Source organism: Lytechinus pictus, chromosome 8 (assembly GCF_037042905.1).
Source record: "Lytechinus pictus isolate F3 Inbred chromosome 8, Lp3.0, whole genome shotgun sequence".
NCBI lineage: Eukaryota > Metazoa > Echinodermata > Echinoidea > Temnopleuroida > Toxopneustidae > Lytechinus > Lytechinus pictus.
In genome coordinates this window covers 9,875-81,963 of record NC_087252.1, presented here as the reverse complement: position 1 = coordinate 81,963, position 72,089 = coordinate 9,875, and the positions used below count along the sequence as shown (strand labels likewise).

General features: G+C 37.6%; 3 protein-coding genes across 6 annotated transcripts; 2 read left to right on the top strand and 1 right to left on the bottom strand.

The window, feature by feature from the left end:
• Positions 1–11,058: 11,058 nt before the first annotated feature.
• LOC129267305 (nonsense-mediated mRNA decay factor SMG9-like) lies at positions 11,059–34,854 on the top strand. 3 transcript variants are annotated; one of them, XM_064103288.1, is made up of 11 exons: positions 11,059–11,120; positions 13,046–13,285; positions 18,339–18,642; positions 19,514–19,608; positions 22,255–22,367; positions 23,301–23,511; positions 25,746–25,938; positions 26,656–26,763; positions 27,832–27,951; positions 32,004–32,151; positions 33,823–34,854. In XM_064103288.1, the coding sequence occupies exons 2-11, from the start codon at positions 13,106–13,108 to the stop codon at positions 33,899–33,901; spliced, it is 1,551 nt and encodes a 516-aa protein (XP_063959358.1). In that variant the 5' UTR covers positions 11,059–11,120; positions 13,046–13,105; the 3' UTR covers positions 33,902–34,854. The 3 variants fall into 3 exon arrangements, with proteins under 3 accessions (XP_063959358.1, XP_063959357.1, XP_063959359.1); XM_064103287.1 differs by having other exon boundaries at positions 11,070–11,120; positions 13,046–13,300; XM_064103289.1 differs by lacking the exons at positions 11,059–11,120; positions 13,046–13,285 and adding an exon at positions 17,377–17,447.
• Positions 34,855–37,995: 3,141 nt separating this feature from the next.
• LOC129267304 (transcription termination factor 4, mitochondrial-like) lies at positions 37,996–51,320 on the bottom strand. Of its 2 annotated transcripts, none has more exons than XM_064103290.1 (3): positions 50,587–51,317; positions 43,306–44,231; positions 37,996–42,538 (listed from the first exon to the last, which is right to left on the bottom strand). In XM_064103290.1, exons 2-3 carry the CDS (start codon positions 44,204–44,206, stop codon positions 42,066–42,068), a joined length of 1,374 nt encoding a protein of 457 aa, XP_063959360.1. In that variant the 5' UTR covers positions 44,207–44,231; positions 50,587–51,317; the 3' UTR covers positions 37,996–42,065. The 2 variants fall into 2 exon arrangements, with proteins under 2 accessions (XP_063959360.1, XP_063959361.1); XM_064103291.1 differs by having other exon boundaries at positions 40,066–42,538; positions 51,046–51,320.
• Positions 51,060–63,943, top strand: LOC129266385 (small ribosomal subunit protein eS25-like). Its single transcript, XM_064103292.1, has 4 exons — positions 51,060–51,103; positions 52,880–52,963; positions 56,023–56,206; positions 63,750–63,943. Exons 1-4 carry the CDS (start codon positions 51,101–51,103, stop codon positions 63,821–63,823), a joined length of 345 nt encoding a protein of 114 aa, XP_063959362.1. The 5' UTR covers positions 51,060–51,100; the 3' UTR covers positions 63,824–63,943.
• Positions 63,944–72,089: the final 8,146 nt, after the last annotated feature.

Here is a 72,089-nt window from a genome sequence, read left to right as displayed (position 1 = left end):
CTGTGTTCGGCTAGCCAATGTGCTCTTGTAAACCCTTTATGTCACTAGTATTCCTAGGCCTTTAGAATACGCACTGTGTTCGGCTAGCCAATGTGCTCTTGTAAACCCTTTATGTCACTAGTATTCCTAGGCCTTTAGAATACACACTGTGTTCGGCTAGCAAATGTGCTCTTGTAAACCCTTTATGTCACTAGTATTCCTAGGCCTTTAGAATACGCACTGTGTTCGGCTAGCCAAGGTGCTCTTGTAAACCCTTTATGTCACTAGTATTCCTAGGCCTTTAGAATACACACTGTGTTCGGCTAGCAAATGTGCTCTTGTAAACCCTTTATGTCACTAGTATTCCTAGGCCTTTAGAATACACACTGTGTTCGGCTAGCAAATGTGCTCTCGTAAACCCTTTATGTCACTAGTATTCCTAGGCCTTTAGAATACGCACTGTGTTCGGCTAGCAAATGTGCTCTCGTAAACCCTTTATGTCACTAGTATTCCTAGGCCTTTAGAATACGCACTGTGTTCGGCTAGCAAATGTGCTCTTGTAAACCCTTTATGTCACTAGTATTCCTAGGCCTTTAGAATACGCACTGTGTTCGGCTAGCAAATGTGCTCTTGTAAACCCTTTATGTGACTAGTATTCCTAGGCCTTTAGAATACACACTGTGTTCGGCTAGCAAATGTGCTCTTGGAAACCCTTTATGTCACTAGTATTCCTAGGCCTTTAGAATACACACTGTGTTCGGCTAGCAAATGTGCTCTTGTAAACCCTTTATGTCACTAGTATTCCTAGGCCTTTAGAATACACACTGTGTTCGGCTAGCAAATGTGCTCTTGTAAACCCTTTATGTCACTAGTATTCCTAGGCCTTTAGAATACGCACTGTGTTCGGCTTGCCAATGTGCTCTTGTAAACCCTTTGTCACTAGTATTCCTAGGCCTTTAGAATACACACTGTGTTCGGCTAGCAAATGTGCTCTCGTAAACCCTTTGTCACTATTATTCCTAGGCCTTTAGAATACGCACTGTGTTCGGCTAGCCAATGTGCTCTTGTAAACCCTTTGTCACTAGTATTCCTAGGCCTTTAGAATACGCACTGTGTTCGGCTAGCAAATGTGCTCTTGTAAACCCTTTATGTCACTAGTATTCCTAGGCCTTTAGAATACACACTGTGTTCGGCTAGCAAATGTGCTCTCGTAAACCCTTTATGTCACTAGTATTCATAGGCCTTTAGAATACGCACTGTGTTCGGCTAGCAAATGTGCTCTTGTAAACCCTTTGTCACTAGTATTCCTAGGCCTTTAGAATACACACTGTGTTCGGCTAGCAAATGTGCTCTCGTAAACCCTTTGTCACTAGTATTCCTAGGCCTTTAGAATACGCACTGTGTTCGGCTAGCCAATGTGCTCTTGTAAACCCTTTGTCACTAGTATTCCTAGGCCTTTAGAATACACACTGTGTTCGGCTAGCAAATGTGCTCTTGTAAACCCTTTATGTCACTAGTATTCCTAGGCCTTTAGAATACACACTGTGTTCGGCTAGCCAATGTGCTCTCGTAAACCCTTTGTCACTAGTATTCCTAGGCCTTTAGAATACACACTGTGTTCGGCTAGCAAATGTGCTCTCGTAAACCCTTTATGTCACTAGTATTCCTAGGCCTTTAGAATACACACTGTGTTCGGCTAGCAAATGTGCTCTTGTAAACCCTTTATGTCACTAGTATTCCTAGGCCTTTAGAATACGCACTGTGTTCGGCTAGCAAATGTGCTCTTGTAAACCCTTTATGTCACTAGTATTCCTAGGCCTTTAGAATACGCACTGTGTTCGGCTAGCAAATGTGCTCTTGTAAACCCTTTATGTCACTATTATTCCTAGGCCTTTAGAATACACACTGTGTTCGGCTAGCCAATGTGCTCTTGTAAACCCTTTATGTCACTAGTATTCCTAGGCCTTTAGAATACACACTGTGTTCGGCTAGCAAATGTGCTCTTGTAAACCCTTTATGTCACTAGTATTCCTAGGCCTTTAGAATACGCACTGTGTTCGGCTAGCAAATGTGCTCTTGTAAACCCTTTATGTCACTAGTATTCCTAGGCCTTTAGAATACACACTGTGTTTGGCTAGCAAATGTGCTCTCGTAAACCCTTTATGTCACTAGTATTCCTAGGCCTTTAGAATACACACTGTGTTCGGCTAGCAAATGTGCTCTCGTAAACCCTTTATGTCACTAGTATTCCTAGGCCTTTAGAATACGCACTGTGTTCGGCTAGCAAATGTGTTCTTGTAAACCCTTTATGTCACTAGTATTCCTAGGCCTTTAGAATACACACTGTGTTCGGCTAGCAAATGTGCTCTTGTAAACCCTTTATGTCACTAGTATTCCTAGGCCTTTAGAATACACACTGTGTTCGGCTAGCCAATGTGCTCTTGTAAACCCTTTATGTCACTAGTATTCCTAGGCCTTTAGAATACACGCTGTGTTCGGCTAGCAAATGTGCTCTTGTAAACCCTTTATGTCACTAGTATTCCTAGGCCTTTAGAATACGCACTGTGTTCGGCTAGCCAATGTGCTCTTGTAAACCCTTTATGTCACTAGTATTCCTAGGCCTTTAGAATACGCACTGTGTTCGGCTAGCAAATGTGCTCTTGTAAACCCTTTATGTCACTAGTATTCCTAGGCCTTTAGAATACACACTGTGTTCGGCTAGCAAATGTGCTCTCGTATACCCTTTGTCACTAGTATTCCTAGGCCTTTAGAATACACACTGTGTTCGGCTAGCAAATGTGCTCTTGTAAACCCTTTATGTCACTAGTATTCCTAGGCCTTTAGAATACACACTGTGTTCGGCTAGCAAATGTGCTCTTGTAAACCCTTTATGTCACTAGTATTCCTAGGCCTTTAGAATACACACTGTGTTCGGCTAGCCAATGTGCTCTTGTAAACCCTTTATGTCACTAGTATTCCTAGGCCTTTAGAATACACACTGTGTTCGGCTAGCAAATGTGCTCTTGTAAACCCTTTATGTCACTAGTATTCCTAGGCCTTTAGAATACGCACTGTGTTCGGCTAGCAAATGTGCTCTTGTAAACCCTTTATGTCACTAGTATTCCTAGGCCTTTAGAATACACACTGTGTTCGGCTAGCAAATGTGCTCTTGTAAACCCTTTATGTCACTAGTATTCCTAGGCCTTTTGAACGCGCACTGTATTGCTAATGTGCTCTTGTCCTGTTGTGTGTTTATAAAGATAAAATTTTAGCATGTTGTTAAATTTGCGGGTGATGTTCTATCTGCAAAATTCACGAATATAAAAGCCTCGCGAAAATAACAGCTTCCCTTGTGGTATTGGAAAAACATGAATAGCCTTATCATTTAAAAGTATGAGTAGTATCTTACCCTCCCCCCCCCCCCCCCCCGCTCATTCTATAGCAAATTGTGTATTAAAATTTAGTCATTGTGTATATAAATTGTTAAACTTTAACAAGACCTTATTCACTCTGATAATGTCTAACCTTCCATCCACAACCATTATCTGTCTTTTCTTTGCATCCTTTTTACAGGCTCTATCAGACAACTCATCTCTTACATTTGTCAAACCACGATGGCTGTTTGCTTGTAATGAGAAACTCAAGATGGTCCCTTACCAACCTTACATTGTTGTGCCAGCTTATTGAGCTTATCAGATGAACTATTAATACTGCCAAAGCTTGTTAGATGATCCCTTACAATGCTGGAATGACCAGTTGAATTTGTGAATATTGTGGTTCCAACTAAATCAGCTTGTTAAGATGATGCCTGACAAAACTGGACTGATTTAAGAGTTTGTTTAGTTAATCTCTTACAATGGTGGAGTCTCTGACTGAACATTGTGGTTTCAGCTTACTGAGCTTCTGAGGTGATCATGTAAAATGCTCAAATTTTCAACTGAATTGCTGAACATTGTGGTTCCAGCTAATTGAACTGTTTAGATGGTCCCTTACAGTACATTGCCAAAGTTGGTCTAGCTAAATGAACTTCTTATATGATCCCATACAGTGGGTGTTTTAAAGTACATTGTTTTGCTGGTGTTGTGAAAACACCAACACCAGTCACAACACTGTACTTGAAATGAGGCAGATGTTGATATTGACCTTGGAAACTTTATTGGTACTTTGTGTTTAGCGCTGGTATAAAATATCATCTGCTGAACCAAGAAATACTACTGGTCTATGCATAATATCCCCATTCACCAATAAGAACCCTCGGTGATTTGGAAATTTGTGATTTCAAGGTTGTCGTTGTTATTTCCAGTCTCAAGCTAACCCCTCCCCCCTTCCCCGACATGTCAAGTGTGTTAAAACCACAAGTTAGAAGCCAATTTATAATTTATGTGAATGACTGGACTTTTATTTCTTGCCATAATTAAGTTTTTTCTAGTTAACAGTTTATTGGTATTGGTATCCAAGACACCTATAATAGATAAGCACCCATATGTCAGAGTCTCGCTATGCAGAGCCCAATCGGTCTGGGGGAAGAATTCTTTCAAAGAACTGCCAAAAGCTAAGCTAGAAATGAAATTGACAAGTCAAGAAGCCCTATTAGTTTTTGAGTTACAGTGATGCTGGGAAAAAGTTAGATTAGCAGGTTTTGAGACTGGTAAATGCTTGAGCAATCCAAATCAGGGTAGCCATGCTAAAGCCAGGTTAATAGCATGCCTTGCCTTGTTCAAAAACATTGTATTAAGTGCTATATAAATGTTGCCCTTTATTATCATTGTTATTATTAATGGAAACAGGAAAGATGGTTTAAGTACTTTTTGTTTGTCATGTTTATATTCTGTTTGTATTTTTAATTACAGCATCTTCTAAAGAATAGAGTGGTATGAATTTGATAAAATAATTTTGATTCTGTGCTTGTTTCTTAAAATTTAGTCAGAGATGTGAGAAACAATCTACCGTTATGTAAGTAATGATCCTTTACTCGAGTTAAGGATCTGAAAGTGCAGCCTACTCATGCCTAGTGTACTGAAGGCCATCTTTGTATGTGCTAGTCTTTACGTGGAGGCACACTTGTTGACTAAATTTTCAATCAGGGTCTATGCATGCAGACTATCATCTGGCAGAGGACAGGAGGGACATCATTCACCTGTACCTCTGTCAAAAGCATATTGATGTCTGAAGCAGTTAGAAATATATTCATAGCAAGCTAGGTCCTGTTTTATGAACACTTGCTATAAATACAAATGTAAAATTTTTGTAACAAGTTTACTCTCAGCCAACCAAATTGAATGATTTTTTATAAAAATAGCAGAAAAAGTAATGAAAAATATTGGTAAAGGTTTGAGGAAAATCCATCAGATTAAGAAAGTTATTAAAATGTAATTTTTTTGAGTTGTGACATCAAAAACAAGCAGCTGCCCCATATGTTGGATGATATGAATACATACATTTCAAATTTTAATGGTTTGTGATGACTAAGAGTTTTATTTCGGGAGCTGGTGTGAAATGATTTGGCTATCGATATATTGAAGGCATACTAAAAACTGTTCTCAGAAAATGACATTTTTTTTTTACCATATGATCAGTGGAAAAGCTGTTTGGATATGATGTTACAAATCAAACAATTCAAATTATAATAACTTTTATGGATTTTCCTCAAATCTTCACCAATATATTTTTTCTGCAATTTTTATAATAAACTTTCTGTCAGGGTGAAGTTTCAATTTAAGTTGATCAACTTTATATGAATATTTGCATCACAGTAGGCTACCCATAGTTATATTCCAACTTTAGAATTCAACCAGAGTTCTGGTGGGCGTTTCATGAAAGGACTTTTCGGACGTTTTATCCGACAAGTCCCATTTATCCGACAGTTACCATAGTAACAGTGCTTCTCAGCCAATCAGAATCAAGGAAAGATGTCAGATCTGACAACTTGTCTGGACAAAAATGTTGATGAAACACTCCCTGGATTAGTGGATAATATGCCTTTGCCCTTATTATGAATTATGAATGTGTAGAACATATTCCTGATATTTTTGTATCTTTGATATATAAAGAAGATCAAATGAACACAGATAATGTTTTAATTTATCTTTCTTGTATGTGTGATTTTGTTGCCATGTAGGTACATTTACATTATAGAGCACCATCAACCCGTAGGAATGATTCTGTGAAAGATTTACATTATAAAGCACCATCAACTCGTAGGAATGATTCTGTGAAAGATTTACATTATAAAGCACCATCAACTCTTAGGAATGATTCTGTGAAAGATTTACATTATAAAGCACCATCAACTCGTAGGAATGATTCTGTGAAAGATTTACATTATAAAGCACCATCAACTCTTAGGAATGATTCTGTGAAAGATTTACATTATAAAGCACCATCCGCTCGTAGGAATGATTCTGTGAAAGATTTACATTATAAAGCACCATCAACTCGTAGGAATGATTCTGTGAAAGATTTACATTATAAAGCACCATCAACTCGTAGGAATGATTCTGTGAAAGATTTACATTATAAAGCACCATCAACTCGTAGGAATGATTCTGTGAAAGATTTACATTATAAAGCACCATCAACTCGTAGGAATGATTCTGTGAAAGATTTACATTATAAAGCACCATCAACTCGTAGGAATGATTCTGTGAAAGATTTACATTATAAAGCACCATCAACTCGTAGGAATGATTCTGTGAAAGATTTACATTATAAAGCACCATCAGCTCGTAGGAATGATTCTGTGAAAGATTTACATTATAAAGCACCATCAACTCGTAGGAATGATTCTGTGAAAGATTTACATTATAAAGCACCATCAACTCGTAGGAATGATTCTGTGAAAGATTTACATTATAAAGCACCATCAACTCGTAGGAATGATTCTGTGAAAGATTTACATTATAAAGCACCATCAGCTCGTAGGAATGATTCTGTGAAAGATTTACATTATAAAGCACCATCCGCTCGTAGGAATGGTTCTGTGAAAGATTTACATTATAGAGCACCATCAACTCGTAGGAATGATTCTGTGAAAGATTTACATTATAAAGCACCATCAACTCGTAGGAATGATTCTGTGAAAGATTTACAGTATAAAGCACCATCAGCTCGTAGGAATGATTCTGTGAAAGATTTACATTATAAAGCACCATCAGCTCGTAGGAATGATTCTGTGAAAGATTTACATTATAAAGCACCATCAACTCGTAGGAATGATTCTGTGAAAGATTTACATTATAAAGCACCATCAGCTCGTAGGAATGATTCTGTGAAAGATTTACATTATAAAGCACCATCAGCTCGTAGGAATGATTCTGTGAAAGATTTACATTATAAAGCACCATCAACTCGTAGGAATGATTCTGTGAAAGATTTACATTATAAAGCACCATCAGCTCGTAGGAATGGTTCTGTGAAAGATTTACATTATAAAGCACCATCAGCTCGTAGGAATGATTCTGTGAAAGATTTACATTATAAAGCACCATCAACTCGTAGGAATGATTCTGTGAAAGATTTACATTATAAAGCACCATCAACTCGTAGGAATGATTCTGTGAAAGATTTGCATTATAAAGCACCATCAACTCGTAGGAATGATTCTGTGAAAGATTTACATTATAAAGCACCATCAACTCGTAGGAATGATTCTGTGAAAGATTTACATTATAAAGCACCATCAGCTCGTAGGAATGATTCTGTGAAAGATTTACATTATAAAGCACCATCAACTCGTAGGAATGATTCTGTGAAAGATTTACATTATAAAGCAGGCCATCAGCTCGTAGGAATGATTCTGTGAAAGATTTACATTATAAAGCACCATCAGCTCGTAGGAATGGTTCTGTGAAAGATTTACATTATAAAGCACCATCAACTCGTAGGAATGATTCTGTGAAAGATTTACATTATAAAGCACCATCAACTCGTAGGAATGATTCTGTGAAAGATTTACATTATAAAGCACCATCAACTCGTAGGAATGATTCTGTGAAAGATTTACATTATAAAGCACCATCAACTCGTAGGAATGATTCTGTGAAAGATTTACATTATAAAGCACCATCAACTCGTAGGAATGGTTCTGTGAAAGATTTACATTATAAAGCACCATCAACTCGTAGGAATGATTCTGTGAAAGATTTACATTATAAAGCACCATCAACTCGTAGGAATGATTCTGTGAAAGATTTACATTATAAAGCACCATCAGCTCGTAGGAATGATTCTGTGAAAGATTTACATTATAAAGCACCATCCGCTCGTAGGAATGGTTCTGTGAAAGATTTACATTATAGAGCACCATCAACTCGTAGGAATGATTCTGTGAAAGATTTACATTATAAAGCACCATCAACTCGTAGGAATGATTCTGTGAAAGATTTACATTATAAAGCACCATCCGCTCGTAGGAATGGTTCTGTGAAAGATTTACATTATAGAGCACCATCAACTCGTAGGAATGATTCTGTGAAAGATTTACATTATAAAGCACCATCAACTCGTAGGAATGATTCTGTGAAAGATTTACATTATAAAGCACCATCAGCTCGTAGGAATGATTCTGTGAAAGATTTACATTATAAAGCACCATCAGCTCGTAGGAATGATTCTGTGAAAGATTTACATTATAAAGCACCATCAACTCGTAGGAATGATTCTGTGAAAGATTTACATTATAAAGCACCATCAGCTCGTAGGAATGATTCTGTGAAAGATTTACATTATAAAGCACCATCAGCTCGTAGGAATGATTCTGTGAAAGATTTACATTATAAAGCACCATCAACTCGTAGGAATGATTCTGTGAAAGATTTACATTATAAAGCACCATCAACTCGTAGGAATGATTCTGTGAAAGATTTACATTATAAAGCACCATCAGCTCGTAGGAATGATTCTGTGAAAGATTTACATTATAAAGCACCATCAGCTCGTAGGAATGATTCTGTGAAAGATTTACATTATAAAGCACCATCAACTCGTAGGAATGATTCTGTGAAAGATTTACATTATAAAGCACCATCAACTCGTAGGAATGATTCTGTGAAAGATTTACATTATAAAGCACCATCAGCTCGTAGGAATGATTCTGTGAAAGATTTACATTATAAAGCACCATCAACTCGTAGGAATGATTCTGTGAAAGATTTACATTATAAAGCACCATCAACTCGTAGGAATGATTCTGTGAAAGATTTACATTATAAAGCACCATCAGCTCGTAGGAATGATTCTGTGAAAGATTTACATTATAACCATCAACTCGTAGGAATGATTCTGTGAAAGATTTACATTATAAAGCACCATCAGCTCGTAGGAATGATTCTGTGAAAGATTTACATTATAAAGCACCATCAGCTCGTAGGAATGGTTCTGTGAAAGATTTACATTATAAAGCACCATCAACTCGTAGGAATGATTCTGTGAAAGATTTACATTATAAAGCACCATCAACTCGTAGGAATGATTCTGTGAAAGATTTACATTATAAAGCACCATCAACTCGTAGGAATGATTCTGTGAAAGATTTACATTATAAAGCACCATCAGCTCGTAGGAATGGTTCTGTGAAAGATTTACATTATAAAGCACCATCAGCTCGTAGGAATGGTTCTGTGAAAGATTTACATTATAAAGCACCATCCGCTCGTAGGAATGGTTCTGTGAAAGATTTACATTATAGAGCACCATCAACTCGTAGGAATGATTCTGTGAAAGATTTACATTATAAAGCACCATCAACTCGTAGGAATGATTCTGTGAAAGATTTACATTATAAAGCACCATCAGCTCGTAGGAATGATTCTGTGAAAGATTTACATTATAGAGCACCATCAACTCGTAGGAATGATTCTGTGAAAGATTTACATTATAAAGCACCATCAGCTCGTAGGAATGATTCTGTGAAAGATTTACATTATAAAGCACCATCAACTCGTAGGAATGATTCTGTGAAAGATTTACATTATAGAGCACCATCAACTCGTAGGAATGATTCTGTGAAAGATTTACATTATAAAGCACCATCAACTCGTAGGAATGATTCTGTGAAAGATTTACATTATAGAGCACCATCAACTCGTAGGAATGATTCTGTGAAAGATTTACATTATAAAGCACCATCAACTCGTAGGAATGATTCTGTGAAAGATTTACATTATAAAGCACCATCAACTCGTAGGAATGATTCTGTGAAAGATTTACATTATAGAGCACCATCAACTCGTAGGAATGATTCTGTGAAAGATTTACATTATAAAGCACCATCAGCTCGTAGGAATGATTCTGTGAAAGATTTACATTATAAAGCACCATCAACTCGTAGGAATGATTCTGTGAAAGATTTACATTATAAAGCACCATCAACTCGTAGGAATGATTCTGTGAAAGACTTGTTACCAAGGAGAGAAAGATGATAAAGACAGAAAAGAGAATTAGAAAGAAGGAGGTTGATGAGAATGTAAAGGAGGAAAAGGAGCTTAGAGATGAAAAAAGAGAGAAAGTTGAAAATATGAAGATAAAAGGAGAAGATGAAGAAGAAAAAGGATAGGGGATGTAAGAAGAAAGAATATAAAAGTAGACCTGTCTTAGAAGAAGTAATCACTCACTGATCTGTTAAACGGGAACTTTAACCTGCCAAAAAGTTAATTGTAAAAATAGCAAAAAAAAAATAAAATAAATATTGGTTGAAGAAAAATCCATCAAAGAATAAAAAGAGTCCTTATAATTCTAATTATTTGATTTGTGATGTCATATGTGGCAGCTTTCCTACATATCGTATGGTAAAATATCAATGAAATGTAATTTTCTCAGAAAATTGAAAAGGTTTTTATTTCATCTTCAGCAAGTCATTTCGCACTCACGCGCTCCTAAAAAGAAAATAAGTCATCACGAACCTATATATAAATTTTATATTACATAACATGGGGCAGCTGCTTTTTTATGACATCAAAAATCCAAAAGTACAAATTCTGATAACTTTCTTAATATTTAATGGATTTTTGTCGAACCTTTTTTCTGCTATTTTTACAACTTCCTTCAATGGTGCAGCTGATCTGAGCGAGCTGCTTCAAAATTGGTCGAGTGCCCTCTACGTTGGTGCTAAGTGCAATGCCGATTCGATAGCAGAAAATTATCTTGTAAGTTTCGGAAGTTTCATGCTAGAAATCGTCATTCTGTATCGGTATTTATATATTTTTAAAACAAGAAAAAGGTATATACGTTTATAATATAAGTAAATTGTCAGAAACTCGCCGAGCTCGTGTCTGTTATGGGAGGTGAAGACAGACCGGGAGTGTAATTAAATTGCTTCAGTCCCGTGTCCTAAATTTTGTGTTTGTGAAATCGTGAAAACTAATTTTAAAAGACAAAGTGGTATACGGTTAGGCCTATACCCAGTTGTTGTGTGTCCGGACAGGTTGTGTGTCCGGACGATCAATTTTAGAAAGTCGTTTGGAAAAAATTACAAGCGAAGTTTCATCAAATTTTAGTAAAAAATTTTAGAAAATATTATAGAGAACAAAATAGAAGATGATTACAACTATTGAATTCATATTTTTAGCACTCCTAGACCTAGACCAATGAGGTCCAAACATTAACATGTATGGACCTCATAGGCGACAATGCGTTAAAAACGGGTTAGAACTTCTAAACGTACTGTTTCCTGCACCCAAGTATGATATTACTCCCAAAATATGAGTTTTGTCCTCGTTTGTTTATCATTTATTAAAAGATTGCCCATTAAATATATTCCTATTCCTGATTTGAATTTAATATTAATAAAATAAAGGGAAACTTACATTTGAGTCATTTTTCGATCTTTTTTTGGCAGTCAGTCCGGTCACCGTCGAGTGCGATCAAAGCGGTATGAAGCTGATTTTCAGATCACGTGATACGTGTGGTCATCACCTGATCAATCGACTATCCTTTTTTAAAGACCGCAACAATTATAAATTTTATTATAAAATATATATAGAATGAATAATTGCATGATATTATATATATTTCTACAATTAAAAATATTTTGTGATATGAATTTAATATTTGAAGTAAAAATCGCTATTTAACAAAATATTTATTAAAAATAAAAAATCAAACAAAATAAAAACGCCTTGGACACAGTGCAAAAAACCTAACAATTTGGCCGCGTTCTTAACAACTATCGTAAGGGGCGCTCTATTTATAAATAAAGTTGCATATGTAGCTGTCTACCGCGACAGGAACAGCCGCAGAATTGAAGCCAGAAGCGTGGGAAATTGCCAGAAAATTCAAGAAAAGAACCGGTGAGTACCGATTTAACAGTACTAATTTATTAAGTAACATTTATTGAATCATTACAAGATTTATTTTTTAGTAAAACAAAGCTTAGTTCTAAGCTAGGGCGGCCCAAATGCGCGTGAGTGGAGTCCCAGTTTATTAGCACGGGTAAGTATTGGGGTGTCGCCTAGAGTGATTTTTAGTGTAATCTTAAGACAAAAAAGAAGGCTTCAAAAATATAAAGTGTCCGGACACCCGATCCCCCATCCTATAGTCACGTATTGTATCACCGGACACTATTATGATTCCGGACGCACATATTACTGCGTTCTAAAACAAATTCGTACCGTAAGACTTCCGCAATTCAATTTCACAGAGCAATACATAGAACAAGATTGCAAAAACAAGGCGAAAAATCCAACTTTTACCAAATTATCTCTAAAATATCATATAACATAGTTTTGTATTAACAATTGATGTATTTTCTAACGGAAATATGGGTCTGATTTGCCGAATTTCAATCTCGTCCACTCCTTCGATCGAATGATGAGGTGTGGTGTATTGTGGGTGATCGTCGATGGCTAGTTCTCAAGGTACCCATGCGCGAGGTTTACCGTGAGTAGAGCTGTCGATCGGCAGCGCATCGATAGAACTTGATGAGCGTCACGATACGAACGCGAGCATATTATTATTGGAAAGTGCCATGGAACATGCAGCTTATAAGACAAAATAAAATAAGTTATCAAACACGAATTTATTATCAACATCTGCAAGCAAATTACTACTTAATGTCTTTCCTTTTTAATAGATTGACAGAGAACAAGAGGAGACGGAGAACTGAAGAATATCCCAGTTGATTAACAGAGGAATGGATTCCCCAGGAACAGGAGGGCGTGGAGGGGGCGGGGCCAATGCTGGAGTGCCAGGCAGTGGGCGGAGACGCAGAAAGAAACCTCCACGTGAGAGAGGAAACAGTGAAGGGGGTGGTGGTGGTGGTCGTAAACCTCCACCAATGATCTTATCAAAGGTAGCAGGACTTGACAATAAGGTACAGTACAGACAGGTGCGGCACCAGGGTAGTTCTGTGTGTGTGGGGGGGGGGGGCAACGGAGAGGTTGGTGGTAGTAAACCTCCTCCAATGATCTTATCAAAGGTAGCAGGACTTGACAATGAGGTACAGTACAGACAGGAGCAGCACCAGGGTAGTTCTGTGTGTGGGGGGGGGGGCAACAGAGAGGTTGGTGGTCGTAAACCTCCACCAATGATCTTATCAAAGGTAGCAGGACTTGACAATAAGGTACAGTACAGACAGGAGCAGCACCAGGGTAGTTCTGTGTGGGGGGGGGGGGGGCAACAGAGAGGTTGGTGGTCGTAAACCTCCACCAGTGATCTTATCAAAGGTAGCACAACTTGACAATGAGGTACAGTACAGACAGGTGCGGCACCAGGGTAGTTCTGTGTGTGGGGGGGGGGGGGGGCAACAGAGAGGTTGGTGGTCGTAAACCTCCACCAGTGATCTTATCAAAGGTAGCAGGACTTGACAATAAGGTACAGTACAGACAGGAGCAGCACCAGGGTAGTTCTGTGTGTGGGGGGGGGGGGGCAACAGAGAGGTTGGTGGTCGTAAACCTCCACCAATGATCTTATCAAAGGTAGCAGGACTTGACAATAAGGTACAGTACAGACAGGTGCGGCACCAGGGTAGTTCTGTGTGTGGGGGGGGGGGGGGGCAACAGAGAGGTTGGTGGTAGTAAACCTCCATTGATCTTATGAAAGGTAGCAGGACTTGACAATAAGGTACAGTACAGACAGGTGCGGCACCAGGGTAGTTCTGTGTGTGGGGGGGGGGGGGGCAACAGAGAGGTTGGTGGTAGTAAACCTCCATTGATCTTATGAAAGGTAGCAGGACTTGACAATAAGGTACAGTACAGACAGGAGCGGCACCAGGGTAGTTCTGTGTGTGGGGGGGGGGGGCAACAGAGAGGTTGGTGGTCGTAAACCTCCACCAGTGATCTTATCAAAGGTAGCAGGACTTGACAATGAGGTACAGTACAGACAGGTGCGGCACCAGGGTAGTTCTGTGTGTGGGGGGGGGGGGCAACAGAGAGGTTGGTGGTCGTAAACCTCCACCAGTGATCTTATCAAAGGTAGCACGACTTGACAATGAGGTACAGTACAGACAGGTGCGGCACCAGGGTAGTTCTGTGTGTGGGGGGGGGGGGGCAACAGAGAGGTTGGTGGTCGTAAACCTCCACCAATGATCTTATCAAAGGTAGCAGGACTTGACAATAAGGTACAGTACAGACAGGAGCGGCACCAGGGTAGTTCTGTGTGTTGGGGGGGGGGGGGCAACAGAGAGGTTGGTGGTAGTAAACCTCCATTGATCTTATCAAAGGTAACAGGACTTGACAATAAGGTACAGTACAGACAGGAGCGGCACCAGGGTAGTTCTGTGTGTGGGGGGGGGCAACAGAGAGGTTGGTGGTCGTAAACCTCCACCAGTGATCTTATCAAAGGTAGCAGGACTTGACAATAAGGTACAGTACAGACAGGATCGGCACCAGGGTAGTTCTGTGCGTGTGTAGGGGGGGGGGGGGGCAACAGAGAGGTTGGTGGTCGTAAACCTCCACCAGTGATCTTATCAAAGGTAGCACGACTTGACAATGAGGTACAGTACAGACAGGTGCGGCACCAGGGTAGTTCTGTGTGGGGGGGGGGGGGCAACAGAGAGGTTGGTGGTCGTAAACCTCCACCAGTGATCTTATCAAAGGTAGCACGACTTGACAATGAGGTACAGTACAGACAGGTGCGGCACCAGGGTAGTTCTGTGTGGGGGGGGGGGGCAACAGAGAGGTTGGTGGTCGTAAACCTCCACCAGTGATCTTATCAAAGGTAGCAGGACTTGACAATGAGGTACAGTACAGACAGGTGCGGCACCAGGGTAGTTCTGTGTGGGGGGGGGGGGGGCAACAGAGAGGTTGGTGGTCGTAAACCTCCACCAGTGATCTTATCAAAGGTAGCACGACTTGACAATGAGGTACAGTACAGACAGGTGCGGCACCAGGGTAGTTCTGTGTGGGGGGGGGGGGGCAACAGAGAGGTTGGTGGTCGTAAACCTCCACCAGTGATCTTATCAAAGGTAGCAGGACTTGACAATGAGGTACAGTACAGACAGGTGCGGCACCAGGGTAGTTCTGTGTGGGGGGGGGGGGCAACAGAGAGGTTGGTGGTCGTAAACCTCCACCAGTGATCTTATCAAAGGTAGCAGGACTTGACAATGAGGTACAGTACAGACAGGTGCGGCACCAGGGTAGTTCTGTGTGTGTGTAGGGGGGGGGGCAACAGAGAGGTTGGTGGTAGTAAACCTCCATTGATCTTATGAAAGGTAGCAGGACTTGACAATAAGGTACAGTACAGACAGGATCGGCACCAGGGTAGTTCTGTGTGTGGGGGGGGGGCAACAGAGAGGTTGGTGGTAGTAAACCTCCACCAATGATCTTATCAAAGGTAGCAGGACTTGACAATAAGGTACAGTACAGACAGGATCGGCACCAGGGTAGTTCTGTGTGTGGGGGGGGGGGGGGGGCAACAGAGAGGTTGGTGGTAGTAAACCTCCACCAATGATCTGATGAAAGGTAGCAGGACTTGACAATAAGGTACAGTACAGACAGGATCGGCACCAGGGTAGTTCTGTGTGTGGGGGGGGGGGGGCAACAGAGAGGTTGGTGGTAGTAAACCTCCACCAATGATCTTATCAAAGGTAGCAGGACTTGACAATAAGGTACAGTACAGACAGGAGCGGCACCAGGGTAGTTCTGTGTGTGGGGGGGGGGGGCAACAGAGAGGTTGGTGGTTGTAAACCTCCTCCAATGATCTTATCAAAGGTAGCAGGACTTGACAATAAGGTACAGTACAGACAGGATCGGCACCAGGGTAGTTCTGTGTGTGGGGGGGGGGGCAACAGAGAGGTTGGTGGTTGTAAACCTCCACCAATGATCTTATCAAAGGTAGCAGGACTTGACAATAAGGTACAGTACAGACAGGTGCGGCACCAGGGTAGTTCTGTGTGTGGGGGGGGGGGGCAACAGAGAGGTTGGTGGTTGTAAACCTCCACCAATGATCTTATGAAAGGTAGCAGGACTTGACAATAAGGTACAGTACAGACAGGAGCGGCACCAGGGTAGTTCTGTGTGTGTGTGTGTTTAAGTTTCAAGTTTATTTATTCAAAACCAAAAACATCACATCATAATCAAAATAGAAATACATACAACGTAAATGAGTACATAAACATGCATCAATTGAATTATAGCATAGATGGATTGGTTTTAGGACCCCTTTAAAAGCAAAGCTTGTGAGTGGGGCCCTGGAATACTTATGATTATTAACATAAAACATAGAATATACTAATCTACAAGATACAAAAGGAGAGAGAAAAATATATATATTAAGGTTAAGATGCTAAAAATTGAATGAAAAAACTGTTACAAACACAATATATACGAACATCCACACACCCACAACCACATCCACCCACATATGCACATACTAAACATTAATGAGTAGGTCATCAACTTAAATGCAAATAAATCAACTTAAAATACATATTGACGGAAGATAATCATGATCTGTTAAGAAAGCAAGTTTTGGATAATCTTTTGAACATGAAAAGAGTTTTAGTATTTTGTTATATCAACAGGTAAATTGTTCCACTCTTTAATACAGGATATATGAAAGGAGGTCAGAGTGACATTTATTCTCGCAACCCTGACGAATAAGATCCCTCTGACGTGTATTATAATTATGTATTTGTGAATTCTGAAGAAAATTTTGTTTAAAGGTACATTCTTGAGGCATTGATTGTAGTTTGAACATGAACAATGCACAATTGAATGACACAAGTTCACTTAGTGGTAGCATTTTCAGACAAAGAAATAACAGAGTACTTGGATGTCTATAATTAGAATTTGTTATAAGTCGTATTGCCCTTTTCTGCAATACTCTCAGTTTATCAAGATAATACTTGAAAGTGTTTCCCTAGGCAACATTACAATATGTCAAATAAGGTAGAACGATACTATTGTATATTGTTATCAGTATCATTTCAGGTAAAATTGATTGGGGGGGGGGGCAATGGTGAAGGTGGTGGTGGTGGTAGTGGTCATAAACCTCCTCCTATGATCTTATCAAAGGTAGCAGGACTTGACAATAAGGTACAGTACAGACAGGAGCAGCTCTAGGGTATTTCGGGGGGGGGGGGGGGGCAACACAGCAAGACATGACATTTCGTTTCACTCAATTACATAACTGTGACACCACCAGAACTATCTTCTTTACTCTATTATTTTTAATCTATTTTTTCACACTACTTGAAAAAAAAGGAACTATGATGAGGTGAGGGGGGCGGGATGGCGTACTGCTTATCTGTCCCCTCCCGTCTGTAGCTCTGTTCTTTGAGTCCATACTACTGGTTTTGAAATAAGCATGGTAATAGTACTCAACCAAATGAGTCAATAAGAATATATACTTTATGAACATAACGATCTCCTCATTTTAGATATGGAGAATCTTATTCATTCTGATATATTGAATGGTTATAGAAACTATAATTGACTTAATGCATGTAAAAATGGTTGCATTTGCTCTTAGAAATCCATCCCAAATTAGTATTTTTTTATGTAACAAATTATTGTAGGCCATCCATATACTGATATTATGAAGCTCTCATTTCTTAAAGGGAGTAAAATGACACATTATGTAGATTTAGAATGATTCATTTTGCAAAATATTCAGCTTGGTATGTATCTTTGAACAAATTTGTGATCTTTATCTTGATAAAAAAAAAAAAAAATTGTCTGTAGGTTCTTGAGAAAACTGATTATTTGAATGTTTTAGAGTGAAGTAGAACCATCATTCCATTCATTTGTGGAATTTTATTTGCTCACATTTTACAATACACAGTTGTTTTGTATCAACTTTACATTTATTACCTAATTAATTTTTATATACTTTGATAATGTTATCAATTTAGACTTGAAGATAATTGCCACAAAGAAAAGAAAGAGTTAAGAATGAATATCAATCCATGTTTTACCAAAATGCAGGACATTGACAAAGCCAGTGGTTCTGAACGTTCTAGTCGACCTTCTCGAGCTGCGTCCCCAGGACCCCAGATTAAAATCAAAGTGAGGGATAGAGAGGACACACCCACCCATAGCCAACCCCTTCCATCCACCGGTTCACCATCCCATACTACTACCCCTGTTACACCAAAGCCAGTACCGGTAGCAAAGGTGAAGCAGGGGAGTGAAGGGGACCCAAGGGGGCGGAGTAGCACCCCTACTGGGAGGCTTTATTCACCAAGCCAGAGAGTGACAGGAGGTCAGATGCCTGGTATTTCTATAGAGGGTGAGTCGGGACATTGAATAGTCTACAGGCACAGACCCTGATTGAAACTTTGATCAACATGTTGGTCTTCACACTAAGTTCATAAGTTTATTTCAACATTCGTACATAAAAAGATGTCAAAGACACCATTACAGAAGAAAATCACAAAACATCAGAATACAAAGCATAGTACAAAATATTTTTAAAAAAATACACTAAAATTTCACACTATGGATTTATTCTACCTGTATGGAGAAACTAAAATGTGTTTAAGATTAGAGATACCTCTAGCTATAATGGTAACATAATTGAACTTGAAAACCTATCTTATGTCTCATAATGTCCATTAATAAATGTATCCTAATAAACCCCCTCTTCCTATGAATTACAGTGTAATTTCTGTTAATGACTTTTTGTATGATTTGATATTTTTCAAATTTACTGTTTATTATTTTAAATTTATTCAAAATTGTCAGGTGCCTTGAGTATTCCTTGGAGTGCACATTAGAAATATGGTTAATGTTATTATTGATTACTGCAATATGAATGTATGGAGTTGTGAATTAGTGTGTTACCATTCAAGTGGGTTTATTTTACAAGACTACACTACTCAGAATATTGCATTATGGGGAATGATCCTGGCTAGGTATGAGTAGTTGAGAAGTTGAGGTTTGGCTAATGAGGTTCTGTTTGGTGTGCCCTTTAAAGTAGAGTACATCTTTTTATTTCTTCTGATAATAGTTCCAATCTATAAGAGTTGAGCATTCATTTCCATTGTCTTTGAGGTCTGCTTTATCTGTTGTTTTCTCTAAATAGTTTCAATCCATAAGAGTTGAGTATTCATTTTCATTGTCTTTGAGATCTGCTTTATGTTTTGTTTTTCTTTAAATAGTTCCGATTCATAAGAGGTTAGCATCACCCACTATGATGTCCCAGCCTATCAAGCTGATTGATAATGCATTCCAATGGGTTGATGTGGGATCTGAGGTAAGAGACCAAGGCCCTAAAAATTGCATAAAAGTTACCATTATGGTAACTTTGCCATCCAATGATAACTTGCACGGAATCCTTGATTTTGATTGGTTGGTGATCAGCGAACCATGGTAATTACCATTGCATGGCAAATTTACCATAATAATAATAAAGCTGTTTGTAAGTTACATGTGACTTTATGAACATGAAAAATAAGTATATATGATCTAAATCAACACCAATGAAAATTTGTTTGTATAAAAGGGTCACCAGTCATTGTAAAGTCGCTTGTAACTTATAAAGAGCTTTATGAGGTGGAGGAGGAGGAGGAAGATGACTACGATGATGGTGATGGTGATGATGATGGTGGATGAAGATGATGGTGGTGGTGGTGATGAAAGCATTCGACAGGGTCTGGCAAGATGGTCTCCTTTCGAAGATAGCAGCGACTCATCCACCTACAGTGCTGCTGGATACCATTACTGAATTTTACAACAGTTGCTCAAGCAAGGTATTCTGGAAGCATGAAGTTGGTCCCTCCTTTCCTGTTCTCCAAGGAGTAAGGCAGGGGGGAGTGCTTTCCCCCATGCTGTTCACTCTCTACATCAACGACCTTATTAAGTGTCTGAGGGAGTGTCATCTTGGCTGCTCAGTTGGCAACCTATACGTTGGGGTCATAGCCTTCGCGGATGACATTGCACTTCTTAGCAATGAGCCCATGGAACTGCAACAGATGTTGAATGTCACAGTTAATCACACCCAGGAGTGGAAATACAAGATCAACCCCTCCAAGAGTGCAATCATTGTGCTTAATCAAGATCTTCAGAACAGTGGCAACTCTTGGCAGATCAATGGTGAACCGATTGCACAGGTCTCCTCACACAAGCACCTTGGCATCTTCAGTATGACTACGCTGCCGATGCGATCACAAAGGGATACAGATAATTTTATGCCCTTGTGGGAACCTCACCACTAGGAGCAAGGGTAGTTCCCCATGTCGCTGCAAAACTGTGGAAAACTTTTTTGTGTTCCCAGGATGATCTTCGGCTGCTCTAGCATTCCCTTTTCAAGGGCAATGTTGAATCGCCTAGATAAAGCACAGATTCACCTATTTAAGCGGATTCTGGGTCTACCAACAACATCAGCTGACGAAGCAGTATATCTTCTCACTGACATAACCCCAATTAGCCTGTTGGTCACCCAGGAAAAGCTCCAACTCCTGGGACAGATCTTGAGCACCGACATGGACAGGATAGAAGGAAGGATTCTTCTTCATGGTATCTGTGCCAACACCAAATCCGTACAAGAATGGCGTGCTGCACTCCCAACAACTCAGCCTTCCCCCACTTGATGAACTTGTAAGGAATCCCCCTAACTACCATCTATGGAAGTGAGTGGTTCAGTCGGCAGTGATTCAGGTGTCCGAGGCCAGACAGCATAACGCCCTTACCAACAAGACATTCTTGTCCTTTTGGACTAGAACCCCTAAACCAAAGGCGAAGGATCTGTACCCTGGGCACATTGCCAATCCAAGTCTGCGGTCAGCCATCACCATCCGTGCTCAGATCTCTTGCCAAGTCTATCTGACCCAAGCCAGGCTCGCCAAGATTGGCAAAGCACCTGATGATTGCTGTCGTCTGCATGTCAGCCTGCGAGGATGTGGAACATCTGGTTGCTACCTGTCCAGCCCTAGCATCTGTCCGACAGGACCTTATCCAGCGCGTTAAGGCTAATCCCAACACCAAGCAGTTTGGACCATGCTTTGAATCTACCCCTGCTCTTTTTGTAGAGTCGGTCCGTTTTTACCTCCTGGGCGTATCAGTAACAACACAAAAGCCCAATTACATACGCTTATTCTATACTTCTTGCGCAACCTCCACACAACTCGTCAAAACTTACTCAATACTTCTTCATGATTGCAACTTAAAGCCTTCAATGAATTGCGGCACTTCCAACGGTGCCGTTGATCTCCGACCTTAGTGGAGGAAGAACACAGGAGAGAAAGAGAGATGATGATGGTGATGGCGGTGGTGATGATGATGATGGTGATGATGGTGATGATGATGGTGATGGTGACGGTGATGATGATGATGATGATGGTGATGATGATGGTGATGATGTTGGTGATGATGATGATGGTGATGATGATGGTGATAGTGATGATGATGATGATGATGGTGATAGTGATGATAATGATGGTGATAGCGATGATGATGATGGTGATGATGGTGATGATGATAGCGATGATGATGATGGTGATGATGGTGATGATGATGATGATGATGGTGATAGTGATGATGATGATGGTGATAGCGATGATGGTGATAGGGATGATGATGATGGTGATGATGGTGATGATGATGGTGATGATTATGATGATGATGATGGTGATGATTATGATGATGATGATGGTGATTGTGATTGTGATGATGATGGTGATGATTGTGAAGGGTGATGATTGTAATGGTGATGACGATGGTGATGATTGTGATCATTGTGAATGGTTGTATGCTGCCCTATATCTGTTTGAAAATATTAAATAGTGCAGATCCCTGTTTATATTAAAAGATTGTAGTACTAACTGTTCTTTTATATTTTAATTAAAGCAAAGATAATAATTCTATTAAATTTGGTTTGTTTTGATTCCTTAATGATCTATAGTACCTTCTTGAGCAGACTGATTTCCTAGTGATAGGTGTCCTAGGTGTTCAAGGTTGTGGCAAGTCAACTCTCATGTCTCTCCTAGCTGGTAATAAACATACAGATCCTCACAGGTAAGAGCAATATTACTTCTGTAGCGCGAGATATTATGTAACATTTTTTTGGTGCAAGATTTCAAGGGGAGGGGGGGGGGTACATAGTGACTGGAGACTATAAAGAATGATTTTCTCTCATTTTACAAAAAAATATTATTGACTAAGGCCTGCCAAATACTTTTTTTAAGGAATTACCCCATTAAAAAAAAATTTTATCAACCAAAAAGAGGAGCCCTCCCTTTTTTCCATTTATTTTTTATTAAAAATAAATCAAACCATTTATGTATTTGTGTGGTGGTGTATGGTTGTGTGTATGGGTGTAAGAGTAATATAGTTTTTTTCTGTAATTTGTTATTTCTCAATGTAAGAATGCTAAGAATGCTTAACACGTCTTGATTAAAAAAAAGTTAGGGAGGCACACATGACATCGAGCAGAAAAATCTGTGTCATGCGATTAGGACTCCTTTTTTTTAATTTTTAAATGTTGGCAGGCCCTTTCACCAATCTCAACAATGGAAATCCTTGATATTTCATTTAGGAAGTGCACACAATGTTGAACACACTGATTTGTCAAGACAGTAATTCATGTATTGTATGTATATTATGCAGAAAACATTGTGAATGGACTGATAAGACACAGGATATTACAAGTGGGCATGTGTTTGATATGATCAGCTGTGATGCTAAGATGACTTTGAAAGCTCATTTATAATGAATGGGTTTTCAAGAACTGCAAAGTCTTACTACTTTTCAGTATTTAGCACTGAAAATTGAGAGGAATGCTGATGCTTTCATTCAAAATAATGATTTCTACATTTTCAGTTTTATGTGTCGTCCCATTGCATTTCTTTGAAAAATACTGATTCAAACCATGTACCTTGGAATGAGTGTGAAGTGAATCAACCACTACTTTGCAACATATTAGTGCTGCTGTTTCATTTATTTTCTCAGCTCCTTCATCTTCAAGCCCCAGACCTCATCCAACGGAGAGCAAGCCTTACATCAGACTACCGGTATGGAGATGTTCATCAGTGAAGAACGTATCATTCTCTTAGACACTCAACCAATCCTTAGCTCTTCAATCATGGATCGTCTTCTTGGACCTGATAAACAAACCATCCCTCCTGAATATTCATCAGCTGAGAATTATGCAGAGATGCAGGTAGGCAAAGCCTGTGGTTTTCATTCACAATTGTCAGGCTTGTCATCTACTCCTTATTGTCTCGCCCACCAGAGGTGAAGGCAAGACTAAGGGATCCAAATGCCGTCCGTCGTCTGTCGTCCGTCCGTCACAAACCTTATGACACATAACTCCACAACTGTAAGTCACTTTTCAACCAAACTTTGATGGTAGATGGACTGGGGGGACCTGCATGTTATGCTGCAGTCGGAGGTCACATGGTAAGGTCAAAGGTCATTTTCAGGTCAACGTTAAAGTTTACATGCAAGACTCTCTTATGACACCTAACTCTCCAATCGTACGTCACTTATCAACCAAACTTGGATGGTAGATGGACTTTGGGGACCTGCATGTTATGCTGCAGTCGGAGGTCAAACGGTTAGGTCAAAGCTCATTTTCAGGTCAACGTTAAAGTTTACATGCAAGACTCTCTTATGACACCTAACCCTGCAACTGTAAGTCACTTTTCAACCAAACTTGGATGGTAGATGGACTGGGGGGACCTGCATGTTATGCTGCAGTCGGAGGTCACATGGTAAGGTCAAAGATCATTTTCAGGTCAACGTTTAAGTTTACATGCAAGACTCTCTTATGACACCTAACTCTGCAACTGTAAGTCACTTTTCAACCAAACTTGGATGGTAGATGTACTTAGGCGACCCTTATGTTTTGCTGCATTCGGAGGTCTCATGGTAAGGTCAAAGGTCATTTTCAGGTCAACGTTTAAGTTTACATGCAAGATTCTCTTATGACACCTAACTCCGCAACCGCAAGTCACTTTTCACCAAAACTTGGATTGTCAATGTAGTTATGATACCTGCATGTCATGCTGCAGTTGGAGGTCACATGTTAAGGTCAAAGGTCATTTTCAGGTCAATGTTAAATTTTCCGTGCAAGACTCCCTTATGACACATATCTCTGCAACCATAAATCACTTTTCAACCAAACTTGGATGGTAGATGTACTTAGGGGACCTGCATGCTATTGTGTTGGGAGGTCACATGGTATGGTCAAAGTTCATTTTGAGGTCAACATTAAAGTTTTTGTGCAAGACTGGTATGACAAGTGTTATTCCATCCCAGTCATTTCACAATGAAGTTTCGATACAATTCTGTTGCGTGCCCTTGCAAATCGCGATATTTCTGGTTATTTTCATAAGTGAGACACAAAATCGCTTTTGCCTTGTTTATCATAATGATATCAATATAGGCTTTGTATAGCACACGTATCCACCATGTAAGGTGCTCAAGGCCCTCCTATATTACCCTGGCTAAGCTTGTCTACAGATTCAGGTGCTCAAAGCTTTTTGAGGAATTACTTCCTGCCTGAAGCCAATAACCTCACCTGGGTTGAGTGCAGCACAATGTGGGTAAATTTCTTGCTGAAGGAAAACACGCCATGACTGGGAATTGAACCCATGTCCCTCAGATTGAAAGACAAGAGTCTTAACCACTAGACCACATTGCCCCCAGGAGTTACCCCATTTTAAAGATTTTTTATCAACTAAAAAGAGGAGCACTCAATTTTTCCATTTAAGATTAAAGATAAATAAACCCATATACATGTTTGTATTTGTGTGGTGGTGTATGAGTGTTTGTGTGGTTGTAAGAGTAATATAGTTTGTCAACACTTGTAATTTCTCAAATATGAAAATGCTAAACATGTCTTAATTTAAAAAAAAGGAAGGGAGACACCTGATATCGAGCAAAAAAATTTGTGCTGCGCGATTAGAATTCCTTTTTTTCATTTTCAAATGTTGGCAGGCCTGAATTCTCCTCATCACATATTGTCAATAGTCTTCAATATCAACTATCGAGAATAACATGATACAACCAGGGTAATTTTGCTGGGACACTGACAAGGACATACTTGCTGAAATGTCTAACTTGGGTAGTCCTTTTTAGGACCACACATGAGCCCCCAAAAGAAAAACCTTGTGTAACATGAAGTCTATAAATACATTCATTCCTTCAGCAAGAAATTTATCCACACTGTGCTGCACTTAACCCAGGTGAAGTGAATGGGTACCCGGCAGGATTAATTCCTTAAATTCACAGGCGCTGAAAGGCAGCTCGAGCTAAAGATGGGATGATGTGCCTTGGAATAGATTGTTTCTAGCTAGATGGCACTATACAAATGCCTATTATTATTCTTTGCCATGGAAATCTTCAGAAGTTATTGTTCTTATTATCATTTGATTTTTCTTCTCTATTCAGTCCCTGTACATTGCAGCATTTCTCCTGACTGTATGTCATGTTGTAATGGTGGTTGAAGATTGGTTTAGTGATATCAACATCATAGAATTCATCAAACGAGCAGAGATGCTCAAGCCAGCGACCCCGCCCCCACCAAGCAACCAATCAGAGAACAGTAATCTGGATGACCCAGAGGACTTCGTCCCAAATATAGGTATGAGCTCTTATCTAAGCAGTGGACAATGAAAAATAATGTTTGCCAATAGTAAAGACACAAATAACTATGAATAATTGCTTTATACATAGATGTCAGTTATGGAGACAATGTAAACTTAGTTTGAACAGAATCCAATAAAAATATTACCCAAGTTTTTGTATGTACAAGTAAAAATGTTAAATGATTCTGGTAAAAAAAAAAATTTAAATAACAAGAAATGGACAAAATAAGATGGCATCCCAGGGCCCTCTTGTAAATTAGTTTACGCAATTGAAGGAGCTACCCTGGTGAAAGAAAACTGAAATAAATAAATGAATAAATACCAAGTCTATGTTGGGTCTTTATCCACATACTGGTTATCTTCAGTGTGGTCATTCAGCTCCTATTACACAGAGTTATTGATTCCACAGAGGTAGAGTCATGTACATGTTTAGATCTACTGTGGCATGACAAAATTGATTATAAAGACTTCTCATTAAATCATTGTTTACTGATTTCAGAGTGAGAGAAATATATTTTCATACTATATTTCATTAAGTAGGAAGAGTATTAAAAACATTCAGTTGTAAAAGCCAAAAGTTCACATATAATGTGGGAATGGACAGGAAGTCACTGTAAATTTAAAACAAAGGAGTGATTGTTTCAAACTTTAAAGTATGTGTTACTACTATGCCATTGTTTGAATGAAAATGATCTTGTTTTTATCTTTCTCAGTATTTGTGCAGAATAAAGCGAGTCGTGAGTGTTTTCAACCCATCACTGTCAATGCTATGCAACAGGCCATTCACTCTCTCATGATGACATCTAAACTCAAATACACAGGTATGATATTCTCATGGGAATACATTATTAGATAGATGAATGGATGGATGAATGAATAGATGGATGGATAAATAGATAGATAAATATATAGATAGATAAGTAGATAGTAAGATAGATCGATAGATATTTAGAATGTTTTCAACCCATCACTGTCAATGCTATGCAACAGGCCATTCACTCTCTCATGATGACATCTAAACTCAAATACACAGGTATGATATTCTCATGGGAATACATTATTAGATAGATGAATGGATGGATGAATGAATAGATGGATGGATGGATGGATAGACAGATAGATAGGTAGATTCTAGAAAGTAAGATATTTAGAATGTTTTCAACCCATCACTGTCAATGCTATGCAACAGGCCATCCACTCTCTCATGATGACATCTAAACTCAAATATACAGGTATGATACTCATGGTGATATGTATATTGGATGGATGGTTGGATGGATGGACGAATGATTGGATGGATGGATGCATGGATGGATAGCTGGACGGATGGATAGATGGATTGATGGACGGATGGATGGAAGGATTACTTATGGATGAATGGATGGATAGATGACTAGAAAACAGTCACAATTTAACTCAATAAGGGTCCAACATATAGATGGTCAGACATACACATCTAATGGTCTAATGGTTTATTGTCAAAATATTATCATACATCTAGATCTGGGATACCAATGTAAACTTATCGTTGTAAAATCATGAAATCTTAGCTCAAAATCAATAATTCTGATGATCACTACCACTAGCATATATGGGACAGTGTATTGACATAAACATTGCTTCAAAAATACCTGAAGTTTGATGGAATTCCGTGTTATTTTGCTCATTTCTCAATTATGCATTTTCTTCCAGAGCTATTTGGCCTAAATTTCTTTATACATAATTACGAACACTGGTGGTAATTTCAATGGATTCTGTTCAGACTCATTTTGAGATCGTTACCATAACTGGTATTTTTTTTTTAACAGCAAAATGTTTCACAGCCCCTACAGTCTGTGTTACATGGATACGTTTTATTTCTACTGATCTATTTGTTCTATATTTTTAAGGTTGTTCATCCCTTGCCAGGAGTTCAGTCATGCCTTGCCTTAGCTCCAAGACTCTCCCTTTAGATCTCAATCTATTCTTGCTTCCAAGATTGGACTCAAACAAAAACAGAGATGAAAAGGGTAAGTTTAATGCTTGTTTTGTTCCCTGATGATATGTGTAACGATAATACTAATGTTTCTTGCCGCTACTGGGTACCCATTTATGACACCTGGGTGGAGAGTGGTAAATGTAGATCAACGCCTTGCCAAAGGAACCGAGTGTTGTGGTGGGATTTGAACCCCAGACCTTTTTGGTTCAAAGTCCAGTGACTTGACCACTGAGCCACACACCTTGTGCGTGGCATGTTGTGGTCATTGGATCAGTCTCTGGACTTTGAAACAGGTTGTGGGTTCGAATCCCAGCCATAGCAAATGGTGATCATGTCTGATTAGTTAGGCAATTAAATCATTTTCAAAGTTAATTTATCCATTGTTAAGTTGGTAACTATAAGGTAGTTAAGTTAGATAAAAAATTCTAGTTTAGTTAATATCTTTGAGCAAGTAAAGTACGGTAAGATAATGTTACGATACTGCAACAAATAACAATAAAAATTTGGTTTTCTACTTATATCATATTACCCTTGTATAAAATTTTGATAGGGGGTCTACATTTTACAAGCTTTGCTTTTTAGTAGGCCCCTCCACTTTTTTCATTTCATTGCTACGTTTCAATCCTGTGTGTTATGCATTTTTTCAGTGTTAAAATGATTTATTATAAATGTACTTTGATGATTGTGGAATATGAATATATCAATAAATAAATAAATAAATAAATTTGATTTCCTTTTTTTTTTATTACAGGAAATATAACAATCATAAACTAACAGAACATAAATAAATATTTATCTTACATCTCTTGAAGTGACAGATCTGAATTTATTCCAAATGATAATATCCAGATTGGCTGGCAAAGGTTCCTTTAATTAATGTCCACAATACTGGCGATGATTAAATTGATGTTGAAGCATGATGAATAACAAGAGTCACTGTAACAAGTTGAAATGTCTGTGAAGACGATGTTGATGATGATTAACAGTCAATTTCAGCAATCCATGGGTTGAAAAGCTTTCATTAAAACAGGTTGACGATCTCGATGAGAACTGAGAATTCCTCTCTCCAAGTAACTGCAAACAGTTCATTGATGGCGTGCAAATAATTCCACAGAAGATAAATATTCCTGGTGGAAAAAAAAATCTGCTCTGACATAAAGTCTGGCGTGAAACTCTGAGTTCTGATCGGATATGATGTGATCTGAAATGATGATCTCCTTGAAGAAACTGCCAGCTAATATACAAATTATTCACTATTCTGGAAGCTCCTAGTATTGTCTACAAAAGGAACATTCTCCTTTCTGTAGCAGTCTTATTTTAGAACATTCTTGAATGACCTCAGTGAAATTAACAACATAGCTAATCCTATTGTTCATTTCCACTACCACAAGGAATCTCTATTGTATGCAGTCTCTATTCAGAAATAACAAAATTCCTCAGCCTTAAAGAACAAAGCTTTAGTGAGACATTCTGGAATGTTCTTAATCATTCTATTGTTATGTAGTATGTATTTAACTTCCTGTTATCCTTTCAGTCTTTCACCTTCACTTGTTTACAAACTCCCCCAATGTCAACTAAGAATCCCAAACCCCCAATACCATTTAACTCCTAAACCTTGACCATAAAAATACCAACCCTCAGTGACGTCAGCTAACTTCAAGGAACTTAAGTGCTAAGAAGTATGACTCACACTTCCAGCCCCAGTCACTTGCACAGAGCATCACCACACCCCTTATACCAGAGAAAGTTTGATAGACAGTTACCTGTAGACCAATCAGATCAAGTTTAGAGATCATTCCCACCTTAAATTGTTACACCCCCAAAACTAAAGGATATAAATAAGGACTTCTTGATTATTAGAGATGGAATACAACGATAGAATACTAGACCAACACTCATCCACAGAGACTGACTGACTTCAAGACTTAGACGTCCATTGAATATTAATTTAACTTCACTCCGAATCTCAATCTTATACTTCGAAATTATTTTATATTCATCGTCTCCTATGATATCTGAATCTTCATGTACTTCGAACTGTAACTGATGATTAAACACCCAGTGATTTGAACTGTATAACTTTCTCCAAGTTTCTTCATTACGCTTCCCTTCTATATCATAATTAACGATCCCAACACGACACTATGCTATGACTATCCTTAAAGAGAAAATGACCAAATAAATGAATGTAATTGCTCTTACCATTCTTATATATAACAATAAAAAGAGTAAATTCTTAAATTTTTAAAATATTTGCCAGCTAAATTAATATCAGAAGGGAGATCGACCTAGTAGTGCTTTGTAATGTAATTTTTTTGTGGTTGTAACATTTATTCCGCAGATTGATGTGAGTTCTATTTTTTTAGCTATCTTTGCAACTTTTCTATGCAATAATAAATTCCTCAAAATCCTCAGTGTTAAAGGAGAATCCAGCCGTGGCCATAAGATGATGTGTTTGGAAGGAGAAAAATAAATTAAACAGAATGGTGAAAGTTTGAAAGAAATCGGACAAGAAATAAGAAAGTTATCGCTGCTTTAAAATTGAGATCACTAATACTATGTAGATTTCAAATGGGCAACTGGGTAAGTCAATTATGACAAGGGGCATGGACAACTTTCCCATAGGCCATGTACTTTATTATCAGGGATTTGTGGTTTTCTCCTAAGTACCCATTCCCCTGGGGAAGTAATCTAACTATAACCCGGGTAGTATATTGTTTTATGTCCTCATGAAAGAAAAATATAATTTGAAATAAAACTTTTGGGAAAAATGACATTTTAGCCAAAATATGTATTGGAGTACATGGAAGAGTAGTCCTTGCCTTACATCACTATGACATCCCATATGCGGCCAATTTGAAGTCTCCATGGGTATAGTGATTACCAATATTTACAACTTGTAAAACTTCATAACTTTCTTGTTGTTTGTCCAATATTGTTCAAACTTTCACCTATCAACTTGTCTGATTTTTCTTTTCCTTATAAAAACAAGTTTTTGTTTGGGTTGGATTCCCCTTTAATTGGCTGTTAGCATTTACAACGATAGTTACTTACTCATAGCAATGGTGTAATAATATTGACTGCTCACGAGGATGACTGTGTAAATTATCATTGCCAAGGTGCCTTTCATTTCAGCCCTTCTATCACCCTGAGGCCTTGGTTGAGGGGTAATAGAAGGGGGTAAACTGCCAATTCGTCTTCCGCCAACTCGTCTACTCACCACATGGTCTACCTTCATTTAGTCTAATGTCATTCCGTCCATCAACATTTTGTCTAACAACCATTTGGTCAAAAAATCACCTTGTCTAATCACCAGTTTGTCTAATACCCATCTTCTTTTCATTCATTTTGCCCAATTAACACTTATCCAATGAGACCAAATGGTATATTGACTAAATGGCTATTGGACCAACTGGTTATTGGACAGAATGGCATTAGACTAAATGAAAGTAGACCATGTGGTGAGTGGACGAACTGATGGTAGACCAAATAATAGTAGACGAGTTGGCATAGACAAATTGGAAATAAACCATGGAAGGGTGGGTATGAAAAGCACCGAGTAATGATTTCCACCAACATATACTTACAGAGCAGTCCATATTTTTTTATATGCCGTATTGTTTATCACAAAGATATATCTTACACTAAATCTAGGCTCAAGGGAAACTGTTGTCTATTTGAGGACCACTAATACATTCTAGTCTAGGTTGCTTCGCTAGATCACTTTGTAATTCAAACTAGCTGCCCTGCTACTTGTCATCAGCTACATGCATGGTCAGTGTGACGGTGGCTGTATGTACGTGACCCAGCAGTCAGTAGCAACACAACTCGTTGTGGCCCTGCCCTATCATGACAGGGTTTGATGTATGAAATTGACAGCAAGTCGAAACCCTGAGATGATGATACACTGAATTGCACTACGTCACATGTTGTTTTTACCAATCAGTGATTAGAATCTTGGGATGAGGTTTATGGCAACTTTTGTGCAACAGGGGCCTGATAAATCTTTTATTTATTGAAAAATAAAGTTTGTCTCTTGTTTAGAAAGTGATTTAACAATGATTTGATTTGTTTGTATTGAAGAATCCAAGACCTCTGCTGTGGACATTGTTGCTGACCCTGGCTACGTAGGTCACCCAAAACCTGAGAGGTTAGTAACAGCTTTCAGGAATCAGATGTATGCTGCTAGCAGACCTCTACTAACGCATTCATCACTCAATGAAAAGAACTGGTGAGTTAGAAACATTAAGGTTCATAATAGTAAGCTTGAAATCAAAATTTTCAAATTAAACATTACTTTGTGTGAAGAGTTCTATGTTAACTGTCTTGAATATGCAATGAGCAAGCTGATGGACATCATATCCACATTTATTCTTTTATATTACGTATTATTGGTATGTAGATTTGAATTAGTGATTGGTCAATATACCATCTCATTATCACAACTGCAAAGATTGCATTGGTTATACTCTAGGTTTTGATATCACCCCAGTAAACATATCTATGGGGCCAAGTGACATCACATCCGCTTAATGACGATAGCACTGACAGTGCGATGAAAACAAAGCATAAGAAACACTGAAATAATGTCAGAAACAGCACGGAAAATTTCACAAAGATTTTTAAACTTGCAGATAACGAAAAGGTTGAACTCGATTATAATGACAATCAGCACAAAGTATGAATGCGATGTTTGCAGATTATGCATTGTAGGCATGCTAAATGCCGCCCTGCTGTACGGGTCACTAGTGCATTGTTTTCATCGGCTGGTCAGTTGCTAGGGCTCGAGATTAAAAATGCCCCGAAGTTGCCCCGGCCTATTGTAAATGGCCGCGTGATATTCATTGATGTATGCACTTGTGTGTACGCTTGGATTGAATTTGGACATTGATTCCACCATCTTCCCAAACTATTATGCTTTTCACACCTCAATTTTTTCCCCGTAACATTGGTATTTTAGGTAGGGCTAAGGGGAGGGGGGGGGGGGGGGTCTTAGCCCACCAATTTCCCGGGGTTAAGCTTAGCCCACTTCGGTTTCACACTACATTTTAGCAAAGTGGGCTAGCAAGGTAAATAGTACAGTACTATCTGGCCCTGCTAAAAAGCAGTGTTAGCCGACTTATTGCGGTGCTAAAGAGATGCAGTGTGAAACAAAAACCGGGAAGCAAATGTGGGGGCTTAGCATTAGCCAATCATGGAAGTCAAATTGCTGGTTAATTACAAGCTGTGTGGTAAAATCATCAGTATTCATGAGCTTTGAGATAGTCCGGTGTTAAGGCATTAACCCTCGCTAAGAAAATAGTATGGGGTTAAGAAAGACAGTGTGAAGCAAGAAAAACTTAGTATGGGGTTGTATGGGGTAAAGGAAATGCAGTTTAAAAAGCATATATATGATCTATCATCCTGTATAGGGTGAGTGTTATGGAGCGTGCAGGGCAGCTGTGACAGCAAGTGCAAGATTTCAAAAGTATTTTGAATTAGTTAACGTTACCACTGCTAGCAATAACATTTCTGGCTGTTTGTAAGTTAAGAGCGACTGGTGAAACTTTCTTCTGCGCTAAATAATCACCAATGAGCATTTAATGATGAATATCATTTACCACAAGAAAGGATCACCAGTCGTTCTTAAAGTCACTCTTATGAACCGCTTTATTAAACAGTACCATGACATTTGCTCTAGCGACAATTGCTCTGGGCTTTAGTTTGTATAAGATATAGGGTTAGGGTTGTAATAGGGTTTTATATTAGGTTTAGTGTTAAATTTAGGGTTGAAGTGGGTCATTCCATTAATGTGTGGACTTTGCAGCAGAGCAAATGTCATGGAACCTATTAAACACCCCTCAGTTCCATAATGGCGTTTTATCAATTTACACAAAGTTCTTTAACTTATGTTTTTTTTTAGGTACCAATATGCAAGCAGAACATGGGAGAATATCAAGAAATCCAGTCTAATGTCAGAATACCATCGACTTCTTACCTGAGGTCAACCTCTTCTTGACCTTTGACCTTTGCCAGGTTATGTCATCATTAGCCAATCAAATGAGAGAGTTAAGAAGTCATAGATTGGCTTCAGGTACCTTGGATAAATTGAGTCTGTCTGTTGAAGTTGAAGACAGTGAGCTGGTTATACCCGATAGTCTCACATACGAGATGAGCTTCTAACATGAGGTACTCTTACTATACCGGAAGCGGGTCATATGATGATTAGCCATGGAGAAGAGAGAGACATTAGTAGTATATATATTGGCTGCTGGTACTGATAGTATGAGTATGCTTCTAATTGAGACCTGTTAGAGTTCAGACGGTGATCTTGTTATATCAGATAGTTTCATCTGTAATATCATCTTCTAAATCAAGGGAAATTTCTACTTTTCTGGAAGCGGTTAATGTAATGATAAAGCCTTGGAAAAGAGATAGACCGTTGTCTATAGGTTGGGCACAGATAACTCAGTATGAAGATACAAGGGCCCATATTATGAAGTCACAGTCTACCTCTGTGCTAAAATTATGGGGAGCCAAATATTCCAAAATTCTGTTTATATTGTATGTTTCTTATGTTTACCATTTTGTTTCCTCTTGCTTTCATAATGAAGAAAAATACTTCAAAATAGTTCAGATATCATTCCAGACAATTTGGGTGTCATAAGAGTTGATAAATTGGATGTGTAACTGTTAGGGATTTGTGCCCCAATTGGCTCTCTATAGTTAAACCACAACTTTAAATCAGGGTTTAATTTAAACCCAAGTTCAGATATACATTCTCTTGGCAGTGTGCTGGTTATATTAATGACAGTTGAGATCAGCTTCAAACAAAGAGTGAGTTCTTACTTTTCTAGAAGCAAGTGATCTGATGTCATGAAAAGCATTCTGTTGAAAAAATTTGTCAGTTATGAATTGTATTTAGACAAATTAAATCTTCAAAGCATCATTACAATTCTTGTTGACAGTTTGTTTATATTGAGAAGTGTGCTTCTTGTTGAGTTCCATATTTTAAGACCTTGGTCCTGTCTTAACCCTTTCTTAACTGGGCTATTTCAGACCAACATATACTGGGGGGGGGGGGGGGGTCACTTTGACTCCCCCCCTCAGATCTCAGCCGTTGATGTAGAGCCGGATGTAAACCGCAAGACTGTATCGTAAAATTTTCAAAAAATTAATTGCTCATATTTTCTTATTAATTAATTATGCAAATAAGTGTATGGAATTTGCCCTAATTTTTTTTTTTTTTGCCTTCAACTCAATTAATATAGCTAGTAGAATGCTAATTTTTGGTAAACATATATTTTTTACATTTGTAACACAAATCTACAAAAAAATTGCCGTAATATAATTAATTTCCTATGTATCTTATTGTTTTTTTTTATGAACTTGTCCGGGACCCTTTTGCGATCATAAATAACATAAAATAAATCTATCTAAACCAACAAAAGTAAAAATAATTGTACATTTTTGGAAGAAAAACACAATTTGCATTGACTTTGTACACGTAATCACGTTTTTGAGCAATTTTGGGACCGACAAGTGCTTACAAAATATTGCGTAATATCGGAACTGTGAACCCGGGTTGTGCAAATTTGGTCTCAAAAGATGCGCAAGACTTGAAAGTAAAGAGTCAGTGAGCGGCGTATCGGCAAAATTTGTCGAGGGGGTGGGTCAAATTGACCCCCCCTCAGTTTAATAAGGGTTAAAACAATGTGATTGATTCGATCAACCTCAACTATATGGAAATCCATCAATGTCATAATTTTCCTGTAGGAAATTTTAACAATGTCCTTTTGGTAAACTAAGAGGGGCATACTGAATTGTCAAGAAAAATGACTCTTTATACATTATATCTAGAAAACATTTTGAACCAGCATACATTTTATATATGTATGTTGACATTGCTGGCTGTCTGTAGCTGTGGTTGATCAGATCAATTGCATTTTGTTCTAAGCCTGGGCTCAGATCTACAGAAATAGAGTTGAGTTTGATTGATAAAGCAAACTGATAAAAGCATCACATTGGAAAGAAAAATACATATTATACAACACCAATAAGTGCTTCCCTTCTTTAGATGACACAACATTTTGCTCCTACAACATTTGTACTGGTCTTAACCCTATATAGGCTGGGGGGAGGCCTCCCCCTCAACGATTCGCACAATATTTTTGCCGTGCAAAATTTTGTGATCGCCCCGCTCGCTGACTTTAAACTTTCCAAGTCTTGTGCAACTTTGAGACCAATTTTGTGACACCCGGGTTTGCGCTTTCGAAATCATGCAACATTTTGTATAAAGTGCATGTCAGACCAAAAACGTGATTTCTTGTACAAAGTCAATGCAAATTCTCTTTTCAACCAAAAATCATAGATGTATGATTATTTTTTAGTTTTATAGGTCTAAATGGATTTGTTGTATGCTGTTAATGGTCTCAAAAGAGTTCAACAAATTTCAACAAAAAACAATGAAAAACAAAAGGTCCAAAGAACAAAGAAATACATAAGAAATTGCTAAAAACAATGTAATACATCAGAAATTGATATGATATTGCAATTTTTTCACGTAGGCTTGATAAGAACACCACAAAGTTTTTCTATACCAAAAATTAGAATATCTGCCGCTTTATTTATAGGGAGTTAGAGGAAAAAGTATACTAATTACGCATGAATTAGCATAATTACTTAATAGCAATTTGCATGAAATAAATTACTATACAAGTTTGTAGATTATGTCCCAGAACACCTTCGTGCCAAATTTCGGCTCGGTCGACGGCCGAGATCTCAAGAGGGGAGTTCCTGACAAAACGTTTATTTAAGAAATATAATATAATATAAATGACCCATATTGCCCTCGTCTAAAAACTCGGGCCAATATGATTCTTTTGCTGGCAATATATTTGATGTTCCCCTCAAGGCCAGTCAAAAATCCATCTAGAATTAAAAGTTATTAGAATGTAATCATTTTATTTGTAATGTAATATGTGAGCAGCTTTCCTACATAGCTAATGGTAAAAAATTAATGAAATGTAATTTTCTCAGAAAATCAGAAATTGTTTTTACTGTACCTTTTAATAGACAAATCATTTCACACCCAATAATGAAAAGAAAACAAAATTAAGTCATCAGAACTGTTAAAGAAGTGAAATTCGTGCATTTTGTATTACATCACATACATGTATGGTGCAGCTGCTCAAGTATGACATCTCAAACCCAAAACTTAAAATTCTAATAAATTTCTTAATTTTAAACAGATTTTCCTCAAACCTTGGCCAATATATTTTTTTCTGCTATTTTTACAACTTTTCGTTAGGGTGAACGTCCCCTTTAATAAGCAAACAGGAAAGGAAGAAAACAGTATTACCAGCTAATATTATCGCCTACTATAGTCAATCATATGCCATTCAAAAGAGCATAAATAACATTTACACATTTTGGTGGATAATGAAAAGGTCAGCATCTTGACCAAAGTGGGAAAAGTGTTTCCCCTGAAAATCACCCCATATTGACACAGAAAACACACACAAAATTACACCCAATCTTTCACTTGACATCTTCTAAACTTCCTTTCTACAATAGTGTGGCGTAACCGAGCTCTGTTGGGGTATAGGTAGCGTTCTGCCGTCTCGCAGTCTCTAGAACCCGGTCCACGCTGTTCTTCACTCATTCAATTGTTTTGGGGGGCAGATTCTCTCACAAAAGTCTATTGTATAACGTGGTACACTCTCTTCCTCTCAGACCTCTCTGAAATACATCGAATCAAGCACTATAACACTCACCTTATAAAGAAAGCACAGTGGAAAGATCTAGTGTACGGTGTAAGTCTTAGTTTAATATCGGGAGCTACTATTTACAACTGCACGTCATCACAGCTCCAGTGTGGCGTAACCGAGCTCTGTTGGGGTAGCGTTCTGCCGTCTCGCAGTCTCCAGAACCCGGTCCACGCTTCTCCTCACTTATATATCTCTTTTTGGGCAGGTTCTCTCACAAAAGTATATTGTGCAACGTGGTACACTCTCTCGCTCCTCTGAAATACACCAAATCACCCGCTCACTCACCCTAAATCATGCAAATGAAGCAACCTGGGAGATATTCAGTATACAGTTCAACTTGATTTATTCGGAGCTTACATCTTACAACCGCACGCCACCGCAGCTCCCAGCGAACTGACGTACTTTTCCATACCAAGTATCACAACATAAAAATATCGCCCTCTACGATCAACTATGAAATACATCTTAAACGTATAACTCATTATGCTACAATAGCAAGAAAAGTTTATAATGGTTTTATTCAGATTGGGACCTTACAAGTTACAACAATAACTCTTCACAAACAAATAATAGCACAACATTGTACAAATTCACATCTATTTTAACTTTTATTCAGACTTATAACAAACACAAGAAAGCAGTTCTTTGAGAAACTGGTGAAAGTGATACAAAGAAATTTCAATAAAGGGGGATTTCTTATAATAATAATTTTTTTTTTAAAATATAATTTAACCAAGTAAACTCTGAAAATACTCAAAGCACAGTGAAAGTCAAAGGAAGAAACATACAAGAAATATGAGAAACACTTGACAATTAAAGGACAAGTCCACCCCAACAAAAAAGTTGAGTTGAATAAAAAGAGAAAAATCCAACAAGCATAAGACTGAAAATTTCATCAAACTTGGATGTAAAATAAGTTATGACATTCTAAAGAATTGCTTAATTTCACAAAACAGTTATATGCACATCCTGGTCGGTATGCAAATGAGGAGACTGATGATGTCATCCACTCACTTTCTTATGCATTTTGTTATATGAAATATTCTAATTTTCTCCTCAATGTTGAGTGAAACAACAATTAATTCCTCCCTGAACACATAGAATTAGCATTGTTTAATACTTTATGGTTCAGTCAAGTTGGTCCTTATTGTCAAATTTGTAAAAAATGAAATATTGTATAATTCAAGCAATAAAAAACAAAATAGTGAGTGATGGACATCCTCGACTGACACATTTGCATTTCACTGACTTGTGCATATCACTGTTTTGTGTTATAAACGAAACTGTAAAATGCCATAACTTTCTTATTTTACATCCGATTTTGATGAAATTTTCAGCGTAATGCTAGTTTGATTTTTCTTTGTTTATTCAAATTAACATTTTCCTGGGGTGGACTTGACCTTTAAGAATCATTAACACTAAATTCATGAACTTGCAGCAAATAATTATTTCAATATCCTTTCAAACAGAGGAATATTGTCACCATATCATTGTAGATCAAGATCTGGTATATTTACATAAGCCTAACCTTGTGAAAGTAAGAAATCAATAAAGCAGAGAAATGGTCACACTAAAGAACTCCAACACAGATATTCATATGTGGGACAGTGTATAAGCCTAACCTTGTGAAAGTATGAAACCTATTAAGCAGAGAACTGGTCACATTAAAGTGACTTCACAAAATTAATCTAAGTTGTACGACGCATTATGTTTATCATATTTGAAATTGCTTTCTGATCTCCAAAATATATATCTATATAATTATATCCCAACTCGCGTAAAAAGGTATCAAAGCAAGTGAAAGGGCAAGTGTGCACAAGTTGCACCTTCGCATCACCCAACCGGGTCGCCAGGCGAAGGATGGTACGCCAGATCTTCCGGGTCGGGCAGCGTGTCATGACCTGCTGGTTATCACGCTGTTTCACGTGGACGTACGTACACGTACAAGTCCAGTGAAATCTAACATATTCACATCTGTAGTGAACAAGGGCAGATGACTACGTTGACTCGAACGATCAGACCACTGCGACGCCGCTCTCGTTTACTGCTCCTAAAACTCTCTAGTCATATGTGGGACAGTGTATTATTATTACTTGGAAAACATCTTATTTAAAAATATAAAACACTTGGGTGGTAAATTCCATGAATCCTGGTCAAACTCAATAGGAGATCATTACCAGAACTGGTGGCATGTCTCAGAATTTTCTTACAGGAATATTCTAAGTTGAGAGTAAAATGTCACAAGTGAGTTTACAAAGAGATTGGATCTCAAGAAGAAAAGACTGGTGTTTTGCAATGATGATAATGGTGATGACGAAAATGAAGAAAACTGATAGTTGTGGAGCTATGCCAAAAAAATATGATAACAATGAAAATATACCCAGAGAAGCCGAGCATTAAATGGGTTTCTTCAAAAAGAGCAGTTTAATTGCCTCCATGAAAATGAAACAAAGAATGAGTGATCAAGGCAGCACAAATACATGATTTTTTTTCTAACAATTTAAATGTTTGGATAGAATTTCTAATTTTATTAAGTGGTAAATACTGAAAAGATCTTTTACATGGCAATACACACAAGTCATTAAATAAAAAGCAAATATCATGTCATCTTTTCCATTTGGAAGGTGTTACTCACTTCATTTCTCATGCTAAGAAATTTTATTTCCTGTGCTTCTCTGTTCTAAATTATGTTCATATTATCAATGAAAAATATGAAACTCATGAATATAACTCCCAAATTGCAAACATTTACTAGTACAATTACTCACTGCATATTCTTTGGAGCCTTCAACCAACAAGCTTTGCATTTACTTTTGGCTCCCTCATTTCCACATCTCTCACTTTCTTTCTTTGTCATTATTTTCGAACCAATTACAAGAATACATTCCAGTACTTTTTTTCTATTGTTATATTATGTATACATTTCATATTTTACCATATTTATTCATGCTTATCTATGAAAATTTGTATCGTAAAATATTATTGTTTGTATTGAGTTGTTGATTTTTTTTTTAAATGTGAAATGTTGATGTGAATAAACCATGAACCTTGAAGTTTTCTCTGCCTTTTGTTACAGCAACGTAGCCTATTTAGAAAATATGAAAAAAAATCATTTGTCACAGCAGTCACAATCTCAAACATTAATTGAGCATTTTACTCATGAACTGAATGCATAATGAGTTGTGTGTAGAATTAGAACCCCTTCACACATCATGGGAGAGAAAAAAAAGGAAATCCATTTATTCTTCTTTGGCACTATTAAAGTTCTATAGAAACATCCTCAGTGGTAGACTTTTTGGTCTCAGTTATAACCAACAAGCGATGCAAAAGAGTAAAGAGAAGTGACAGTTGATTTTTAACCCAAGTATACAGGAAGGCGATTGGTGTACCGCAACCATGTATTATGCCAACAAAATGTAAGTAAAACTCACTCCAATGAAAAGTTAATTTGAATAAAGAAAAAACATGCATTTTGCAGAATATGTTCAACACTTCATCAAATTTTGAATGTCATATTGCAAAGTTATGACATAAAGTTGCACTTAATTTCACAGCTACATGTTTATGAAATACGAATGTAGTATGCATAAGAGGGGCTGAAATGGGAATGAGGGAACTAGTGACAAATGAAACATTTCAAATACATGACTTTAATAATGTAAACTATGGTTTGACCTCGAACAAGCACAAATGTCATATTTGTCTAAACCAAGAGCCCTATCTGTTCAAACAGATATTTTATATTCATAAATACAAAATAAATACTGAGAGATCATACATGTATCAACCACTCTCTCTGCACGTATCAACTATGTTATAATAATAATAACGGTATATTTACCCAGCGGGCCCTGTTATTATTACCCGGCTAAGCTAGGCTACCGATTTTAATTTAGGTGCACACAGCTTTTTGAGGAATTATTTCCTGCCGGTATGCATTTACCTCACCTGGGTCGAGTGCAGCACACTGTGGATGAATTCCACGGCGCTCCACTATTGTGTATGTTGTGCATATCACTATTTTGTGAAAGAAAGTGAAACTTCAAAATATCATTGCTTTCATCTCCAATTGTAAATGGATTTACAGTTTTATGCTGCTTTGATTGAAACTGAATTTTCATGAATACCTTGGTGGCACCTACCACCAGAAATTGCTTGGGTGATAAGACTAAAGATAATTTAGGGCAAATCTTGTTTAGATTAACAAATCAATTAACTATCAAGCGATATCCTCCCAATGTCCCATTAACTAAGGGAAATTTACTAAATACACTGTCAAAGGGAAGTTTTTGAAAAAATCTACTCAGTTGTGTAAGGTTGCAGCGTTAATGGTTAATTTCTTGCACCATTATTATACCTGGTGCAGATTCAGGAAAGTTCAAAAAGATATAATCCATCACCTTTTCTTTCTGTAATCAACTTTGTCAAAGTCAAATGGTTGTGTTTGAGAGACAGTATCATCTGTATCCCAAAACTCACTATCAGAGTCAATACTATCATCACTATCATCATAATGGCTGTCTTCATCTGTGAACTCATCAAGATTTCCTCCACCAAGATGGTCTATGTTGAACTGTTCAACCTTGATTTCCTCCAGGAGAATCTTGCTGAAGGCTTCATATTCTTCCAGAGTGATCTTGGCAACCTTCTCTGTAAACCGTCCATCAGAGCTATCAATGATCCTTGACAAGCTTGGGTTCTTTGTGGCAAAGTGCCCTCTATTGTTGGGTGGAGCATACAGACCTAGTCTCTCAAGGATAAGGTGTCTGCAGCGTAGGTGATCAAGGGAGTACTTGAAGATCTTGGCTTGAGTCATCTCGGAGTTGTTCTGGATACCCATCCTGAAGTAGCAATACTGGAAACGAAGTTCTGTAAGAAAAAAAATTGTGTAAACAAAAATTGTGCAGGTTTATTAAAAGAATGTTTTGCTCTCTAATGATAGTTACAATGCCAAAGCCGACTCCAGACTGTCCAAAGCTTTTATGTTACTTCCAATGACATACCATAGGTCAGTTTCAGTTACTGTATAATTGATCAATCTTCCTTTCAAAAACAGGATTATTACCTTTTCTACCATACACATATCTATGCTATAATATTTTTGATGAGAGAAAACTGGAATAAAGGGCAAAGGACTGAAGTTTGGTGTTGATTGATAATCAGGAAGAAGCTACATAATGAAAGGAAAGACAAGGGGGGAGGGGGAAGGGGGGGGGGTATTGGATGCAATACTTTGGATGGTTTTACCATCATATACCAACAATGTGGCCTGATGTAGTAATCAGCAGGAACCGGCACTGGTGGAGGGTAATAGAAATACATGGGCCTGTATTCTGCAGTCGGGTTTAATTTAAACTCTGGTTTAACTATGGAAAGCCAGTTGTTACATAAATCTATAACAGTAGAGGTTCAATGTATCAGCTCATTTGACTCCCAAAACATTAAATGCCTGGGTAGGATATTGACAGTTGTCTTAACCATTAATAAAATAGTAAAGAGCACAATAAACATGAGAAGCATTCACTGTAAACAAAATTTTGAAACTTTTGGCTTCCCATAATTTTAGCACAGAGTTAGACCATGGTCTAAGTTAAACCCGACTTCAGAATACGGGCCATTGACTCTACAAATCTTACCAATACTCTCTAGGTCTTCTTTCAAGATTGCTGGACTGTCTGATAATATGGTCAAGACTTCCGCCCTGGGGAATCTGCACTTCTCCATCAGTAACTTGACCACAGTATTCAACTGGACACTACCCATGGTCAGTACATGTGGCCAATCGGCAATCAACCTTTGCAGTTGCCCTTCCACAAACCCAAACTTCCTGAGCTGCTTGACTCTACTCTGAAGATTCTGAAGCGATGCCTTCCACAATCTTGCGTTTCCATCAAGGGTCTTCAACAACTGCCTATAGTTCAATCCAAGCATATGAAGATAATCAATGTTGCCAAGAAGTCTACCCATCTGCACAGAGAGTATCCTGGGATTAGCTACTAGCATTGCAGATATGCCTCTGCAATCACAATCCATACTAACAAGCTTTTGAACAAGTGGTCTGAGAATCTGCACAGATGTTGAAGGTTCTGATAAATTCAATTCTGATGTGACTTGGCTCATGAAGGTATCCAAATCATCTTCACTTTCTATGAAAGTAATTACTTTGGACTTGACATCAGTGCTACTTGGACTGGGGCTAATGATATCTGAAGAAAAAGGGGCTGCATCATGGAGTTCACACTTTGTATTCCAAACGTTGCAAAATACAGAAGTTTGAAGATTTAATGGAAATGGATAACTCGCCCCTACATCAGGGGAACACACCATCCTCTTCCTTGACAGGAACAGGTTTCCTATCATCTCTGTAGAAGTGCGACCAGAGCATAGTCTTCCCATTGTAGAATGATGGATGTGACTTGATGAAATAGTTTGTTGGTGTCTTGACTTCAATGGAAAGAGGAGATGTCTCTGCAGCTCTCCACAGAACAGAATCTGTCTCAGAAGGACAGGTGAAGCCAAATATCTAGTACCAGCCATGATTGACTTAGGTCTTTACTTCATCCTGAATCAATGAAAGAAACAAAAAGAAAATGGTTATCTCTTAATCACACTGAACTGACACCTAAGGATTAAATGAATCCCATATGATGGCCTTGGATGCTGCGTTCATGTACCTCAATGTGCCTCTCAGTGGTGTCGAGTATTTTGTGCCCTATGTGATTGTACACTCTTTGGGTTGTAATGTATCTTTTGGAAAAGTGACTCTAAATTTCAACATCTCTCACAGTCTCAACTGTATTATGTGATTCAATACAGGACGTGGTAGAGCCGAGTTGCCGACTTAGAAAACTACTAAGCAAAGAACAATTTTTCACTCCTGAAAATTCATTTGATAATAACATACTATAAAGTTTGATGACCTGAAATGTCCTATCTTGATCGTGACCTGAAACTTATGCAGGGACAGATCCAGGATTATCAAAATGGGGAGGGGCATGCCATTTTTGCACAGGAAAAATTTGATGAGCCAAAAAAAAAAAGAAACCCTTGCATATGACTTTGCATAATAGAAAATATTTTTTGCGCCTCTCAAAAGGGAGGGCATGGGCTGGACGTGCCCCTACAGCTACCTAAATTGATCAGGGTCACTTCATTACCCTAAAAGTGTCATGACTAGATCCATTTATTTTAAGTTATGATGACATTTCAAATTTCAAAAGCATAAACTTGGTTGAAATTTCCCCTGGGGTAACATTGGGGGAGAACAAAAAGAAACAAGATGGCGACGTAAACATCGCGCAAGTTTTCCCCGTCTTTTCATAATATTTTTCTTGTTTTTTTTAATGAATTCTTGTTTAAAAATGAAATCAATATCGTAGAAATGTCGGAAATGAAGTTGTATCCCATTTACATGATTTAGGGATGGATCTTTTAGAAGTAGAAATCTTGGGGGCGAAAGTTTTTTTTTGCGGTACACGCACATGAATGGGACACAATCCCTGGCTCCGTGGAGAGTAAGCACACATTATATGATTTTTACAACTGGTATCTAATTTATCATTAAGTTAAGATTCTTAACTTTTTTACTTTTCTTTTAAAAAAAATTGCATAATTGCAGAAAAATTAGCAAAAATAAAATAAGCTAAATTCTAATAAACCAAGCATGGATTTTGATCCAAGACACAGCCAGGCCTCAGGTATTTTTCAGGCAATAATGAATTCCTTATATACTAGACTAGGCCTAATCAAAGTTTAAACTGAATGAAAACAACTGCACACTTGACTGTGCATAGCCACCAACACACTCGACACAGCACAGCCACAGCTCAGCTCAATCTGATTATTGTTGTCCGATTTCCACACTCAGACACGCTTGAATTTCATTTTCACTTCAGAACAGAAGTTCAGTTTCATTCAGCATGTATGGCAAATTGGCAAGTTCCCCAAAGTCTGCACAGTCCTGGTTGTCTGCGCACACGCGTACCTGTGCGATTCTAGTAAAAGAAGATACGCAAAGAACACAGACTTTACACATGCAATACATAGACAGATATTCATTTAAAAAATCTGACTCAGAATGGTGGGAAAATAATGAATTTTGGGCATTTCATGTGATGGCCTCAAAATGCAGCATTTCTCATCAAAATCCCTGAATCGTGTGCAAAGTGAATGGGTGCGCAGACAGGGGGTACCATTTTTTTTCAATCTGAAAATGACCTCCTGCATGTCCTGAGCTTTTTTCCAAGAAAATCCTATAATATATATTTGATTAACCTTGATTTACCTTGATGTTGGGCATAAAGTATAGAAGACTTATTTGCCCCTCTGCATCTTCTTAGAACTTGTCCTCAGTTATAAACGTAACAATTTTACATGCATGTGTGGGTTTGGACGATTTATGAAAATTCTGTGTCTGGGTCGAAACGATTAAACTTGGTTTTCCAGGCCTTCTCTAGATTTGATTTGAATGAATTCATACTGCTGTTTACGACCTCAGAAGGTAAGTCATTCCATAGGTTGATTACTCGTTGCGAGAAATCCCATTGCTTGAGTGTTGAATGTGCTCTTAACTTGATTAGTTTTCTAGAATGGCCTCTTGTCCGAGGTTGAGTGTCAAGTTTGAAGATATTTGTACAGTCCAAATCATCTATGCCCTGAATAATCTTAAACATTTGGATCATATCCGCTCTATTTCTCCTGTAGGATAACCAGGGTTGGTAGAAATTACTTCCAATAAATTTTTATTCTTTATTTTGTAAAATTCTAATATTCACAATTATGATACTAGAAGAAAATCTGATTACTGTGTTTCATGTGGGAAATTATCCTTATCCCAAAGTCAATAATTCATAATGGTCCTGTATTCTGGAACAGCCTCCCTGAAGGAGTGAAGATTAAAAAAGTTCACTATCCCTTAATGTATTCAAATATAAACTTAAAACATTTCTTCTACAAAAAAACTCTAATTTCCTAGAATCCTAGATTAAGTTAATACATGTACCTCAATTACATTTTTTTTTCTAGTCTTTCTCTGCAAAACTCAAACTTTTATTGACAAAATTGGGATTATGTTAAAAGTTTTTAACTTTTTAAATGATCCCCACATCTACATTATACTGTTTCTCTTCTTGTCTGATTTAAGTATTGTTCACATTTTGGTTGGTATTGTAGTATTGATTTACTAGATTTTTACTTGCACAAACAGCACAATGTTTTAAAGGCACCAACAAGTATGCACTGCAGATGAGCACCCAAGATATTTCCTTAGCACTACATCCTGACTTATGGATCCTGCTGAGTATTGTCGTAGAAATACTAGAAGTAGAAGTATTGACTTGTGTAGTGTATGTTTTCTTTATGCATTGAAATATATTGTACTGTATTTTGTAATCATCATCTTTACACTGTATTCTGGATATGGATGTGTTCACTGCTGGACCAATTGGTACAAAGGAGGCTCTAATGAACTTAATAATTTTAGACCCATTTCTATTTTACCGATCTTATCAAAAATCTTAAAAAGAATAGTTTTTAACCAATTGTACAATTACTTTAATTCTCATCATCTCTTGAATGCTTCCCAATCAGGCTTTAGGCCCCTTCATTCAACCATGACAACACTGCTTTCAATCACCGATGATTGGTTTAATGAATTTGATAACGGGAATGTTGTATGTGCTGTAATGCTTGATCTGCGCAAAGCGTTTGATACTGTAAGTCACGAATTGTTAATCGATAAACTATGTCAGTATGGTCTGGATGGAGTGTCAATAAACTGGTTCACGAATTATTTAAAAGGAAGAGGGCAGGTTACAAGAGTCAGTGGCCATATATCTCAAACTCGCCTTATCCTGGGTGGTATTCCCCAGGGGTCAATATTGGGACCCCTACTTTTTATCATATTTGTTAATGATCTACCGTCCATTTTGAAACATTGTAAAGTTAGCTTGTATGCAGATGATACGATGATTTATTGCTCAGGCAAAAGCCCCACTGAAATATGTTTTAAGATTAATGAAGATCTAGAAAACATAAGAAAATGGCTGATTAAAAATAAACTACATTTAAACATCGATAAAACCGAGTACATTGTACTAGGTACCAAACAAAGGCTCTGTAAAATTAAAAATGCTATGTTTCAGATACATATTGATAATGCTCCATTGTGTAAGGTAGATGAATGCAAATATTTAGGTGTTATCCTTGATTCTAATTTAACATGGCAAAACCATATTGATTATGTTCAGAAGAAAGTAAATGGTGGTTTATTCATGTTAAAGTCTATAAAGAACTTCGTCGACGAAAAGGATCTGATCATTGTTTATAATTCCCTGATAATGTCACATTTTAACTATTGCGATGCTGTATGGGGTACCTGCGGGTTGATTAATCAGAAAATTCTTCAAAAGCTACAAAATAGGGCTGCCCAAATAATAAATTGATCTCCATGGTATTCATCTTCCAAAGAGAATTTAAATAAATTAAAATGGGTAACGCTACAAGAAAACAGAAGAGACAACATTGCTATAATTATGTTTAAAATAATGACAGGACAGGCACCGACATATTTAATTGAAAGATTTTCATTTTATAGGCATACATATAATACACGGTCAGGTCCACTAACTTTAAATATCCCCCAAGCAAAAACCGAATCTGGTAAGAAAACTTTTAAGTTCAGGAGGGCTCAATGCTGGAACTCACTACCAATCCAAATGCAACAATCTAATACCACTACCAGTTTCAAAAGGGCATAAGCTAATTCAAGGAAATGAATCACAAAGGGATAGGTTGGTGGGGGAGGGTATGTCTTTTTTTCCCTGTTATACCTGTATGCGTTAAATCAAAGGGATGAGACCTAATGATGACAGGTGTATGAAAGGGTGTGTATCTGTTTGTGTGTAAGGGTGAGTGTGCAGTGTTGTTAGACATAGTTTTTTTTATCAATAATTCAAATTAATCCATTTATAATTATGTATCCGAGTAATATTTCACCCTATAATAATGTTATATTTTCTGTATTATGCATTCATATTGAAGGTATTCTGTATATTACCAATTTGTCATTTGATTACAATTCGTAATTATTTGTATAAATTTACCGTCTTTGTATTATCACCTGGTAATAATTACGATTATTATGTTTTATGTATTATTCATGTATACTAGATTGGGTGCCTTTTAGTTTTACTTTGTACATTTTATTCATGGCACGGCCCCAATGCAAATCAGACTATGTATCTAATCTGTTTGGGTTTTTTACCGTGTGAAAATAGAATTTATCTATCTATCTATCTAATGCAGCGGGTGAGAGAGGGCACGGTGATATTTAGTTGTATCGTATTCGTAGGCACTTGTTCACTGCAACCACCCTGCCTGTGGGGAATCTACAGGTATGACTGTGGCATGCCAATGCTGTACAGAGCACACACTTTCAAAAATCATTAAAATATCACTTTTGTGACCAAAATTACTAATTTCCATACAGTTGCAATTTATTTTTCATTAGTAACTTGGGAATAATTTTTGTATTCACTAGAGCGCTCAAACACTTGAATTTGGGCATATTTTTGTGTACGCCCCCTATTGGTGGAAAGTAATAAAAAAATTTCATTTCTTATCTCTATTTTTAATTAAGAAAAAAATAATTTAAAGAATCAAATTTACTTAAGGGCCAAGTTGTATGACAAATAGGTGTAATGGAAACCGTCAGTGTAAAAAAATCAAGCATTTGTCCCCCCCCCCCCCCAAAAGAAAAAATAAACCAAACATTGCCACCCTTAGGCCTTACTTTGCCACACATGCATGACATGGAGATATACATGTAAGTAACTGAGAACAAGGTTATATCATAACCTTGTTCATTGAATGAGTGTTCGTAGGTAGCTCTTTTCAATCTTTGACTTGAACACCTCTACTCTCTAGTGATGTGCTGTTCACTGTGTCAGGTGGGAGATGGTTCCAAGCCAGAGGGGTACTCACAAAAAAAGATTGTTTTAATTGTTCAGTGTTTGCCCGGGGGGGGCACTCGACCAAAAAAGTGGTAGGGGTGTGCCGCGGGCGAGACAAAAAACGGGGGCCTTGGAGCGGGCTCATTGTAAAAAGGAGGGTCCTCGGAACGAGCTTTGGAACTACAAATGTTTGAGAAAACGGGGGTCCTTGGAACGGGTCGCCTGTGACGGCTGTGTGCGAGTGCGTATGCATCCCTATGGAACGTACATGCAGCTAGCCCGGTGGCACGACTCACGGGCGTGCTAGCGGAGAGGCGATGGTCGGACAGCGAACTGCGGCCGCTTTTCACCAAAATTGCGACCGGAACGGCGTAACGGAAAATATGCGAAGCCCTGGAGCGGATTTTTTTTCTTCTTTTTATCTCGAGAAGAAGAAAATGCTATGCTCTGGAGCGGCTTTCTATGTTCTTTTTCTCAATAAGACAAAAATGCTATGCCTCGGAACGGAAATTTGAGTGTAAAAATGGGGGTCCCCTCCGCGGCACATACCCACTATGCATTATATACTGAGTGCCCCCCCCCCCCCCCCCCCCGGGAGTGTTTGTTGATTGAATAGTGTAACCTTTATTGTGGTTCACTACTTGTCTTTCTAAGAATATTCTGTGCTTGAAAGTTAAATTGTTTTGTTTCTTTTTATGAAGTGTGGAAATAAATTAATGAATGAATCAATCAATCAATACTACTAACTAAACCTATCATGAAATCGTGATAATCCTCATTCACTATCTTTTTTTTATCTGTGCATAAGAATTGAGTGTGTGCCACCACTAGTATAGTATAGCAGCACTGTCACTGACCCTGTCACTGTCACTTGTCAGTACTCACTGTGAGTGTGATGACTGATGTGATGGCGTAAATGTTAGACAGCGTGTTAATCGTCAAATGTTAGAAATTAACGTTAGATACCTTTCATCAATCGTCGCCTGCTGATCAGATCCTCGGCTCTGGAGCTCAAGCTGAACAAAGAATCAATCCGTCTTCAGGGTTTTTCCCCTTTCTAGTCTAGTGCTAGCGGGCAAGCCTGACGACAGTCGCCGGAGCTTCGGGTACGGTATACGGTCCGGCGCGGCCTAGCCTAGCCTGGCCTGGTGCAGCGTAGCCTATTGGGGATCGTACAAGCGAACGTGGCGAACTGCACGTGTCGATCATTCACGTCGCGTCTGCAAGGCTTAAAGGCGTCTGATACATCAAGACTATTCAACGTTAATTACATATATTCTTTATCTCAAAATTTTCTTTTTAATCGTCATGATGTAGCTTTTTTAAAAATAATTATATTATTTTACAGAATTTTATATTTTTGAATATGAATTTTCTAGAAGATAAAAAATATAGGAATGAAAAAAAGAAGAAAAAAAAACTTACTGACTGATCCTTTCGTAGTCGCCCTCTTTCATCTGCACACTTGTTCCTTGCGAAAATGGTACGAACACACCGTTAATAAAATGACATTTATGCAGTACAAGAATAATATTAACGAAAATATAATTTACCTAGTGAATGTATAGAGTGATAACAGTGCATAAGAGAGTTTATTTTTAGTAATAAGTGTTGTAAGACCACGCAAACCATGTGTTTTTGACAAGTAATTTGTTCCTTTGCGACGCGTGCGCGGCTGGGGCAGCTGGCCTGGCTGTACTACTGTAGTTGGCAATTGCCATAGCATGCTGCGTGCCCATACCGTCTGTAGACGTACTCGGCTACACGACAATCGCACTGTCTCTGCATGTAGCTGTACTATGGCCTGGGGGTCGGGTGTCCGGACAGTACACTTTATATTTTTGAAGCCTTCTATTTTGTCTTTGGATTGAACTAAAAATATGAATTCAATAGTTGTACTTGTAATCATCTTCTGTTTTGTTCTCTATGATATTTCCTAACAGTATGATGGTGGGCCCTAAGTCTGCGCACCTAACAATTTGAGTTAAGATTTAACATGAGTTTCTTCTTATTTCACAAAATCTTTTGGATAATAATGTTCCTTATATTATTGAGAGTAAGTATACCAAATTTCTCATTAAAAAATGAAAGAAAATAAGGGATTTTCTTGAAAAAACCTCGGGCAGTCATTTTCAGATTGAAAAAAAAAATACTACCCCATGTCTGCGCCCTCATTCACTTTGCACACGATTCAGGGATTTTGATGAGAAAGGCTGTATTTTGAGGCCGTCACATGAAATGCCCTGAATTCATAATTTTTTCACCATTTTGAGTCGGATTTTTTTATGAATACCTGTCTATGTATTGCATGTGTAAAGTTCGTGCTCGTTGCGTATCTTCTTTTACTAAAATCGCGCAGATACGCGGGTGCGCAGACTTGGGAGACCGCGCAGACATGGGGGAACTGACCATACTAAGTCTAAAAATTGATGAAACTTCACTTTAAAATTTTTCCAAATGACTTTCTAAAAATGTAAAATTGATCATCATGATCCAGACACACAACAACTGGGTATACTTTATGCTGGCAGCTGTCTGTTTCGAGGAGTTTTTAAACATTTTAACTTTTTTTCTTATTTCTCCTTGTTTTCAGACTGCGCGCGATCGTGCAGCATTTAGGGGGTTAATGTACACATGCGTGACTAAATAATTTTCCAAACACCCCCTAAAAGAGTTTTTCTCTGTGCAGACTGTGTGCAAAATGTAACCCCCTAAACAAGTTTTTCGGAGGCTTTATTTACACATTTTGGCCCCTCAACAATTCGCCAGAATATGACCTGGGGAAAGAGCTTGGAAAAAAAATACCCTAAATACGTTTGATCCAGCATCAGCGATTGACCAGTCTTTCAAAACCACCCCCTTTTTTTTGTTGGAAAATCAGTGTTTTTTTATACCCTTGGCCTTAATGAGTGCACGCGCAGCCAGCGTCAAAAACTGAAAAACACCCCTTGAACATGTTTTTTGGTCACACATGTGTACAGCAATATATTGACTGCCCCCCTCCCCGGAGGAGTTCCTGCTTTTTAAAGACATTTGGGTTTTTGTTTTCATGGGAAGTAGATTGTTAAAATTGTAACAAAGAACCAGAAATAATAGTACTAGAGAATTCCTGGAGGCAAGCAAACTTTAGGAAGTAAAGAAATCCTTTGGCCAAGCTGTACAGTATGAGCATCTAAATTATGTCAAATTCCCATGAAAACTGTTGCTAAATTACCTTATTGAGAGACACATCCACGCTAACTTATCTATTTCATTTCAGCCTCCTAAGAAGGATTCAAAGCAGTCGTCCAAGTCCTCTAAGCCAGCTGCCAAGTCTAGCAGCGGTGGCAAGGCAAAGAAGAAGGTAAAGGAACTATGTTTATATTCTAATGGTGAAACAGACTCCAGTCTCAAGACGGACAAAATCTATTAATAATGTAATTTCTATTGGCATACCGTTTGTCAGTTCGGAGTCAATTTTCTGTGTAGTGTTTAAAGGAGAATGAAACTCTTGGAGCAAGTTAGCTTTTGTAAAAGCAGAAAAATCAAAGAATAAGATCAACAAAAGTTTGAGTAAAATAGGACTAGCAATAGAAGAGTTATGAGCATTTGAATGTCGAGATCACTAATGCTATGGAGATCCTCCCATTGGCAATGCGACCAAGATCTATGATTTCACAGATGAACAACTCTCCCCTTTTGGACACTGAAAATATACCCCAAAACATCTCTTTTTGCTCATTCTAATCATATGACAAACGATTCATCAATGATATAATGTTGTGAAACCTCTGTACTTGTCCTTTCATAAAGACAACACCTCACCTTGTGATAGACTCTATAAAAGTGAGAATATAAGTGAAATAAGTACTAAAGTAATGAGGGAGTAGTACGTGTGTGACATCACAGATCTTGGTAGAATTGCCAATGGGAGGATCTACATGGCATTAGTGATCTCAATATTCAAATGCTCATAACTTTCTTATTATTCATTCAATCTTCCTCAAACTTTCAACAATATGTTTCTTAGATTTTTCTCTTTGATATGGATTCAGCTGGTTTCAAGGGTTTCATTCTCCTTTAAGCATTACAGTTCAAATATTTAATACTTGGATATTTTATACTTTTTTGCCATGCTGCAGTGAAAATAATTATCAGAAATTCTTTTGGGAGAGGGGCGAGGGGGATCTTTTGACTCTTGAACTGGAGTATTCATAGGAATAGCGGCTGTATGTTTGGTTTACTTTTTTTTAGTTATATATTTTCAAGTCAGGTTTCATGGATCCAATATCTACCGTAAGTAACGGTGTATTAACCGCACCTTTTTCTCGGCGGGATATAAGCAAAAGTCAGGGGTGCGGTTTATCCACGGTGACGGGTCTGAACCCGCCCGCGTAACCCCTCCCGAACATGTAAGACGTCTGCCAGTTCACAGCACATCGAGTGGCCGGGCGTAGCCGCCCAGGACAATGTCGTTTAGAGGGGTATGAGCCGCGGGTAATGGGAAGCGATTATTACGATCTTAATCAAATATTGTCCATAACAAACGCACCCACCTTCATGACACTAATTTCGACTTTATTCTCGATTCATAGCAGCGAAGTTCCCTGGCTAAGTTCAAAGAGACGCCAAGCATTCTCGGTAATAATTTGTCACAGCTAGCTGACCGAGAGCCGATAGCTTGCGTTGTATTGTGGTTATAGTGCGACTTAAGCTGGCGCTATTCATTTTAACCCCTCTCCATAAGCACTGAACTAGAAATACGTATTTCTAGTTCAGTGCTCCAAAGTCCCGTTTCGCGCCAGCTTATTTTTTCTTTCCTGTTTGCTTTTCATAAGATACCATGTACACCGTGCACCACGCACGAGATAGACGGCACAAAGCCGTAAAACAACTGGAAAAAATGCAAATTTCTTTGTTTCTTGAACCTTCCTGTAATCCCGTATCCAAAATTCATGCTAAGACATCGAATGCTAGACAAATTCTGAAAGTGATTGTGAGGTTGTGATGCAAGAAATGTGATCACAATTTGATAAGATGTACTGGTAAGTGGTACCGTATCGTAGTTTGCAATGTACAAGAACGGCAGTGCTGTGTGTGTGTACACTGTGACTGTGAGGTGAGTGAGTGTGTAAGTGGCCAATATTGTCGGGACCTTTCTTTCTTGCTAACATTTGTAGATGAATTGATCAAGAACAGCAGATTTCCACATATCGGTAATCTCTTTGAACACTTTGAAATCTTTAACTTAGTTTTTGTTTCTTCGTACCTCAAATATGCATGTAAATGTGAGAAGGATTTTTTTTTTTTTTTTTTTTTTAGTCCATAGTTGGGGGTGCGGTTAATACACGGGTGCGGTTTATAGTCCGTTACTTACGGTATTCATTGAAGTTTCAATGTCAAAATACTTCAGTATGATTTTTTCTCTCTGCCTTTGAAAAATATTACTAGTATTCACATTCATTGTCTTTAAATCCTTCTAATCTTGTACCAAGTTTCAGTTTAAAGAAATCATTGGCCTATGCTTGTGTGGAGCAGACCCTATGGAATTCACATATGAAATCCACACAGTTTGAAAATCTAGACATCAGTAACCACTTTCAGGGATAACCTGAAAACATTTACTGTATAACAGTGCATTTTGACAGACAACCATTAATGTATTCATTGTTAAAGTTCAAGTCTACCCGAGAAAAATGTTGATTTTAATTAGTTGAGAAAAATCAAACAAGCATAACGCTGAAAATTTCATCAAAATCGGATGTCAAATAAGAAAGTTACAACAACTTTTAATTTTATTTATTTTTCGCCAAACAGTTATGTGCACAACTCAGTGACATGCAAATGAGAGAGTCTGTAATGTCCCTCACTATTCATTTTGTTTTTTATCGTTCAAATTAGACAATATTTCATTTTTTACACATTGGACAATAAGGACCAACTTGACTGAACCATATAATGTTTAAAAAATCGTAATACCACATGGTCCCGAGGGAGAAATAAAAGTCTGTTTCACAGGACAACTGGGGGAAAAATATTGGAGTATTTAATGTTTCATGTAATAAAATACAAAAGAAATAGTGAGTGAATGATGTCATCAGTCCCCTCATTTGCATACCAATCAGGATGTGAATATAACTGTTTTGTGAAATTAAATGAAGGTTAAAATATAACTTCCTTATTTTATATTGATTTTGATGAAATTTTCAGTGTTATGCTTGTTGGATTTTTCTCTTTTTATTCAAATCAACTTTTTGTTAGGGTGGACTTGTCCCTTAAAGTCTCAGCCTGTAATGTATTTATTTTTATGTCTGTAATTTGTCTGAAGTGTCTCAAGGCTCGAGCATCTAATTAAGTTGGAAATGAGCTATATATCCAATGTTACTATTATTATTGTTATCATTTGTTTCTATGATGGAGTAGAAGTGGTCTAAGGGAAAGGTCCGTGACAAGCTCAACAATCTTGTTATGTTTGACAAGGCTACCTATGACAAGCTCTACAAGGAAGTACCAACCTACAAACTCATCACACCATCAGTGGTTTCTGAGCGTCTCAAGATCCGTGGTTCCCTTGCCAGATTTGCCCTTGAGGAACTCCTCAGGAAAGGTGAGTTTAAAGCTTTTTAAGGGAAAGTTTCCCCTGAAAACAGAAAAAAAGAGCCAAATATTGGTGAAGGTTTAAAGAAAATTCATTAATGAATAATATGACTTTTAAAAGTCTTGATTCTTTGATGTCACAGATGAGAAGTTCCTCGAGTCGATATTTGGTGTGATATGGTATAAAAATGCAATTTTCTCAATAATTTTAGAATTATTTTGATTGTGTGGTTGACAAACATAGACACATTATATCCTACTCCAGGGCTCCACACTAACCCATTTTTTCTACTGGTCCAACCTATTCATGTCGGACCAGTAGATACCCAGTTTTTCAAATTTTTACTGGTCCAAACCTAAAATCTACTGGTCCCAAAAAATAAAGAAAACATTAAAAAAAGGCGCAAGTTTATTTTTCTAGCCTTTCGTTCCCCCCCCCCCAAATAAAATGAAGGAATGAAGGACAAAAAGAAAGCAAGACAGAAACGAAGAAAGAAAGAAAGAAGAAAAGAATAAAAGAAAGGAAGGAAGGAAGAAAAAAAAAGGTAAAGAAAGGATAGATGTGAAGGAAGGAAAAAAAGAAAGAACTAAAGGGTTGGAAGAAGGAAGAAATAAAAAACAACAAGAAAGGGTAAATAAATGATGGATGGAAGGAAGAAAGAAACAAAGAAAGTAACAAAGAATGAAGGAAAGAAAAGGGTAAAAAGAAGGAAAGAAAGGTATGAGAGAAGAGATGAATATAGGATGGATGGACTCAATAATTAAAGAAAGAAAAATATCTAAAAGAAAGAAAGGAAGGAAGGAAGGAAGGAAGGAAGGAAGAAAGAAAGAAAGAAAGAAAGAAAGAAAGAAAGAAAGAAAGAAAGAAAGAAAGAAAGAAAGAAAGAAAGAAAGAAAGAAAGAAAGAAAGAAAGAAAGAAAGAAAGAAAGAAAGAAAGAAAGAAAGAAAGAAAGAAAGAAAGGAAGGAAGGAAGGAAGGAAGGAAGGAAGAAAGAAAGAAAGAAGGAGAAAAAAGAAATAGAGAAAAATATTTTAAAAAGGAAAGAAAGAACAAATTAAAGAAAAAAGGGAAATTGAAAAAGAAAGACAGTAACAAAAAAATTGAAAGAAAAGAGGGAAGAAACAAAGAAAGATGGAAAAGAAAGAAGGAAAAGAAAGAAGGAAAGAAAGATAGGAAGAAAACAGAGGAAGAAAGCTAAAACTATCATCAAATAATTTATCAGTTTCGTTTTGGCTCAATTAAAATAGCTACGAAAGAAAGTCAGAAACCAAGTGTATCAACACACACATAAATGCATATGTGGGGCTATTATGTATTCAGAAGATATCACCCGAAACCCGATCTGTTTGAACCAAAACAGAAGTGAAAATTTCTCCTTTTACTGCTTACAAATGACAGAGTTACTCCAATTTTTAGGAAATATGGACTTATAAGAGCCTTTCATGAGTATGAACCGTGAATTTTTACAGTTCTGTGAGAGATTTCTGCCAGAGTTTAGCCAAGCTTCGTTCGCGCAGCCAGTAGAGAATTTACCACGTGGGTTGTGTGGCTGGCTACATGTACACTGTATGCTACTCTAGTGTGTGTATTCTGTGTGTGAATGACAGAATTTAACGGGGGGAAATAGTTTGCAGTGAATTTGACAATTTCTGGAAAAGTTATTGGCCCAACAGTGGATTTTATTAGTGGTCATGTCGGACCCTTAAATCTTGCTATTTTTGGAAAAATTACTGGCCCTAAAATGATATTTTTTACTGGTCATGTCGGACCAGTAAATCTTCCTATTTCTGAAAATCTACTGGCCCGACAGCGATTTTTACCGGTCTGGGACCGTCGGACCGCCGCTAGTGTCGAGCCCTGCCTACTTCCTTCAAGAAAAAAACATTTTATTCATCATGTCCAATTAAACACTGAATATAGGGATCATTTAACTTTGTGAGCAGCTGATTTAAAAAATTCTCAAACTGAGACGAGACATGTGTATGAGTGCCTGTATTTGTCCTCAAAAACCCTGAAACAGACTTCAATATAGGATGAAAAACTGTAATTTAGATACAAGTAACAATTTATTAGCTTGATTTTGAGAACCGTCTAGTAGACAGGCTCAGCTTATGACCAGTTTTCTCCAATTCAAAAAGTCCGTTGGCTATGTTGACTGCCTTCTGCTGTGTGTATCTCCTATACACACGCTATTAGCTGCACTGTACATTCAGTGTATACCTTGTACACACTGTATGTAGGTCATGCTGTGTTCATCTAGAGTTAATGTGTTGTGTTGCACAGATTCGCTCTATACACATACAGTGCGTCCCAAAAAAAACTATACACTTTTGAAATGGCTGCCAAATAAAAAATATATCACTTTGGGGGAAAACACTTACATACATGTACATGGAAGCCAATAAAGTCAACTTTGAAATGACACCAAAAAGTTGGAAAACTTTTCATGCTTGAGCGAGCACTGCCCACTAAAACAAAGGGTATGAAAATTAGGGTGGGCAGGAATTAGCCTTCCAATTTCTTTCAGTTTTTGAGATGCGAGTCCCTTGGAACTTGCAAAGTTGAGGATGTTTTGATAAATCAATGATCAAGCATTATCAATTTAGGTTTTTAGAGCAAATTTTAAGAATTATTAAATTGAAATTTAATGTATGAGTGAACATGAAATACAATTTTTCACTTTTTAAGTGGATCTCAGTAATGTGTTCATGGAAGTCAGAATAGGGATAGGACTTAGGTGGGGGAAGTAGGTTGACGGGATATGGGTCAACAGAACACTTAACCCCCCCCCCTCTCTCTCTCTACCCCTTTCACCCCTCCTGAGAGACTAGCCTTTGCTAGGGTGAGCAGGAATTAGCCTTAATTCCTTTTTTTTTTTTAGGTGAGTCCTTTGGAACTTGCAAAGTTAAGGGTGTTATGCTAAATTACTGATAAATGGAGATCCGTTTTGGTTTCTTAAGCAAATTTCACGAGTTACTAAATTGAAATGTAATGCATGAGTAAACAGGAATTGTAATTTTAGTGTAGCATTTTTCGTTTATTATGTGGATCTTAGCAAGTGTGCTTGTGAGAGTCAGAGTAATGTGATGGTACCTGTTACATGCAAGGGGATGAGATAGGGTAAGACTGGGTTAAAGGGGCATTCTTCTTTGTGTTCTTTTACAAATTACATGTCATGTACTCACCCCGCCCTCCACCCCTTTCTTTCTCTTGGTTGGTATTTAAAACTTAAAATGCCAAGTGACTGATGGTTGATGGGTCTTTCTTTTCCATCGAATGATTTATTAAGAACTTGACTAATTATGATAATTTATGAAATCATTTATTGAAAAAGCTGAATGTTTGATTGATAATTTATTGAAAAAGGTGAATATTTGATTGATGACATTGATTGAGTTTATTTACTAACAGATTGTTGATTGAATGATTGATAGATAAAAGTTGATGATCTAATTTTCAGAATTTATTATCAAATTGACAGTCCGCTTTGCACTTAATGCGTACATGTAATAGCAATCAGTCTCAATCTCAACAGGAGGGGGGAGGGACGGACATGTAGGAGGGAGGCTAAACGTTCTGTTGACCCTTTTCCCATCAGCTTACTTCACACACTGAAGTCATTTCTTACCCCTATTCTCCTGACTCCAATGAACACACTGCTGAGACCCACATTGTAAGTTAAAATGCTTCACTAAAGATTGCAATTCATGCTCACTCATGCATGGAATTTCAATTTGATAATTCATGAAATTTGCTCTAACAATTTAAATTGATAATGAATGACCATCAATTCATCAGAACACCCTCAAGTTTGCAAGTTCCAAGGGACTCGCCTCTCAAAAACTGAAAGAAACCGAAAGGCTAATTCCTGCCCACCCTAATTTTCATACCCTTTGTTTAAGCGGGTAGTGCTCACTCAAGCATTAATAGTTTTCCAACATTTTGGTGTCATTTGAAAGATGACTTTATCGGCTTTCCATATGTATAAGTCTTTCCCCCCAAAGTGATATACTTTTTATTTGGCAGCCATTTCAAAAGTGTATAGTTTTTTTTGGGACGCACTGTAGTCATTGAAACCAACTCCCAATTATTTTGAAACTTTGGTTTACATCTCCAATGTTTTAAATTGATCCTGTAGATATAATACTTTGAAACTTTTTGGATGGTATTTTTACACTATAAGCCTAATGTTTAGCCCATTTTCAAGAACCAAAATGATAATTTTTTCAATCAGAACAAAGTGAAATGATCACTTTAAAGTAGTACATGTACAGTATGGTATACAGGAGAGCTGTTTGCATATTATGCAACAAATTGAATAAATTACAAATTAAAAACTTTCTTATTCAGTGGTGGATTTTCACCAATACATTTTTTTTTTTTACCGACTTTTCTATTCCAACTGATCATAAGATTGAATTTCCTCTATATTTTGTGTATTATGAAACCAAGGATAACTATCAAATGTGATGTTGCTCAACCATAGAATAATGATGGCCCTAAATGAATCCAGTGCAAACGGCCATGCGTTTTGAGTTGGGCCCATTTCCGTTACAATTCAAATTTTCCTCCAAAATCGCACCGTTTCAAACAATTGCATTTTTTTCTTATGTTTGACATCCTATACCCATAAAAGTATACATATTCTGAAAGGAAATTGTCTGAGGAATTCAAAAATGCAATCAGAAAAGGCATAGGGTAATGTCATAAAAAGATAAAGGTCAAAACATGTGGAAAATTGTGAAAAAATATACTTCCCATAAATCTGAGAATCAGATAAACTTAACACTCTATAGGAAAATATCATGCATATTTCAACTCTTTAGAGTGAGACCTTTCCAATGATATATAACTTGTTAGGGATAACTCTTCCAAAATAACTTGGCGCGATCATCTTTTAAGACAAAATTTCACATCACAATTTTTTCGTGTAAATATGTTAAAATGCTTGATTTCCCCCCAAAACATTATGTAGTCTTGCCTTTAGTTGCATAAATACACTTGCAAACACTAACCAGTATATTATAATATATTTACTAGGGTTATTATGAATAAAAAATTATTTCATTTGACTCAAATCGTGGGATTTGTCATCTCTCGGCTCAAAGACCGGTGGACCAAAGGTTGACAACTGAGAGTCAGGTTTAACATAAATATAGGAAAATGTGAATGCACAATGAAAACTTCGCATAACTGCTTTAGCTTATTTAAAATTAGTGTGAACAAAACAACTAACATGTATTGTTATGAATAAATCCATACACCTGGCAAATATACTTTGATTACCGGGTATGTTATTTTATAGTGTTATATTTTAAATATATCCTCTTGCTAAACATTCTGCAGGACATGGTCTCTTGGTACTGGGTTGAATGTCAATGCACAAAACACATTCTATGGGTACAATTGCCTCTGTTTAGTGTAACCTTTGAACCAGTTTCGTTCTCAAGTAGTGTTTTGTTAATTTGGAAAAATATTCTCTGAACACTTTTGTGCCAGCCAAATATTTGTCATCTACTGATTCATAGATGCAGTGTGATGTAACATTTAGAAAAGAAAGTAAATAGCATCAGGGCTTTATTGCTACAAAGTAGTACAAACAAGTTTTCAGCAATTAAAATTGCATAAAAGGCAGCTGATAAAAGGTGTACTGGCTATCTGTTATGTTACCAGAATAATATGAAGATTCAGACACATCAAAGTCATCACTGTCAGTCTACACTGTCAAAGTTGAAACCATGAGGTCATAATTAACAATAGATTGATTTATCTCTGAAGTCTTTAATTAGTTTGTGCTTTTCCTTTTGAAACTTTTGCCGCTTCTAAATTTTATTGAAGGTGTAACCCACAACTATATTTTATCTCTCATTTTATATACATCAGACAGCCACAATTTCAATCGTGTTAATTTCATGATTTACATTAATTATATTAATTAGCTTAATTAGGTATCCTTTAAACTTAGAAGTTCAAATTTGACCCACATTTGATTGAAGAATAAGCCAGTGAGCCCCAAAACTATTACATATTTAGGTACTGTGATGTTACACATTTAGTTTCTTAATGAAATACAAATTTATGCTCCCCTCGTCATGCTCCCCTCGTCTACCACCATGCAAAAATGGCAAATTGATGTTACATAATTGCTAAGTACTGGTAAATGAAGTAATCTCAAGTATTTCTTTTTCTTTCAAGTAATTGGTATAAAGATTCCCTTTGATGTGATACCAAATATACCCATGTAGCACAGTCATATATTTCAAGTTTTATACCATTAATCATTTCTGTGCTTGTGCAAATTTAACGATACCACCTATTTGCGGGCCCAACATATAACGCATGGCCAAACAAGAATAACAAAGCAATGGGGCAAATCTTTGTGTATCCAGGGGGCCGTTTCATAAAGATGTTTGTAAGATTGACTGGTGATCCTTTCTTACATGCTAAACCATCGCCAATTTATTTTACCATTTACCGCAAGGAAGGATAATTAGTCGTTCTTAAAGTCGCTCTTAACTTACGAACAGCTTTATGAAACTGCACCCAGAATGCACAACATAGTTGTGTGTGTGTTGAATACAATTGAATAGGCAATATTCATTTCTTTCATGTGGATTTCTGACCAGTATTGGCAAGCGGGGAAACTAATCAACCAGAAGTAACATAGGGAAAACGTTCCATAAATTGGGAACTATAAGGTTTACAGGGGTAAAACACTTTCAAAGTTTGATTCAGTGAATTGCCAACAAAGCTCTGCATAACAAATTTGAGTGGATGTGATTGCTGTTCTAGCTCTTAGGCAAGTAGCTATCAGAAAGGGCCTGATTTAAATTTTGAAAGGGCCCCAATTTTAGTGCTTGTCACAGGCACTAAAACTGTAAAAAAAAAAATACATTTTCATTAAAAATCCCCAACATATTTTGTTTTAGCTTTCATTAGCATTGTGATATAATTTTGACATGCCTCTATTTCTCACTTTAAAGCTAAATGACAGTAGTTGCAGTAAAATACTGATTTCCTGAGAAAGTCTGTAAAACCAAGGTTGAGTACTATAATACTATTACTATATCATCGTGGATCTAGATCTGGTACAGTTACATAAACTGAACTTAGTGAAATAATAAAATCTAAGCTGAAATACGATCACACTGAAGATCGCCAACACAGATAGGCACACGTGGGACAGTGTATTAGTATTGCTGGAATAAAGACCCGACGGAAGTGACCAATTCCGCGCTCATTTTGCTTATTTCTCAGCAATTACACAATTTCTTCCAGAATCCTTTGGCACATATTTTTTATTCATACAAACAGACACTTGGGTGGTCATTATATTAGATTCTGTAAAAAGTCATTTTGAGATCGTTACCAGAACTGGAATTTACCTTTAAGGATTAATGTTTTTGCAAATCTCTACAAATCTCAATTACTGTAAATCAAATTTCACGTGAGCTTAACCTTATCTTTTTTCTCTCCAACTTCTTTCTCTTCTCCACCCTTCTCTTCACCATTCTCCCCCCCCTTCTCTCCTCCTCCCCCCTCTCATCTACAGGTTTGATCAAGCAAGTTGTGAAACACAGCTCCCAGCTTATCTACACCCGAAACCCCAAGGGTCAGGAGGCTTAGGTTATTGACCTCTCATGTCAAAGGTCACAGAAATGCAAGATCTGTTTCTGCTCGTGTACAAAGTGTTGCTATGATATGTCTCTAGTGATGTAAAATAAAGATCCGTACAGAGAACATCAACTTTTCATTCTCTTTGGTTGCTTGTCTTCTTTGTGATATTACTATAATGTTCTGTAGATTTTTTTTTTTTTGGGGGGGGGGCACTCATGAGGTGGACACCATGCTACATGTATTACACAATTTGTCAAAATGCACTCTAAACATTTTCCATCTTAATAACATCTTAATAATTGTATTTGTCATTACTACCTCACCCTTACGAATGTGTCAAATATTCTATTTGCATGATAAAATGAAATATATTTCCATTTTCTTATTTCCAGGGTTAACATTATACCCCTTTTCATGTTTGCTAAATTGTGGTACGTATTTGATCTATGTTGTGCTTAGCTTGCCTTTGATAAACATCTTGTTTGCATATTATTGTGTATCATATCAGCATGGAGTCTGTCCACCTAGAAATGACAGCCCCCCCCCCCTTACCGGGTTGAGTAAAGAGTGGTCTTAAATGTGTTTAACCCTAACTAGGCTGGGCTTTTTTGGCTGTTCTGTGGCAGGGGGAGGGTTGATTCAACCAACCCCCCCCCCCCCCCCCCCGAGATCTCGGCCGCCGATCGCATGAGCTCCGCAAAAATTTGCACGCTGGTAGTGTGCGATGTAATCTACAAGGCTGTATGGTAAAATTTTCCAAGATAATGAGATTTTATTTTATATGAATTATGCTAATTTATGCATAAATCATACTTTTTGCTCTAATTCAATAAAGCTCCTAGAATGATAATTTTTGGTAAAAATATCCTTTGTAGCATTCTTAACAATCGCAATTGAAAAAACTTCGGTTTGGAAATCAATTTCTTATGTATTTTATTGTTTTATGAATTTCTTATGTATTTCTTTGTTTTTCAACCTTTTGTTTTTGTCTCACCTGCATAGCAGAGTGAGACTATAGGCGCCGCTTTTCCGACGGCGGCGGCGGCGTCAACACCAAATCTTAACCTGAGGTTAAGTTTTTGAAATGACAGCATAACTTAGAAAGTATATGGACCTAGTTCATGAAACTTGGCCATAAGGTTAATCAAGTATTACTGAACATCCTGCCTGAGTTTCATGTCACATGACCAAGGTCAAAGGTCATTTAGGGTCAATGAACTTAGACCATGTTGGGGGAATCAACATCAAAATCTTAACCTAAGGTTAAGTTTTTGAAATGTCATCATAGAAAATATATGGACCTAGTTCATGAAACTTATACATAAGGTTAATCAAGTATCACTGAACATCCTGCATGAGTTTCACGTCACATGACCTAGGTCAAAGGTCATTTAGGGTCAATGAACTTTGGCCGAATTGGGGGTATCTGTTGAATTACCATCATAACTTTGAAAGTTTATGGATCTGATTCATGAAACTTGGACATAATAGTAATCAAGTATTACTGAACATCCTGTGCAAGTTTCAGGTCACATGATCAAGGTCAAAGGTCATTTAGGGTCAATGAACTTTGGCCAAATTGGGGTATTTGTTGAATTACAGCCATAAATTTGAAAGTGTGTTGGTCTAGTTCATAAAACTTGGACATAATAGTAATCAAGTATCACTGAACATCCTGTGCGAGTTTCAGGTCACATGATCAAGGTCAAAGGTCATGTAAGGTCAAAGAACTTTGGCCACGTTGGGGGTATTTGTTGAATTGCCATCATATCTCTTTAAGTGTATTGGTCTAGTTCATAAAACGTGGAAATAAGAGTAACCAAGTATCACTGAACATCTTGTGCGAGTTATAGTAGTTTTCAAAATCAGCACTGCTGCTATATTGAATCGCGTGATGCAGGTGAGACGGCCAGAGGCATTCCACTTGTTCTTTGTTTTCACCAGATTTATTGCACAACCTTATTGAAGCATAATTATGCTAAAATCAATTGATTTCAGCTGTTTCAAGTAAAAATAATCATATCTTTATGAATAAGATGAGAAAACTCAATTTACATTGACTTAGTACACAAATCACGTTTTGGAACTATTTTAGGTCAGACATGCACTTACGAAATGTTGCATAATTTTGGAACCGCGTACCTGGGCATCGTAAATTTGGTCTCAAAAGATGCGTGAGACTTAAAAGTATAAACTCTGCGAGTGGCGCAGTAAAAAAACTTCGCGCGGTGGAATGATCGCAGAAAATGTCGAGGGGGGTGATTCAACCCCCCCCCCCAGGCCTGTTTAGGGTTAAGCCCATTCAGGTGTTGAATTTCAATCATCTATACTTGATGGTTAACTGATGGGGAAAATGAGGGATAAGGAGAGTGATTGAGATAAAGAATCGGGAGAAGAGTGGGGGGAGGGATAGAGTCTAGAAAATGGGGTATAAGTATAAAGGGGCTTGTGAAAATACTGTTGGCGAAGAAAGGGAAGTGGTAAATGAATAGGAGTAAGATGGTTCAGAAATCACAAGAGGAGAGAGAGAGGAACAAGAGGGGGGTGATGGATAGGTATAGTAGATAGTTATGAGAAACGGAACGTGGTTACAGGGGGGGGGGGGGTTAAGAGAAAGGGGCAGCTGTGCCAAAGATGTGTATTTTTATAGTGGTAACATTGAATTTGAGGGGCTGATGACCCTTGTTACTGAAGCCCTTATACAACAAGCTCCCAGACGAGAGTGGGGAGAGGAAGATAAAAAAAAGAAAAACGTGTGTGAAATGGGGGGGGGGGGGGGTGGTTGTAAGGTAGGCAGGAATGTCGCCAGTAAAGGAGGGGGCAAGATAACTTGTCAATTGCATTATGTAAGCTTATTCTAGAGTGACGTAGCCCAAATCTCTCCCTTTCTTCTATCTTTATTGCTCCCTTATGTTCCCAATCCTTTATTTTCGGGGTCACCCCCCCCCCCCCCCGGGTAGGCAAAGGCAAGTAGGGAAAGAAAATGGGGGAAAGAAGGGAAAGAAAAAAAAAGAGGGGGAAACCAAAGACAGAGAAGTGGAGACTAAAAGAAGAGGAAAAGTGGGGAATAGGAAAGAAAAGGAGGGGAAAACGAAAAAATGGGGGGGGGGGGGGGGGAGACAGAAAATAGAAAATTGGGGAGAGAGGGAATAGGGAAAAAAAGAATATAAGGGGAAAATTAGCTGCATTGGGTGGTGCCCAATTGATCTAGAGGCGTCAAAATTTGTCTTTTATATATAGGGGGGTCAATTTGACTAGAATCACGATGTTGATAATAAACTTAATCAAATATAAAGAGACGGGGGGAAGGGTCAACACGATTTTCAGGAGGCACAAAGATAGCGCCTCAAAATTTCATTTTTTTTTAAGTCTTGTGAATTTTTAAAACCAAATTCGCGACATATACGGATTGGTATATGGTGACAACCAGTGGCGTAGCTACGGGGGGGCCTGGGGGGGCACGTGCCCCCCCTGAGATTTGGTGTGCCCCCCCAGGTGCCCCCCCAGAAAAAATTGGCAGAGCAAAAAAAAAAGAAAAAAGGGAGAAAGAAGAAAAGAAAAAAGGAAAAGAAGAAAAGAAAAAAAGGAAAAGAAGAAGAAAGACAGAAGAAAAAAAGAAGAGGAAAATAAGAGGAGGAAGACGAGTAAATGAAATAATGGGAGGGGAAGACTTGCAATTAAAAAACAAATCTTTTCATGTTACTATATAAAATTTTTGCTGGCGCTTCGCGCCAGAATTGCCTGTTTGATGAGATTCATATCTTGCTCAATAGGCTGATATGGAGCAAGTTTTGAAGTCAATATGCAAAACATATTTTAGCTCGGACATCGAGCTTTCATTATTTTTTTCATTTACAATTTAAGTGCTCTGTAAAATGTCCGTTTTACGGTCTACATATCAGCATTTTAAGCTCACGCTGCATGGTCACATTGTTTGATTTGCCAAGTTCATATTGTCTAAGTGTATTCCATAATGTTCCATTAAACAAATGTATTCAGAATGCCCAGATTCTAGGTCTAAATCTAAAACATGCGCGATAGCCTGCATGTTCTTTATTCAAAATTAGAAAGTCAAAAAGGGGCCTAAGCTTTCGATCCTAGCAGAATCTTCGTCGGAGGCAAAATGACCTTTATTCAAAATGGACTTAAATTATCCAGTTTCACATCAGAATATCAATAATTGTCTGCTCACGCTTCACGATCGCATTATTAATGATACCCAATTGACTATATCCTATTTATGATTTACAAAATATGAATTGAGTGTCCCGCTTTTAGGTCTAAAATCTCAATTTTCTTCCTCGCGCTTCGCGCTCGCATCAATTGTTTAGTGCCATACCTATCCCATTTATTAATACAAAAAGTGCTTAGAATTACCATTTTTTAGGTCGGAATGTTAAAAAATTTGCTCGCGCTTCGCGCTCGCATTATTGAAATATATACCGTCTTCGTGGGTAACTGTAAGCAGTCCTTAACAGGTCCCTTTTCGATAATGCTAGAACAGTTGATAACAATTTCTGTTCGCGCTTGGCGTTCGCAGTAACCATCTAGTTACATACGAATCTTGTTCAGGATCACACATAACATTGCCCAGAAAATTAAATTTTCAGGAAAAATACATGAAAGTAAAAAAAAAAAAAATCGCTCGCGCTTCGCGCTCGCACTTTTTATAAGGCTTATGAGATTATTTCATGTTTATGTTGTTTTATATAATAAAACTAAGAAGTGACTGATATAGGTGAAGATAAATTCGGGACCCGTCCCCTATTGGCGAATGTCGGATCCGCCCTTGTGACACATACACACACACCGGAAAAATGGCCGGTGCCCCCCTTGAAAAAAGCAAGGACCCCCCAGTGCCCCCCCGGGAAAAAAATCCTAGCTACGCCACTGGTGACAACACGTGATTCCGCGAAAATGGCTTATTTTTATACTTTGAAATTATGGGGCCTGTGAACGATTTTTTGCGTGGGGGTACTGAAGTAAATTTGAAAAGCAAAAAAAAAAAAAAAAAAGAACATGGTGTTCACTTTTAAAAAAGCAGATCAAATTGATCCCGAGAAAGTTTAAAAGGAAGAAAAAAAAGTTTTTCACTACAAAATGGAGATGAAATTGGTTCAGAGAAATTTGAAGAGCAAAAAAAAAGAAAAAAAAGTGGGGTTTCCCTACAAAATGAAAGTCGTTTTGTTTACGTTTTACATTTGTACACATCTTCCAAAATAACTGGGGGTGCAGCTGCCTATGGAGAATAATACACGCAGCTGCGTCCCCAAGGTCCCGCTACCCATGCAGGACCATGATGATGTTTTTTATTTTGCCAAAACCTTTAATTCAGATTTTGAAATTGATATTACTTTGGGCAATTAAAATCTAAAGTAAAGTTGTATGCAAATAATGTTGTTCACGAATACATTTTCACATTTCATTATGAAGGTTAGGGTTTAGGGTTAGGGTTAGGGTTTAGGGTTAGGGTTAGGGTTTAGGGTTGGGTTAGGGTTAGGGGTTAGGGGTTAGGGTTAGGGTTAGGGTTAGGGTTTAGGGTTAGGGTTAGGGTTAGGGTTAGGGTTTAGGGTTAGGGTTAGGGTTAGGGTTAGGGTTAGGGTTAGGGTTAGGGTTAGGGTTAGGGTTAGGGTTAGGGTTAGGGTTAGGGTTAGGGTTAGGGTTAGGGTTAGGGTTAGGGTTAGGGTTAGGGTTAGGGTTAGGGTTAGGGTTAGGGTTAGGGTTAGGGTTAGGGTTAGGGTTAGGGTTAGGGTTAGGGTTAGGGTTAGGGTTAGGGTTAGGGTTAGGGTTAGGGTTAGGGTTAGGGTTAGGGTTAGGTATAGGGGCACTTTGCGCTAGTGGCGGATCCCGCCACCCATTTTCCATAGACTTTGTACACACGTGTTATACCTATGGGGAAATTCGAAAAAATGTCAAAGTATTAAAAAAAAAAAAAATTTATAGCTATAAAATGGTCAAAACATGTAAAAAAACTATAGTTGGGGGAAAAAAAATTACATAGGGTTTGTACATAAAAAAGGGAAAATATATCATAAGTCCGAAACTCCCATAGACTTTGTACACATGCGTGTTATACTAATGGGGAAAGTCCATACAGTCAGGGTTATGGTTATTGTTTGGGTATAGAGGCATTGGCGCTACTATAGGCCTTGTACAGTAATACATATTTTCATTAAAAAAATATTTTTTAAGTCTTTTTCTTTCACTTGTAAATAATTTGTGTCCCCCAATAGTGTTCCAAAAGATTTCCTTAAAATAAAATACAAACCTAATAAACAAAAAAGTATTTAAAAAAATAACATTTAAGTATATAGAACACTAGCTATTTCCTGTTTTTAGTATACATATAGTAAGAATCCTAAAATGAGTGTCCAGACCAATATTTAAAGTTTCAAGAGCAATATTATTGATTTGCAGCCAAAGTATGATCATATGAATTAATTAGCATAGTCAATCAAAAATTAATTTCAAATATTTTGGCATTATTGAGAGATTACGACACGAATAACGTGCGTGCGAATTTTCGGCGCGATTGCGCGATCCTCGACCGAGATCTTAGGGGAGGGGTGGCCAAAAGTGCCCCTCCCTGCTATGAAATTACAAAATAGCTATGAATGGTCAAATAAACACTTTAAAACCTAAAACTGTTGTAATTATTTTGTTACCAAGCAGTTGATGCTCCTTGTCACATGGATCAAATCGTGGAGCCATTAGGAGCTCCTGTCAATGATCATACTATAATCAGGTCATAATACTTTCTTTTTCGCTACCGTATAAGTCCACGTTCTTGCCCACTCCAGCGTTAGCTCAACTTATGAATTGCTCATTTCTTCCATTGCGTTCGAGGCATGGAGACAACATTGGACTGCCTTAAGATGCTGTTTGTCATTATGGCTGTGATTTTGTATTTGTTCATTTGAGAAATCGGAGTTTGCTGTATCCGAGAATCCTGTAAGGACCAAGACCATCAGGTGATTTACTTCTGTAATGTATCTTCATGGTTGATCTAGACTTGTATAAATACAATAAAAATGAGTTGTTAACCATACTTATAACCCTTTTTTTTTTAGTCAAACCTTGTATATAGCTTCCCATCATGTAGTCGTTGTGTACACACCCTCGATTGTTACCTTATATATGCTGTAAAATCATTAAAGTTTCCATACTATAATTTCAATTCATATACTTATGAGCTTTATTTCTTTCAGTATTGATCAGTGACATGTAATCCTGAGTTGTTCCGAAAGTTCAAACAGGCAAACCCTTCAATCTGCAAATGTAAAAGGAATATTCAGGGAGACGGTACCCTGAGTCATACAAAACATTGGAAATTTCTTCAGAAACGGACATGGAATAACAAAGTTATGACATTTTAAAGCTTTTCAAACTTTTTGCTAGTGACGGATCCCGCCACCCTTTGAATATGAATATATTTTTATACTGATATTAAGAGAAATTGCTTTCACATTCGGAGAATACTATCACTGTTGTCTCTCGGTTGTGTACAGAAAGGCGACTGACGTTTTTATTGGGGTAGCCCCAATAAATCAAGGTTTAATCGGGAAATCCCTGAAGCTGGATAGAAATTTCACGGATATTCATTGGGAATTATTTGGATATTCTTGTCTAAAACTGTTGGGTATAAACTACAATACCCTACTCTCGAATGCATACACTGATTGAGTTTATTTATTTTTGTCCTTTTGTATTCTCCCTTCCCCTTCCCCTTTCCCTCCCCTTCTCTCTTTATCTCTATTTTCTTGTCCTCTCTTCTTAATCGAAATTCTGCTAAATATTTGAAGAAATATATTTTTTTTTAATGAAGAAATAATGGTATGTGATGGTTATTGTTGGTCTGTCATAAAGAAATATATTTTGCTACTGACGGTTCCCGCCACCCTTTGAATATGAAAAAGATTTGTATTCTAATATTTCGAGAAATTTCCTTCATTTTCGGAGTAATACTTCCAAGGATTCCACTTTCCTGCTAAAACAATTCTCTCTTGAATGTGTAATACAACCACCATTTGCTCTCGGATGTGTACAGAAAAGCGGCTGACATTTTTATTGGGGTAGCCCCAATAAATCAAGGTTTATTCAGGGACGCCCTAAATTCGGATAAAAATTTCACTGTTATCCATCAAGAACTGTATGGATATTCTTTTTAAAAATGTACCAAATCCCGTGTATACTTTACCTTTAACTTTTAATTCCCCCTCTCTTTCTATCTCTCTATATCTCTTTTCGGTCACTCTCTCTTTAACCAAATTATTCA

Coding starts and splice junctions, on each gene's coding strand:
- LOC129267305 (XM_064103287.1), top strand. CDS start 13,106: ATGGATTCCCCAGGAACAGGAGGGCGTGGAGGGGGCGGGGCCAATGCT. Junction 18,643..19,513: donor GCCTGGTATTTCTATAGAGG/GTGAGTCGGGAC, acceptor TTCTTTAAATAG/TTCCGATTCATAAGAGGTTA. Junction 19,609..22,254: donor GGGTTGATGTGGGATCTGAG/GTAAGAGACCAA, acceptor AATGATCTATAG/TACCTTCTTGAGCAGACTGA.
- LOC129267304 (XM_064103291.1), bottom strand. CDS start 44,206: ATGGCTGGTACTAGATATTTGGCTTCACCTGTCCTTCTGAGACAGATT. Junction 42,539..43,305: donor AGAAGACCTAGAGAGTATTG/GTAAGATTTGTA, acceptor TTTTTCTTACAG/AACTTCGTTTCCAGTATTGC.
- LOC129266385 (XM_064103292.1), top strand. Junction 52,964..56,022: donor GTGGCAAGGCAAAGAAGAAG/GTAAAGGAACTA, acceptor ATGATGGAGTAG/AAGTGGTCTAAGGGAAAGGT. Junction 56,207..63,749: donor TGAGGAACTCCTCAGGAAAG/GTGAGTTTAAAG, acceptor TCTCATCTACAG/GTTTGATCAAGCAAGTTGTG.